Source organism: Lepisosteus oculatus, chromosome 13 (genome assembly GCF_040954835.1).
Source record: "Lepisosteus oculatus isolate fLepOcu1 chromosome 13, fLepOcu1.hap2, whole genome shotgun sequence".
Taxonomy (NCBI): Eukaryota; Metazoa; Chordata; class Actinopteri; order Semionotiformes; family Lepisosteidae; genus Lepisosteus; species Lepisosteus oculatus.
In genome coordinates, this window is record NC_090708.1 from 13952628 (window position 1) to 14024716 (window position 72089).

General features: G+C 39.9%; 2 protein-coding genes and 1 long non-coding RNA gene across 4 annotated transcripts in view; 1 reads left to right on the forward strand and 2 right to left on the reverse strand.

Moving 5' to 3' along the window:
• Positions 1–10811: 10811 nt before the first annotated feature.
• Positions 10812–39913, forward strand: LOC138242170 (uncharacterized). 2 transcript variants are annotated; one of them, XR_011191424.1, is made up of 3 exons: positions 10812–10922; positions 37001–37076; positions 38737–39913. It is a non-coding gene; the product is annotated as an uncharacterized lncRNA (long non-coding RNA). The 2 variants fall into 2 exon arrangements; XR_011191425.1 differs by having other exon boundaries at positions 38745–39913.
• Positions 39914–55278: 15365 nt separating this feature from the next.
• rpl22l1 (ribosomal protein L22-like 1) lies at positions 55279–58812 on the reverse strand. The gene is made up of 4 exons (XM_006637690.3): positions 58713–58812; positions 56765–56869; positions 55900–56021; positions 55279–55531 (listed from the first exon to the last, which is right to left on the reverse strand). Exons 1-4 carry the CDS (start codon positions 58719–58721, stop codon positions 55387–55389), a joined length of 381 nt encoding a protein of 126 aa, XP_006637753.2. The 5' UTR covers positions 58722–58812; the 3' UTR covers positions 55279–55386.
• A 12248-nt stretch (positions 58813–71060) lies between these two features.
• LOC102689691 (eukaryotic translation initiation factor 5A-1) overlaps positions 71061–72089 on the reverse strand; it is a 5775-nt gene continuing 4746 nt past the window's right edge. The window contains exon 5 of the mRNA XM_006637691.3: positions 71061–72019. Coding sequence (XP_006637754.1) covers positions 71957–72019 — 63 coding nt within the window. The 3' untranslated portion in view covers positions 71061–71956. The remainder of the gene's footprint in view (positions 72020–72089) is intronic.

A 72089-nucleotide genomic window follows, 5' to 3' on the forward strand; every position in this document is an offset into this window, starting at 1 on the left:
CAGAGCAGCGAGTGCACAGGAACCGATGTGAAGGATGGGAGAGCTGAGGAACTGCTAATGAAAGGTGTAGGGCTGCGATCCTTGACCCAAAAGTGGGAGGATTTCCAGTCAGATCCAAACGTGCCCCCTTCCCCCAGCGCTAAAGCCCTAGGCAATGTGCGCTGTTCCCACTGTGCTAATTCTGCTCTACAAATCACTAATGCATCAGCAGAACTGTCTGTGATCTGTCACACAAAATACCAAAAACAGGAAACCTGTTTCATGATACGTTTTTTTACTGCAAAACAGCTGGAAACAGATAAGCAGTGAAAACAGCTATATGAGAATAACTGCATTTGCCGTTATGGCATTCCAATAAATCTCATCAAACACTACATGCAAACAGAAAAGAAAACAAATGTTCAATAAAGAGTTCCTAGAACTGCAATGAGCTTGATGCCATTAGGGTGACACAGTGTCAGGGAGGTTAGCTTAGCTGTTTCACAGCTCCTAGGCTTGATTCCAGCCAAAAGCTGCTGTCTGTATTGAATATGCATGTTTTATTTTAATTTCACATTGGTTTTTAATGGTTTCTTCTGTCTCCACAGTCATGCAGTTTAGGTTTGAGATTGACTACTCTAATTTGTCCATTTCCAGGGTGGGGTTCAAGCACATTTCATATTCCAGGGAGGGGTTCCCAGTAGAACCAGTACCATCTGTGGGACTACAGAGAAATTGAGTGAAATGTGCTTATTGGGCTGAATGGCCTCCCTTCCTTGTCGCCTATCTGATATTCTATTCAGATTAAATGGAAAGTGTGGCCAGGTGCCAATGACAGACAAAGGTCTACAGCTTTGCTGTCTGGCATGAATGCTAAAAAGGGAGTAGAACATTATTCTATTAGTGAAAGTGTTTAAACATTTCTAAATAATAGCATTGCTGCCCTATGTTCATAAATTGATCTGGGCAGGCTTACTAGTCAATTGGGTTGCCACAAGTGGGAAGGGGCAAGTCACAGTTGCTTGCGGGCTTGTGGCATAGGCGTATGGGTTCTGGGGCAGAGCTTAAGTGTTTCAGGTGAAAGTTGAACACCTCCATTTACATTTACTGAGAAGTTCACTTCCTGTATTCTTATGCTGCATCCCATAAATGCTTTGGGAGCTGTGTTAAAGGGCTGTCTTCTCCGACCCATATGAATCACTGCTTATCAATAATACAAAAAAGAATGGAATGCTTCTCGCTGCAAGTAAATGTCAGAATTCTGCGTAGTGCAATGTTCACAGCCCCTGGGGGGTACACGTAGATAAAGGAGCGGGTTTCTGTCTTGTTAACAAGTCCAGATATTGGTGATGAGGTAGCATGTTTGCTTTAAGAGCCATCAATTAGAACTGGAATTTCTGCCAGAAAATGCCAACCCCTGACCATTTCAAGAGGAATGATTCAGAGTTCTGCAACATTGTTTTCAATAATTAAGAGCAAAATGGAAGGCCGTGGTGTGGGCAACCATCAGATAAGACATGTTGCCTTCAAAAGGTATTTTCAGCAGCACTTGGATGATTTACGTAGGCAGTCTGATCTTCAATTTTAACAGTCACATTTAAGCTCTAATGATGGGGGGAATCAACAAAGTCTAAGGCAGAGGACTGCCTCAGTGAGTGGGAGTTCTCCACAGTGCATCCAAAGACATTAATTACAAAAGAAGAACACAGCTGAATGCTGTAGGAACTAAGACATTTGCACAAAAGAGCACTTTTAAAACATATTTAACAAACGCACATTTGGAAATTTTGCTGTAGTCTGACCTTCACACCATGGAAACTAGACAAGATTAGGAACACTGTCTTCTGCATTATCTGCGAGACAAACTTGGGCAAGCACTGTAAAAAGGTTGGTAAGGAACCTGTTTACCTTTTTAATGAATGACTAACTATTACGCACTTATTAACATTCAACTGGAAACAGCCTGCACAAAGAACCTAAGCATAACGAAGGCTTCATAAAAAATAAAACTAGGCTATCTGGAATTAAAAAAGCTAGACAATATCAGAAATCTCCACAAGCGGCCAGTGGTTCTGAGATACACTCGTCCTCAGGCAGGAAATGAAATTATGAAGGACTGGGGAATAACCTGTGAGAATAAATACAAACTTTAAAAAATGAAGACAGGTGGGAAACCCTATAAATAAAAGGTTTCACATGAAATAAATGTATACAATAGCTCTGAGAGCCTATCAGAGAAATTATAAAGTCACTCATCTAAACTTTGTTAGGTCTAATTACAAGAAACATTTGTTATACTGAAGATGGGTCTTACTTTAAAATATGAAAAATAGAATATTTTACAGCATGCCAGCCAAATTACCTATCATGCTGGTGGGTATGCAATCACAAACTTCAGATTAATTTTCTGTATGCTAAAACATATAGAAAGGTATGTACAACATACTATAAACTGTACTATCTGAAAGTACCGTAGTGAGAGCGATAGGCCCTAGAATGACCTTGCCATTCTGTAGCAGGATCATTCTAGAAAGCTGTGGGAGCTCTGTAAAGTACAGTACCTATTCATCTGTTTTTCTTGGATCATTTTTCATTTGTGACATACAGAGTTCAAGCCAACAGTGAGTCTTAATATCCAGTGTGACATTTGCGCAAAGCACTGCTCTAAAATATATTTATATAGACATCATAAACAAGTGACCCAGCACCACACTCCACACAATCAAGTGGACTAGCAAATGCCCCTAATCTTATGTATCCAGGCTGTGAGCAATAGGCTTTATTGAATTACAACTGACTGACAGGAAATTACCCCTCACTCTGCATACACAGGAAATGAAATCACAAACAAGGACTCCTCACAGCTAGTGAGCGAGAGATAAAAGCTGGTTAGTCAAAGCAGTCTGGTATGTTTCGTAAATGGACAATTCCAGTCTTTAGTTCTTGTCATTTCAATATTATCTAAAGTTGCAGCTGCTACGTATAGTGAAAAATCGTTTAAAAAAATGACGGAGTCAGAAGAAATAATGATAGACAGCGGTTTACCTCATGTGCTCTAAGATCAAACCTCATAAATTTGCAAAAGATTCCAAATTCAGTACCATATTTCTTATAAAATAAATGTTTAAGAATAATGAAAAATATATCCTGCAGAACCTGACATCCCATCACAAAATAGTCATTGAAAATGGAGCTAACAGAATAGATGTACAGTATAACAAACCCATCCGTTTCCATAGACTTCAATTTTAATGTCACAGTCTGAGTGGGAAAATTGATGCATGGTCTCATTAAATAAAACTGTGGAATGAGTCATTTTAACAAGCTCTACACAGTATATATATATAATAGTATACCACCGCTATTAAAAGTAGATGTTATTAAAAACTTGGACCTTCACAAATGAAGAACCCCACAAAGGCAATTATTCCCCTTTAATTGCCTAGTAGTAATTGGGCAGTAGTAGTTGGGCAGTAGTGGAGATCTCTTTATGTGAACACTGACTTCATAAAAGCGAGTTGACCAGCTAATTGCTTCTAATTGGACCAGAGTTCTTTGCCAAGAGCTTGACTGCTGGACTAATTGTTTTTCTGTGGAGTTCTGTGAAAACCAAAAATAAATATCAGATTCAGAACCTTATGCTTTTTAGGTATAATAAAATTAAGCTGAGTAACAAAAACATCTATAAAAATACTGCTAAAGTTGCAAGATGCATCTGTGGTTACATTTTGTAAACAAAAACACTTCAGAGCTTTACTGGTGAGCAATGTTGGTAATTATCAAGGGCTTCCTTTATTTTTTAGTATTGCACTGTGTGCCTCAAGACGCCATCACTTACTGGAATAACAAATAATCAAAAGTCTATCTAAAATGGAAAATATGAGCAAAAGAAATTGATATATAATGAGTTAGACTAAGCAAAAGGCTTTGTGCGCAGAACGGCTCATGCTTTATTATGCTTTGTTCTGGAAAGTGACCAAAGGTGAAACTGTACAGAACCGTACAAGGGGCCAAGCTGTTAATGAGAACAGCTCAGCTGCTGGAACATACAATGAACCGTTAGTGAACAGGGAAGACACTGGTGTACCCATATGAGGACTGTCAAAACATGCAGTACTTACAAAAAGAACCGCCACAACCATTCTCTCAAATCTCAACCCACATCCGTGGAGACGCAAAGCAAGTCTGATAAACTTAAAGCCGGCACTCTTTAAGGCTTATCCTGGGAGGCAGAATATTTACATCACAAAATAATGTTTTTTTTTATGTCTTGGTGTTAATGCCTTGAATCATAGTATTGCATTGTATTGCAACCAAGAAAGGGCTGGTAATGGCTAAAGACCTCAATGATGTTCTTGTGTACAGATGTGAATTGCTCAGCACAGTGCTCATTTAGAATTGCAGCCGCTACAGAGCATTTTAATGTGACTCAGTAACACTGCCTAAGAACAGACTGCAGCAGGCAGTGGTTGCTCCAACTATATTAATTATATTCAGGTGACCCAAGCATGTCTGAACCTCGAGTCATTTATGCAAAACAATGCAATTTAATTATAATCTAAGAATAAATGCAAATCATGCAGTTCACCTAATTGTGCTCCTAAGCCTGCATGGGATATGGTATGAATAAATAAATAGACTAATTCTTTATCCAGAGACATGATTATGTATTCTTGAATGCTTTATAAATAAATATGAATCGTCAACACGCAAATTCTTAAATTTAATGGGAACAGACCTTGCTTTAGACTAGAGACATAATGCATTGAGCATTTGAAGAGTATCTTCATTATTCATTCTATGTCATCGAGTAAAAGTGATCCACTGCCTAAGCATAGACTGAATAATTTAAAGAGCTGGTATGAATCTTTCTGCCACTGCCAGCAAAGCAACCATTGAATAAAAGATTAAATTTGTTATAGATCCATTCCTCCATGCGAAACAGAGTCTATTTACTACATATATTACTTAAATTGTATCTGGAAGGGTGTATATGCCTGAGTTTTAAAACTAACCTCCTATATCATAGGATCTGACCTGTAAATGCATATTAAAAAGTAAGAATAGCACAAACCGAATACATCACTTTATCTTCTGATCCATGTAATAAATTACATTAATTATTGAGGAATGATCAACATTCATTCATTAAAGGAAATCTTCTTGAATTGCAGCAAGCTCTTTAAGAGCCAATGTGAATACTGCGATGTGTAGCATCCAATATACTTCACCAAAGATCATGCTTTCTTCCCTTTTTGTTACATAAAGGCTGCAATTATTCCCCAGATGTAACTGGTAAAATATGGAAAAAAGCAATTAAAAAATTCCTATTTGACAGCTTTGCTCACTTTTCAGTTCACCCAGGTGACCCCCCCATGACTCTGCACTTATCATGACAGTAAAAAGGCCCCTGTGACTACTTTTCCCATGAAGTGATGCTCCCAGGAACGCTCTCTGAAATGATGTGGAACTGCACACTTGACCACAATTTTGTATTTAAAATATTTTAAACTACCACATACAGTATCCCTGGGTAGTTACAACTGTGCCTTTGGTTTCAGTGCATCAGTTATGTTATGTTGTGCCGTTTGAATTCTCTGCAGATGGAGCACAGCATGATGTCCTGAGACACAGTGAGGAAGGGAAAGCTCTGGAAAGACACGAATAAAATATGGGCTGTGGTGTGCAGTCAGAACAGACTCTGCATTGCAAAATTAATTCTGGGTGTGTTTCTGTATGGATTTTCAGCTAATCGCAAACCTCAGGGTACTTAAGCTGTTTAAATAAAGAAAAACTCTGTCAGATCATCTTAGTGAAGACGTTTTTAATTTGTATTACTCCTTGGCATTCTGTTAAAGGAGTGCTTTTGTATAGATACAGCATCCAGGAGCACAAGGCTGGAAAAACTATACACTTCCAAAAATACAAAACAAGTCATACTACCAAGTGCTCCCTTGTTTAACAATATCAACAAGATCAGCAATTGTGGTGGAGGGAATTCAGACTAGTCCTGGCAAAGAATCGATGTGGAGATCTCTGTGGCGGCACGGGACACTTCCTTCACGTTTGCGGGGGTTTCCTCCCACTGGTGATGCGTGGGTTGACTCACACCCGCGGGTAGGTGTGGGTTTACACTCGGTTCGGGCGGGGTCGGGTTCAAAATAAACCATTTCAGATTGGGACAGGCGGGTGCAGGTAAAAAAAAAAGCCACAGTCGAAAGACACACTGGTAGGTTAATTGGCTTCCGGGAAAACAGTGTGTGTGCCCTGCAATGGACTGGTGCCCCATCCAGGTTGTGCCCTGCTTTGTGCCCTTTGCTTGCCAGTATCGGCTCTGGCTCTAACAAAAGCAGTTAGAAAATGGATGGACAGATTCTCTGTGGCACTCCCACAGGCATCGTCAGACCATCGATGCTCGTGAGGGGTCATGTCAGCTCAACAGTTGACATGGCATTCACTGCAGTCCAGTCTGAATTTTGGATCTGCTGAATGCTTATGATATGTTCCAGTTGTGACATCCTAAACCACTTATCTGATGGTTACACATTAGGATGCTTCATAGCCACAGCTGGTGCTCTGTATAAGAACTCAACTTAATGCTGAAACATGACTTGTTGTCCTTCTCAGGGGCTCATCGTTATGTAACAGCATTCCTGCAGGATCATGCACATCGTCAAACTGCTCGTATAACAGTTGCTTCCTTGCAAGACGGCAGAGTAACAGTATACTGTATAAACAGCAGCCATATCGCCCTGAAACTCACAACTGGCAAACCACTGAAGCTAAGCGGGTGTGAGCATGGTCAGGACCTGGATAGGAGACCTCCTGGGAAAAAACAAGGTTGCTGCTGGAAGAGGTGTTAGTGGGGCCAGCAGGGGGTGCTCACCCTGCGGTCAATATGGGTCCTAATGCCCCAGTATAGTGACGGGGACACTATACTGTAAACAGGCGCCGTCCTTCAGATGAGACGTAAAAACGAGGTCCTGACTCTCTGTGGTCATTAAAAATCCCAGGGCGTTTCTCGAAAAGAGTAGGGGTGTAACCCCGGCGTCCTGGCCAAAATTCCCATTGGCCTTTACCAATCAGGGCGTCTTAATAATCCCCCTCTATGAAGTGGCTATATTACTCTGCTCTCCTCCCCACTGATAGCTGATGTGTGGTGAGCATTCTGGCGCACTATGGCTGCCGTCGCATCATCCAGGTGGGGCTGCACAGTGGTGGTGGTGGTGGAGGGTTCCCATGACCTGTAAAGCGCTTTGAGTTGAGTGTCCAGAAAAGCGCTATATAAGTGTAAGCAATTATTGTTATTAAATATATATATAACAGATAATAGTTCAGGTGGGTAGCTGCGTCAGCATGCGTAGGCTGCAAAGGAATAAGTAATATGTTTATTCCATGCTGAAAAAAAGAAAAAAGAGAACACAACATTTCGGCCGTGGAGCCTTCTTCAGGTGTGAGAGAGACAGGGCCCTAGAGGCTTCAAAGATATATAGATCCTTACGCCACACCACAACAGCACCTCCTTTGTCCGCTGGTTTGATGAAGATATCATCCCTGTTGCGGAGAGACTGGAGCGCCTGATTTTCTCCTTGGGTGAGGTTAGACCTGTGTTTACTGGGTATAGGGAGTGCCTTGGGAGCTTGATTAGTGCATTGGTTGATGAAATAATCAACTGGTGGAAAATGGCCAGAGGAGGGAGTCCAACAGCTCTGTTTGGGATTAATGTTGTTAATGACATCAATAACCGGGTTGTTATCAGCTGCCAGTGAAGGGGAATTGTCGGCAAAATGTGCTCTGAGACGGATCCTGCGGTAAAAGCGGTTAAGGTCGACATCGGTCTGGGGGATGTCCAGCTTCCTGGGAACTGGTACAAAACTGAGCCCTTTGCTCATGGCCCTGTCTCTCTCACACCTGAAGAAGGCTCCACGGCCGAAACGTTGTGTTCTCTTTCTTCTTTTTTTCAGCATGGAATAAACCTATTACTTGTTCCTATATAACAGATAAGTTAAAATATAACTTATCTATAAGATTTACATAATTATATAACATACCAGACCGAAGCCCCATTGAACATTTGTGGGATAACATATGACAAGTAGGTCTTAAGGACTGGGAAGAGGGACTTGGATCTACTGCATCAGAAGAACGGGACAGAATCCCACGGGGCAGTACCTGCAAACAAGTACAAAGCATGCATTGCAGATGGAGACTTTCACAATAGGTTCAATGCTAATGACTAATGTTAACCAGCATAATGAATTTCCCTCTACCATCTCTGTTCAATAAAATGTCAGCGCACCAAATTAAAAAAAATATCAAAGTGTTCCTAACAATAACTTTGTGAATTTCTTGCTGCTATAAGTGAGAAGTTTTGGATGCTCAGTGTAGGAGCACAAAATGGCCAATTTAATATGTCTTGCTTAGATGAATGATATCTTCATTAAACATCTGCATCACTCACTGTACAATTAAACAGCTAGATTTAGGCCTGATCTTTTTATGCTAGAATATTGACTGGAGTCAGTTCGAAACACCTTCTTTCCTATTAAGAAGCACTAAGGACTCCAGTTTGGTATAAAATCATCAAATCAAAGCTTCAAAAATAAGTGTGTTCAGTCACACTGTGCCCACACAGCACAAACAAAGCAATATTAAAAAAAAATACATATTTTCTTGAATATTTCTAGCACTCATCAACACATTCTCAAAGTGCATTACATACAGGAGAGAAATCACTTCATCCAGCCCTCACATGCAGGCCCTACCTGAGTGGTGCACCTGCAGTCCCACTACAACACCCGAAGAAGGCTCCACAGCCGAAACATTGTGTTTCCTTTCTACTCTTTTCAGCATGGAATAAACCTATTACTTGTTCCACTGCAGCCTATGCATGCTGACACAGCCACCTGAACTATAACAGAGCAATAGTGTCTTAAATGAATAAGGAGTCAGAACCATGGTTAATTGTCTGATCTGAAGGACAGCACAGTGTCCCTGTCATCAAAGTGGGGCAATCGTTTGAAAAGCCTGCTCCAAAGAGAAGGGTTCCCCCAACTGGTCTAAAACATCTCTAGAGACAAAAGTCTTGCTTTGGAGAAATCTCCCTTTCAAACCACCCCTTAATATTAAGTGAACTCTTATACACTGAAACATACAGTAGAGAAACCAATGTTCATTTTCTCTGGGTCTAAATTCCACATGTTCTAAATCCTGAAATATATTAAATAGGCTTAAAAATAAAAAGTAGCAGACATAAAACACTACAAGTCCAATCTCACCCAAGTCTGTCTGTTGGGTTCTGGATGCAACAACAGCAGATGTAAAAGGTTAAGACCGCAAATCTGAAATAAAAAGATGAAAATGAAAACTCTGAAATCCATCAATAGGTATAACCTCCCCCACCAAAAAAAAAGAAGGAACCATTTCATTTTAAGAACAAAACAAAACCGTTCGGGAAAGCAGCAGTCTACAAAAAGACAAAGTAGGCAAACAATTTGTCTTTGAGAATTTCCCTCCAAAAACAGATCTGGAGGCAAACAAGCAAGGACTCCTTCACCTCTATGCACAAAGTGTGCATCAAAAATAACAGTCGCCTGAGACATCTACCCACAGGGATAGCAAAAAGGTAAGTCAGAGCACGGCTCTCTAGAGACCATGGTTGGTTACAAAAGAGTATAACATACTGTATAAATGAACAATAAAAACAGATTAGAAAAGATAAGGTGAGATCAAACCCAATCCACTTTGAAGTTTTTCCTTTTTTTATTTAAATAATATCCATTAAGAACTGCCCTTATGTGGCAGTGTCACAATTTACCATAATGTGACTTATACAGACACATTCACTGAACAGGATGAGTCTCAAGAGTTGTTTTTTTTTATATTTCAGAAAACACTGCAACACCTGGTAGAAATAGTCTATGTAACAGAGATACCGCTGCATTTCAATGTGATAGCCAGCTGTTATTTAGTGGGAGCTACATGTATTTCTGTCTGAACAATTTAATAATTCAGTCTGGTTAAAAATTCTGCCAATTTAATAACAGTTTTCTCATACCATAAAGCACTCTGCCAAACCTTGATCCTGAGGAACGGCTGTGTCTTCTGGGTCTCAGTACAAAAAGTTAATTTTTTCAATTAGGTTGAGTGATCTACAGTTTATTTTTAAGACCTTCTTTCAGCTCTTAAGCTGGGTGGGGGAAGTAATTGCTATCGTTCCCATACCAATTTCAAATCTACCCTCTTTCACATGTATAGGATGCAAGTAATAACCACGCTGCTTAACAAAGAGAATTTGTGAGAAAATGTCACACACCCTGAGCCCGGACACTATGAAGCAAAGCAGTCCCTAGGAAGGACTGTTCAGACAGAAATAGTGAAATAGTGCAGCTACCACTGCACAAGCAAGCTTGCCTGCCACGTGTTTTTGCAGCCACACACCTGTAGCAGAGCACGTTAGAAAACAAAGTCTGAGGGCGGGAACAAGTTGAAAATGTCCAGTGAAGCAAAAAGATGAACTGAAGGGATCAATTTGATCAATTTGCCTCAACGGTCAAGAGCTCAGAGGAAATTTAAAAAAAATCCAGGACCCACAGGTTAAGAAGCACTGGGCTGAAGGGAGTTGACTATCATTCAAATACAACACATTCACACTGGATAAGGCAACAGAATACTTGCATACATATACTGTACTATATATATTTCTCACTTGTTGGTTTTGGCAGCCAAGCGGATAATGGAAGGTGTCAGAACTGTCACCGCCCTGCCACTGCCTTCCTCTGGAGAGCATCAATCAAATTCAAAAATAGACCCAGCATACAGAGTGACAGGGGCCTGGCGTGAAACTGCTGAAGAGGCACAGAACAAGAAAGAATAAGAAAAATGATGATCAGATAGTTCCTGAGACACACAAGGACCTTATAAGAGGAGCAGTGCTGGATAAGGTATTGAACTTTCATTTTTTACCTGATTTGTTTTACCTCATCATTTTGAGTAAAATAATAAAAAAAACGAATTTACAATGTCTAAAACACTTTATTTAATTTGATTCACTCTTCAGGAAAGGATGAACAGTTAAACAAATCCAGTCACATTGTTTTATAATTCAGAATTACAAGATCAACATGCAAAAACTGCAGGCATGTTAGACAGACAAAGAAATAGCGATGGGTTTATTTCTAATTCTGTTTCCCTCAGAAAACCAAAGACATGTGGATCTCTTCAAACTAGATTATAACACCTCAATTGTTTCCTACTAGATAAGTCGATTGTCATCCCCTGGTCTGAGTAGAAAGAAGTCTTGTGAAAAAGACTCTCTTGTGAAAAGCTAAACAAAAGGCTACATTGTCAACAGACATGAACGATTATGGGAAAAGACCTTGGAAGGCTATAAAATGAATAAAAAAACATCTTTGCATGCCAGAGAGTATGGTGAGACCTTTGAAGAAAAAGCCCAAACATCTGCATGTTACCATGGCCTTCAAGAGAAAGATAAGCTTTTCCCCTCAGGAAAAAACTAAGGTCGTTTTAGTACAGATTCTAGAATTGAAGCTCTTTTACAGACACTAGAGTTAGATGAAAGAAAAAAAACACAAATCACAGCGTTATTATTTTTTTCCCCACTGACTAAATACCATGCTTATATCAAGTGTAGAATGTAAGAATCCCAGCACACATACAGTCTCAAACTGGCAGCTTCTGTGAAGCATAACTTACAAAGAGTTCTTTCATTGCTTCAGTGGTACCAGTCTGATATTAACTACATTAGTTTAAAGGTGTCTGTTCCACCAAAGTGCTCCACTGAGAAACTTAAATCTAAAATACTGATGGTGAAAACTTTAGATAACTACATAGAAAAATAAATGAGGGAGAAAACTGAAGTACCGAGAAAAAAACCCACAGAAACACTGGGAGAACTCTACACAGACAGCACCTCAGGTCCGGAATTGAAGCCTGGGTGCTGAAGCTATGAGCCAGCAATGGTCACCACTGCGTTACCATGCCTCCCTGTGTACAGATAGGTGTCCACATTAGAGACATGTCCAAGGGAGAGAGTAAAGCAAGAAAAGTAGAAGCTCAGATGGGGTACTATGAACAGCCTACATACTGACTATATTGTAGGTTCTGAGGGAAAATGCTCTTGCTGTTTTTCACATCAATAATGCATTGTATTAAGCATTATACCAACACCTGTTAAGTTACATCAGGGAGTCGCTGCCTTCTGGTGTATGGTTTTGAGAAACACAATGTTCTAGCCTCGAACAGTAAACACCCATCCCCCTGTGGTCATCTACATTTTAGTGGAAAAACTATTTTGTGGAGAGAAATTCCATATTAGGCCTCAATGTTTTTTTATGGTTTGCACACACAAATTCTGAGATGATTTTCAGCAAACAAAAGAATGAACTCTGAACATCACCAACCTCTTATCAGTGACCATCTCTTAAAAACAAAATACACCCGGGCAAAACAAGTAAGAAAACCACAAAGTGCTAACCTCAAAAAACCTATTGCAAAATAGTGATTTGTGGTTATTGTTTAATAATGTACTATCTATTCAATAATGTATATCTGTATATGATAAATATTGATTGCAAAGTATATAAATAACCAAAATGAAGCTAGAAGACAAGTATTGGAAGCAGACACTTTCTTTGATATTAGCATAGTAAACCTCACTGTGGAGTGTTATCATGTCATTACAGAACCAGCTATTAGGAAACCATTAGATTCACATAAACCATACAGAACTAACCTATAGGTGACCTACTTCTTAAAAGAAAATAGTTTTTCCAAGAGTACCTTCCTACCATATCCCTCTTTGATTGTTCCACACTCTTACAACCATTTGTGTAAAGGCACTTGAATCAGGTCCCCTCGTAGTTTTCCCTGTTTGAGACTAAAAAAGTGTATTTTAGCCCACCAGTGTAGAAGATTGCTACACTGTCATGGATCCCAGGAATGCATCAGTTAATATGGTGGTTTTTGCTGTGTCACTGCTTCTATAACCTGCATTTTCCCTCAGAGTGGTTGTGTGTATTCCATGACGAAAAACAGACTATAAGATTGAACAGTGCATCAAACGTAACCTGAATCAATACTAAATCATTTTTTGCTTAGACAGAGACCCATTAGAGTTCAAAGGACATGACAATCTAAAGATAAATCAATGCGAATTAGAAAAAGTCCATCATAAAATACCAGTGACAACAAATCGGCTTTCAAATTACACTGTTAATGCCACAACCAAAACGTCAACAGAAAATGTTATCTTTACTATCATCTTGAATTATTTCTGTGCAAACACAATTCACAGCAAATATAGTGGGTTAAAATGCTGCAGAGAAACACATCATGAAAAAAAAAGTATTTTGCTAAGATAACATCTTGAGCTGCTTATAGACCAGGCTTTTAAAATGACAGATACTGTATTTGGCCAAACTAATTTCATATTTTACATTGCCAGCTAGTTGCTCTGTGGTGAAACAGAGTAACACCAAAAATTACCAATTTAATTTGAAACATGTTCATTCATCATAATACCCATATGCTTATATGGTACATGACACAATTTGCCAGAATGTTAAATGCTTGCAGTAATAAGGGATCAATGAAACTAATTTGCCTGCATTCCTGTTCAATGTTTACACTGGATTTCACTTCCCATAGACAGCATCTATGCGCCACTCATCCCCTTGCTTTCCTATTGATGGCCACCTCATGGATTCTGAAACAACAAGCCCTTTGGTAGAAAAAATAAATATCTGATTTGAGTCACCTCTTCCAAAAACAAACCTTATGTCCATAAATTAGCAAAAGACATGTTTTGGTTCTCATTGGTTTAGTTGAATGTCTGAGAGCATTACTTGGAGCTTTGTGAAGCCTTTTTCTCTGGGGGGTTGACTTGTTCAAACATGGGCAGGCAAAGGCGGCTGGTTGAAAGTCAGAACCTTTCCAGACGCAGCTCTAGTGTCTGTGTGTCTTTTCATACAATTTATTACCTCTGAAGGCTAAGGAGTGGGGAAAAGTGACTGCACCTCACAGGTCCTGCCAGATAAGAACTCACGCCGTAGTATCGCAGGGCAAAAAACTCACCGGTCTGTCAGATGTAACCTTGTGTGACGGATTCCAACACAGAAATGGGTTTCCAAGTCCACCTCTTGTCCTCCTTCCAGAATGAGTAATGAATAACACAGGGTCTATATCGATAGGGTGAAGTTACTGTACATTAAGTGTCCTTCAGGCCTAATAGGATTCCTGTCTCCTCCATTCTCGACAAACAGGGCTTTAGCATCCAAGACCTCAGGCAAAAGAAGTCGTACCAAAAGTCAGGCAAAAGAATGTCTCAAGGGCTGTCCCCTGGAGAATATAGGCGGTGTCGTTGTTCTAAATGCTGTTCTTCAAGGAGGGTCCTAATGACAGGACACAAGCTTGATCCAAAGGCATTTTTGAACAAGGTCATGTACTGGGTGGAAGCTGGTGAGCAATGGGTTCTGCACAATAAAATAGGAAACCAAACTTATGCACAGTCATTTTTCATGCAATAAATTAAAACGACCAGGCTAAAATAATGAATACTAACTCCTGTAGCCTTACTGGAAATCAGAAGATGTGTGGCACCTCACCTTGGAGCAACATAACAGTCAGGCAGTCAGGGTACCTTTTACTTCACTATTACATTATAATGAGCAGACATGGAAATTTTGTCTCTGTGCTATATCAGAAAAAATGGATATTAGGGACAGGTCAGCTAAACTTAAAATGAGTTTACAACAAAGGTGCAACAGAAAAACAGAACACCCCATATTAATAAAGAAATCACAATTTACATTAAGAACATGTGCATCTCTTTTGGCTGATTCCTTATTCCAAATAGATTGTTTGTTTGTGTTCCGACAGATTACAGTCCAGAATGGCAGCGGCAACAAGATAAAAGAGTACTTGACACTCTGATCCAGATTTTTCAAATCCAAAGTATTTCTTGCAAATCGAACCTATCAGATATCAGCAATCCCAAGCAAATATACAAAAGGAAATCCTGACTAGAGAGGTCTCTTTTTTGTACTACATGGTGCTCCGATATGAGGACAAAAAGCTTTTGTAATTCTTGCAACTGTTGACTCTCTTTTACTGAAAATAGCCAGGTAGTGTACCGTACATTTTGAAAGCCCTGGTGTATTCAAGACCTGCATGAGCACCAGGGGAACTAGTCAGGCAATAACACACCTGAGAGCACTTGAGCTAATTGATAAAGAGAAACGTTGAGCACCTGGGCAGACTAACAACTAATCCATCTAATAGTGCACCTTATGGAGCTACCGTTATAACATTTTAAATGGCTTTTGCCTCCATTATATTATAATATCTCAAATGACTATCAGTATAAACTAGTGCAATCCATGGGTTTTCAATACTACCATCCTAAAGACCAATGGGAATTTTTCACTTACAGTATATCTGAATGTATAAATAGTGTATAAAATACATTTAAATAAATATTTTTGAAAAACCTAGCCAGGAAACACAAGGTAACCATAAAATAATCATAACAATTAACTGACAAAAGTATATTTATCTTTAAATTCTTGGGAAATTAGCTTTAACAATTTACATTACCGTATGTTTAGTGAAATCCACCTGATAAACTATTCTCAAATACATTTTTGTGACTTTAGTCATCCTAATCGTATTTCAAGGGGGAAAAAAAAAACATGATTCACTACGTTTTTCTTAAAAACTATGGAAACATAAGTTAAAACAGTGTAGTTTAAAATCCTAACATGCTTTCAATCAGATACAAAAAGAAACACAGCAACCTAAATCAATAGAGAAATTCCTAATTAAAACAAGACTGTGAAATACAAATAAACCTGAAACAAGAGAAAGATGTATTCCCTAGCCAAAGCTGACCGAGCATGGAACTGCAGTGTAACTGTGTATTGGCCAAACTACTGAACTCAGTGCAACAGCACTGAAAGTTTAAAAGGGTAAGCTATTGACTCCCATGGCCTATTGGTTTAAGGCTTTACCCAGAACAACTATGATACAACTAGGTCTAAAATAAAGTATTAAACATCTGCTTCCAGGCAGTGCTGTGTGGGTTGCAGCCTGTTTGTGAATAACTCTGTTGTATCTGACAGAGTACTAACACTCCTTACCAATGTCACACCTTCAAGTGTTGATACATGGACAGTATTACAACACCACAGCTGCTTCTTGCCTTGAAACCTTCATGGGAAAACATGTAGGAGACCTCAGAGTGGCTCCTAAAAATAATCGCGTTGGTTTTTCATGAATTACGCTACTTGTTGGAACAGATAGGGGATTTTTATTTTCTGTTCGGACAGTTCAAATCAGGACACAAGCAGGTCACTTGCTACAGACTTTCATAATGGCGTATCTTTAAAAAACACGACTCACGTGAAACTTATGACAGGCAGCCATTTTTTCACCATTAATTTCTAGAAACGGCAATTGTTGGTACAAAAATGGAGCTGTAGGATCTAGATGATTTAATTGTCCACTTCTTTTATAAGCATACAGGAACCAATTCAGGCTTCCCGCAGTTTTGAAATGTGCTGGCTAACAGGCAGAACATGCTGGGAGTCAGTCAGATCGCCAGTCAGGACCGTAGTGCTGACCAGAATTGGCTGTTAGGTTGTTATGGAAGATGCCGACATTATCTCTTGGGCCACAGATTCACAGAGAGATGTAGTTGTGCGAGTCAGGACTCCCTGGAATACGGTTAAGCTGTATTACAGACTTAACAGGTGCAAACATAAATGAAAGAATAAAAATGCATTTTTGCCCAAGAAAAGGAAGCTAAACTAAAAAACTAAAGTTCTTAATGTTTTTAAAGTTAGATCACAAATACAGTATGTTGATACCAAGATTAATAAGAAAAAAGACATTTGCTCAAAAGGGTTTCATTCTTACACTGCTAGACAAATTATTTTGAATATGAATGGAGTTCAAGTTCAGTTTATTTGTCATTTGTAACAAGTACATTGGAATTCTAAATCGCTCTTGTTCTCTCGGTGTACGGACAGGTGAAGACAGCTATAAATAAATACGGTAGGTGAGTAGTGCAAAGCCAGGACCTTCCAGTACACAATTCAATACAACCTACAATATAGATTTTAAGATATACAATAGTATGTAACAGTGTATGTATGTATGCAATGCAAAAAATATATCATTCAACAGTCGATAGTAGTCAGTTTGTTGGCATTAAGCTACCTTTAGTCATTCATGTCACGTACCACTCAGGGATAAAAACTTTCTGTACCTGGGGATCTGTGTTTTCACGCTGTGGTACCACCTGACAGACAACAGTCTACCGAGCAGTGGTGCTTACACAATACAAGCAAATAATAATAATTCCTTACACTTATATAGCGCTTTTCTGCACACACCACTCAAAGCCCCTTACAGGTAATGGGGACTCCCCTCTATCACCACAGATGTGCAGCATCCACCTGGATGATGCGACGGCAGCCATAGTGCACCAGTACACTCGCCACACATCAGCTATCAGTGAGATAGAGAACTTAGAACATAGTGATGGAGCATATTCATAGATGGGGATTATTAAGAGACCATGATTGGCAAAGGCCAGGGGGAAATTTGGCTAGGATGCTGGGGTTACACCCCCTACTCACAAGCAGGAAACTCATGGAGCTAAGAACAGCACTACCCACAAATATGAGGTAATGTCTAACTTATTGCTTCTACCTCAGGCAAGCTTATACAACTTTTGCAATGAATTGATGTGACAACTTTAAAGGTAACAACTGGCACAAAAACCATTTGGGGATTTTTAACACTTTGGTTAGCATTTGCTGCCTTGCAGCACTGGGGCCCTATGGTTAATTCAGGGCCTGGGGTGGTATCTGTAAAGAGTTTGCATGTTCTCTCCTGTTGTTCACATGGGTTTCCTCAGGTGCTCCATTTTACTCCCACAGTCCAAAAACATACTGACATACTGGTAGTTTAATTTTCCTCTGGTAAAATTGTCTGTGGTGTACATGTGAGTGTGTGTCTGTGTTAGTGCCTGTTTGGCTTGTGAAGCACTGGTGTCCATCCAGGATGTATCCTGCTTAACAGGACAGCCACAATTGTCATAATGACCAGTGAATACAATTTCATTCTGCTTTTAAATACAAGGAAATGCTTACCACAACTGTATTAAAGTGAGCAGTATTTGTTTATATCATAACCATAATTGACGTTAAGACAAAGAACTATAATGCATATATGCTCTGTACACAGATTGTAAGGTTAGGAGATGAAGTCAGTGGCTTTATCTCACACTTATAACTAAACACAAAACACCAACGTCCTGTCATGCTCAATTGTTAAAAACATTTTTAGCCTTGACTGCATATTATGCTTCAATATGCCAAATCTCATGAATTGAACTTCCTTTGAAAAATAAAATGTTATTTTCTTAGATATATTATATTTTCCTCCTTGGCAGCACAACGTGTTTTTTTTTGTTAGCGGTTTGCAGTTTCTGCTTTGTTAGCCTTGTTAGCTTGTTTTGGCAGGAGATATCTGGGTGAGAGTAGATACCTAATTGGGTGGACAGTTACATTACAGTGTCTCATGAGACTTGACAACAGGGGGGGGACAGAAATATTAGCCCAAGAAAAGAAAGAGAATTACAAACGGTGAGTAGAAAGATATAGACAAACCCCAGTGATGAGATTGCAGAAATATATTCAGCTTTAAACAGCTTGTCTTGTGTGCCAGTGTCCTGCATTTATACTGTCAAGCTGGTGATTGATGTGAACTGGTCCCTGTTCTCCTCTCAAATCTTTATTCAGTACTTCAGTCAAACTCTAAGTAAGGTAGAGGAGAGATGTAATTCGAATAGTGATCTTAACTGGGATAACTCATCTAGCTGAGGAGAACCACAAACTGCCCATAAGATGGAGGATATCAGAAATTGCTCCTCCCTTAATGATCGACAAACTAGGGGGCTGCTGTGAGGACAAAAAAAAGAGTTGGAAATGAACCCTTGCAAGTCAGGCTGATATTTGTATGTAGGAAAGGGAAAGTGGACAAGATTAGGGTTTGACCTCATCCTGGGCTTTTGTTTTAATCTCCACTAAGACATTCTTATCATTTGTATCAACGATTTAGGCTCTCTCTCTTTCCTAGCGTTAACCCCACATCAGCAGGGTCCGCTTGTCGGCACGCCCGTCTCCATTTGGTGGTTTGAACCAAATCTTTGAGCTGACGTTGCCATTAACTGCGACCGAGAAATAGTCCAACCGGGGTGTCGCTCCACCTGCCGTCGGAGTGGGAGGGGGGGGAGGAGAACAAAGTAATGTAGCCAATTCATGGAGGGGGTTATTAGGAGGCATGGGAAATTTGGCCAGGACATTGAGAAAGAGGCAGAAAGAGAGAGGGAACAGAATAATAATAATTCCTTACACTTATATAGCACTTTGTTTGGACACCCCACTTAAAGCACTTTACAGGTAATGGGGATCCCCTCCTCCACAACCAATGTGCAGCCCCACCTGGATGATACAACGGCAGCCATAGTGCGCCAGTACGCTCACCACACATCAGCCATCGGAGGAGAGGAGAACAGAGTGATGAAGCTAATTCATAGATGGGGATTATTAGGAAGCCATGACTGATAAATGCCAATAGGAAATCTGACCAGGACACTGGGGTAACACCACTACTCTTTTCGAGAAACACCCTGGGATTTTTAATGACCACAGAGAGTCAGGACCTCGGTTTTCCGTCTCATCCGAAAGACGGCACTTGTTAACAGTATAGTGTCCCCGTCACTATACTGGGGCATTAGGACCCACATGGACTCCAGGGTGAGCGTCCCCTGCTGGCCTCAATAATGTATCAATAATTTAGACTGTGATATAGTAAATAAACTAATTATGTTTGCAGATGATACCAGATTAGAAGGATTAGCAAATCTTGTTACCATCTGAGTCACTCCAAAGACCCTGTGTTTCGCAAAGGAATAATATCAAACCTCCTGTTAATAACAAAGCTTTGCTACATCCGCAAAACGTAATATTGATGTTAATTTAACCCTCCAGATAGAAAGATGCCAAACTCCACTGTCTCCTTACAGCATTCCTTCATATTCATAAAATAACCTCCAATCTTTGAATTCGGTTCTGTAAAAAATGTGAAGGTCAGAAGAGGAAAAAGACACATGAAGAAGATGGAAAATGGTCAAATTTCCTCTCAGAGTTTTTGTTTCATTTGACAACTGTGTAAAACACAAACAGAAGACTGAGCATGCCTGGCTTCATAAAATGTGGTTTCTTAAGTTCTTTCCTGTTATTAGAACCAGCAGATCAGAATTTAAAGTAATAAAGTCAGTCTACAGGCATTCTTGTAAGCATGATATTTTCTTAAATAATATCTAACCAAATAATATGGCATGACATACAGTATAAAACAGTAACAAGTCTTGTACTAACGTCAAGGTAAAAGCCTAGTCCTGAGCGAAATGTTGGCTAAAACATGAAACCTGTAAAAAATTTATAAATTTACAAGCAATAAACATTCTGATCATGTCATGCCTTTCCAGACACGGGATATAATATCTTAGGATAACAAGCAGTATGTCACGGTTTTTCTCGAACTGTAATACGAGTCCTTTCACTCTTAGATGGCATCCCTTTATCTGCAACAAAAGCATTTGCAGAAATGAAAACAAAAGGTATCCTGTCCCAGTTGAAAGCAGCTTTTCCATCTGGAACAGCTTGCTTTTGTCCTGAGAAATCAACCTCACCATTAAAGACATTGGATTATTTGTTCTACAGCTGTCTACTCCTTCAGATTCCATCTAGAACCTATCTTCTAGTTCCTACTCCCATAACTCCCACAAAATTCACAACAAGCCTTAACTAGGAACTGGATTTCCACAGACTCTGTGGGATGGGTGTGAAGGCAGAGGTTTGTTTCAGTGCTGTGCAAATTTAGCTTAGCAGCCCTGAAAACATTTATGCTAAATATCAGCTTGGGGGGCCGCATCATGTACAGTACATTAATATGAGCCTTGCCAACAGCAGTTTCTGAACTTACATTCCTGTTAAGGTGGGGAAGGGAATGGATTTTGTCCAATAACTGCCTCCAAGGTCAAGCTCCTGACTAATCAACAAGTATTCAGAGAATCTCGTTGTAATCTTGTAAAACCATCACATTTTAACACCCATAACTAGGTCCTATTATATATACATATGCACACACATACTTTATTAATGATAACCTGGGGCACCCCTTCCATTAAATAAAGTTTCCACGTGCTATCTGCCCCTGTGGTCACTGAGCTAAATATTATTAGCATGACACCATATCGGTAGGGTGGGTTACAAAACATTTATTCTTCTTTCTCTACAGGACTGAAAACAATGATACGCTTTGTTTAAAACATTGTTTTATTAGGCACATTTTGAGAGCAACAAGTGTCTAATAAAGTATTGTCATAAATAGATAACTAATAAAATGTTAAAAGGGAGGCACTCATGTCGAATACAACATTAAAAATTAATTCAAAATCTTGCTAAAGTCCTGCAATGGACTGTGTGCTGTCCCGGGTGTACCCCGCCTTGCACCTGTTGTTTGCGGAGATGGGCTCCAGCTTCCCAGTGACCCTGAATTGCAAGAAGAAGTAAGAAAATAGACGGACGGATCTAACTAAAGCCATACGAGGTGTACTGACTCACAGGTTTGCTGGATCTTGAATCCTCGTGACCCAGTGGATCACGAGGATTCCCTGCTCTCCCTTCAAATGTTGAGTAGGTCCCCCTTACTGCATGTGAAAAGAGCAAGTTTAATACAAAGGGATCCCCAAATTACTCACCCCCCTCCCTGGGCATTTCTAGAAAGGGGATTCCAATGTAATTTTTCCCCTCTGAAATGTTACCTTTGACTGAAGCTGGCCTCAATTATTACATTTTAAAATAAACATGTTCCCATCCAACTAATCCCCTTTGAAGTCATATTTTACTGCACTGAAAGTGAAACCCACCTTCAAAGAGTCCAGTGCCAAGGAGGACAGCTATCTTAACAGGACCTTAACTTAACAAGAATGGCTAACTGTGTGATAACATTACACAAGTGGAAACAGGCCAAGGTACAGAAACCCCACTGCACATTCAAACTGATCTCACATTTTGACTCACTTGTGCAGTCATGAGGAGTCCTGCACTGTCCTACAATGTGTCATATTTTTGCTGTATTGTGTTCCTGCTGTTACACCAGTTAACCTCTGTGTTCTCTAATATTGAGACCAGACCTGCATGTGAAACTCCTACTTACTGCATGTTTCATGAAAACTAGTATGTTGCCTGTTCTGATTATTACACAAATTAAGCATAAGCTTCCCACCTTTGAAAGTAATTGTAAACCATCTCTCAAACACATCCTGCAAATCACACTCTAATCTTTCCTGCTGCTCAGTTACACACATACCCACATACATAACAAAGTGACAATGTGATTTTATATAGAAAAAAATCATATTTTTCTACTGGATTAGAAATCATGATTATCAATCCTGCTGTTCTCTGAATCCCACAGATTTCCGGAAATCAGTGAAAATTGATTAATTTGATTAATTGATTAAATGATTAATTAAGAAGTTAACTAGTATAATTTCAACCATGGAGTCCTCACCGTTTACAATATTTTCAACAAGAATCACTGTTATACAGGAAAGACGGATCAAATTCTTAAAGCACCGGTGGTGATCATTCTTAATTCCATCAGCAGTCTACAGTAACAGTGATTGTACTGTTTGTGTATATGGGTGTGTCTGTTCAGAAACCTGTGTTTAGAAAGAGATGCTTTCTGAGCACATCTCATACCTGTTTTAGGATGATACTAAAAATGTGGTCACTACACTTCCCCCTGAACAGTCCTTGTAAGATTGAGTGGACAAATAATTATTTCTGGTGCAACGATCAGAATAGAAAGAAAGAGAGAGGAAGGCAACATTGTTGAACAAACGCCACCTAAATGTATTAGGTTTCATTCCATTGCAGACACAGCGCTCCCTTGCAGGTGGAATGTGACTGAACAGCACAATCTCAATGTTGGAAAATTCATACATAAAAATGATCTATCGCTCTCTCAGCTGCCTTGCCTCAACAACCCAAACAAATTACTCAGGCCGCCCTGACAGACCAATTTTTCCAAAAATAACTCGAAGAGTTATCTCCTATTGCTTTCTGCCTCTGCTTTCTTGGTTATTAGACCCCTTTTCTTGCACCACATTATGTTGATGTATTTATTTACACATGGTGTGCAGAATGCAATAAATTCAAATTACCTGTTAAAGCAGCAGTGGTCAGCAAAGGAATAAAGCTCAAGCAGAGGAATACCATTTTAAATCCAATTTTTAGAAACCAGTTTATATTTTCCTGAAGTATTAGATGTCCTCATTTCCAGGACATAGGCACCTAATAACACTGTGTCAGGAATCCTCCCAAGACCGGAAACTTCTGATAAAAAGTCACTGCGTCTCAGAACCTGGGATGCCCACACGCAAGCACTAAGGGAAGGTTAAAGGCACACTGAACCTGGCCCGCAGGTAGGAGGATAGCAGAGCGTCTGGTGAAAAACACAAGGGAACACTGGGAAACTTGCAAACTCCACACAGAATGCTCCCTAGTTCAGAATCAAACCCAGAATCAAGGGCTGCAAGGAAGCAGCACTAACTGCTACACTTCTATGCCATTCTGTCTCCCTTTAGGTATCATTTTTATAACTCACATGAAACCATATTATACTGTAAACAACTGTGACTGCCCAGTATGTAACTTTGTTCTTAAAGTGCCAGACGAATTCCTGCGTCTTATGCATAAGGCTAAATATTACACACGATCTATCAAATGCTACCAGGTTCTGAATAAAAAAAACCGTTATGGGTCTGTTCGCTAAGCTTCTCAATATTGCACAAGACGTACTGCTTACATGCCGATTTGTTCATAGAATTATTCTGAATTAATTTAGCTGGCATCTTTATCAAATGCAATTTACATTTTAAAACAGCAAGTTTAAAAATTAACATAATAAATAATTAGCACACAAGCTCTTGCAGTTATCCATATTCTGAAGCAGTTTTACAGCTGTGATTCAAAAGTCTCGTGCAGATCTGTGGGAAAACAGAGGGAAATGAAGCATTCTCCTGATTTTCTTGTCAATTCTACAGGTGATCCTGGCACATACTACATCCTTTCATTTTTCCATACATCCTGGAAATAAGATTTCATGTAGCACTTCAGTTTTAATTCTAATCATTTTGGAAAAGCTTTACATTGCTAGGATACAGGTGTGTGTCAGTTTTCTTCTGCTCAGCGAACACATTAATCACAAAAAAAGAATGGCAGATACAAATCTGTTGTGACATGACTGAGTCACATGTGTGATGTCATGCTTGAATGCTAGGATCTCCTCCAGGATGTTTTGTGTTCAGCAGAATGAATGTGAAGAAGATGAGATCAGTACTGTATCAGGAACCCTCCCGTTACTACAAAGCCACTTACTTCTGATAAAAGGTCACTGCACCCCAGAACCTATCCTGGAAACACAGGGCTGGACTATATTCGTAGCACTCTGAAAGGCCCCCATACACAAACACTTAGGGAAATGCTTGTGTGTGCCCGTGCTTTGCCAGAAATAAGGTTTTGGTATGACGGAGTCGTATATGTAGTGTGTGACTAAGTGAACAAAAGAAAGCACATACTCCTATTCACTCAGTCTTTAATCACTCTAGAATAATTTAGGTCAATATATCTTGTCTCTGTCAGTATTCACAGCAATGTGTACATTTGGTCTGCGATAAAATACACCCAAAGGCAAAAAAAAACCTGGGGGCTGTTCCTTTGGGTAGATTGACAGAATGTAACTTAGAGTTATCATGCTGAGACACAAAACATCTATAAGACCTTCCCCAGGGTACCTGATCTTAAACCTGCTTAGATCTGAGACAATTTCTTGTACTTTTGATGATACTAACTTACACGTAAAACAGGTGGATTTTTACACATATGTTTGAGTGTGTTTTAACAATGTATATACAATGCAAGAAATGCAAAGAAATTCACACCTATACTTTATTGCTATAAAAGGTCTAGCTTCTTGAGGAAGGCCATTAACGAGACTGCATGTCAGGACATCATTCAAATAACAGGAGAGTATATCGTCTGGCTAACCCACTGATAAATCAACCTCACATTTGACAAAAAACTGATATTCTTTCAAATTACATGCTGCATTTTGAATATCTGCCTGTAAAAAAGATGTGAAAACAATAAGAAAAAACCACCCGCTTCCAGATTAAATTGAGCCTTTTTACAGTTTTGCATCTTAAATTAAGTAAAATTATGTGAATAAATTTAAAAGCCAATCCAAGGCCACACAATTCAAATCCAGTCTCGAAATCAGGTCTTTATCATCTGCTCTTATTTTCACGTCACAATCCTATGACTCACATTAAATCCAAATCCCTTCTCAAACATAATATTTTACTTCAATATTACACCCAGATATACCGTAAATAATTAAGTTTTAAATTAATCAAAGAACTATTCAGTCAGCTTTTATGCCTTTAGGACTCATTTTACCCTGGGATTTTGAACTTGATATTCAATTTGGGCTTGTACATGCTACCACTGATGCTTTCTCATTGACCTCACCGTATCTATGAAGAGTCTGTAGTGAATCAATTGGTTCTGCTTCCTCCCAGTCAAATCAGTTTGTACACAGCTCTGTTGTCAGATTGAGAGTATTCATGATGGCTCTTTGAAGATAAGGATCTGATGCCAGCCTGCTCCAACTGTCTTATTGATCATGTCTCCCAGCGAGAAACCACAGGGGGGCAAGGTTATGAAGAATAGATTAAGATTTTAATCTAGCTGATGATGAGGGATAAGAGCGTTTGAATAAAAGATTCTGAAATGCCACTTTCAAGAGCAAGACTCTGGTCTTGTGTGGTGGAATATGTTAGCTCATTGTTTTCATTTTGTTTTAGATCTGGAGATAGTCTTCATCTTTTTATGACCTCACCGAATGGCCTGGATATAGAATAGCAACGTTTTCCATCAATTATGCACTGTAGTTATAACATTACACCAACGGGAGAGGGATGAGAACAGGGCAGATCTTCCAGTCTAATCTGCTTTCCAGCAATCCACCGTTTTTCATTCCAATGAGGTCCAGAGCCCCCACAGCAGAACCTAACCAATTCTGTGCCAAAACCTAAGGAATTCCTAGCCACAGTACTGCATAGTCCAGATTCAAACCAAATGCTACAGTATGTTACACGCATAGTTATGCCTTATGTAGTTAAAACATACTGTACAAATTGTTTCATATAGAGAACAAAAAAAATGTAAAGCTAATGTTATAGATGCCTGGAATACTGTGCTCACACTGCACACTGAACAAGAGCCTTCAATGCTTTGGACACTTGGAATCCTCCTGGAATTGTTGAGTTATTTTATTTTTTCTTGCTTTGTTCACTTTAAGTAACACCCCCTCATCATCTGTGTACTCGGAGCACATATATTGTGCTTTTCCATCTGGGTTTGGGTATTTTTCTTCATATGAGAAGAGTTATTGTGAACTGTGAAGCATTTTAATGTAAGATGAAAAACTGATTAATGTACAGAGTTGTGCTATGACAAAGATTGAGGTGTTCTAAAAGAATTGTCAAAGTTATTTTCTTGGACAACTAGGTTTTTAAAGTTTTAAACACTGTACATGAGTAGTTCCCATATACTGCATGTTCTGATGTTTCCTCAGCCACAGATGTATGAGTAGCAAAATAACTAATGCAATAACCTTGTGAACCAGATAGAGGGAAAGGTTAAACATGTGAACAGTACAGTAAGCTTAATGTTTCGAAATTAGAACCATCTCAATCTAATTTGTTTTCTCTGTACATTCCCCAGCTACTTCATGAGAAATGTTTATTATGAAACAACAATTTAATGAAAAACAACATCAGAGAATCACGCAATTAAGACAAGAAAGCAAACAATATGAGACAGCATGAAAATAACACAGATATAAACTGCTTAAATAAAGAATTTTCTCACAGCAAGAAAGAGACAAGGAACTAATGAAGTTCCTTACAGCCACCCCCTTATTACAATATTGTCTCAAGCACCCATGCAGCAAATGTGAAAGAGGGTGTGGGGGTTGTGAGCCCCCATGTGAATTGAGGCTTGACCACACATCACAGTAACAAGAGAAAATGACCCTTAAGTGTCAAACAATCCCACGTTTGTGAAAAACAAACTTTAAAACCTTGTGTAAATATGATGAAGTGTAGCATGATTGTTTGGGCTCTCGATTGCTTGTTTTTCATTCATCACAGGCTGGGCTGCAGAGTTTTAATCTGTACACCAGCTGCATGGAAATTTCCATTTGGCCAGCTTGTTCTTCTCAAAATATTATGATCAGTTTTGTTGTATCTACAGAGCGCAGCAGACATGATTTAAAGAACTAAGTCCAGCGATTTTCAAATGATGCATTTGAATGGCAGCAGAACAATACTTTGACCTGATTCTCAAAGAAACAACAGGGATCTTTTTGACCCTTCAGAGCACATTGAACTCTAAGCAAAGTCCCTCTCAGCAAGCAGGAAGTCATAAATTCTTCCTGTGAAAATTTCAGTGAAATGTATAAAATAAATAGAAGGGTCTTGACGTCTCCGAATATTTTAGAAATGTGTAGCAGAATCAAGAAATAACCGCAAGTGTTGATCAACGTTTGGCTTGATGCATTCTTTCTTGACCTTTAAAGCAAATGTTAAAAACTGCGGCTATTTATATCTATATATCTAAATCAGAATTTAAGATCTCCGCCGTTTTCTGCATGACTGTACTGTAACATTTCCAAGGTTCATATACAAATCAAGGTTCACTTGCTCGCATGTTATGGCAACAACGAGGCCCAGAAAAGACATGTCATATGGCAGTTACTCACTCCAAGGAACTCAATAGGAGTTGTGTCACCATGGCCTCTTTAACAGTGAATACAACAGAACAAAACAGCCCTCCAAAAGGCACTGAAATTATGCTGAATAGATCAAAAGATGCAACAAAATCAGCCAAGAAATTTCTTACAGGATTGTCATATTCATCCCAAATTTTGTGCATCATTTATATAGATACAGCGTACACTCCTCTATAACTAGGCCATATAGAGCAAAGCAAATGCACATACTCAAGGAAGTTAACATTATGGCTACTGCCCACATTATAGGTGTTATTAAGTTGTGCAGCAACATGTGAGAAGTGGAAGAGTACAGAATGGCAGCTGTAGCAGAGCTCTGACAGAGAAACACAAACTCAGAGAAACCATGAGTGTTCACTATAAACCCTGCAGTTGTGCTTATCAACGCCAGGGTCTATAGACTCTACCTTAAATATTTTTGTGTTGTCCAAGGACCTAGGCACTGTTTTGTCAGAAATATGCCACCGCCTCTAAAGTTGTGCAGTTCTCACTTCATCAAGCACTGCTTTTCCTAGTTGTAATCACAGGATGCCTTTGTTGTAGTGGAAATAAACTACAAATGCTGCCAAGGAAACTGGGCCCAAGAAGATCAAAAGGGGGCTGGGTAAAGTACTGCTCGTTTCTTTAAAGGGTTAAAGCAAAAGAGTTTTATTAATAAAGTAATAAAGTACTTTATTACCCAATATGTAAGCTGAAAATCAGGATTGGGGGTAAAAAAATAAAATGAAGAAGAAGAATGTAGATTATAATAACAGTCACAAAGCAAACTAAAATTCAAACAGTTTGATGGATAATAATAGTGATGAAACTGGTCAGATTCTCTTATCTGTTTGTAACATGCAGTGGTTCCCTCTACTGTGGTTCTGTCCAGAGGATGTATTCCACGCACTCATGGACTGAAACCATTTCTGAAGGAAGGGAACATGAAATAGAAGCTCCTCTTTCTGTCACTGGCTCCGAACCTGTTTTTCTCATTTGCTGTTCCTTGGGCAGAACATCAGCGGATAAGAACAGTAGCTAATGCCATTAGTCTCAGTGCACATTTAAACCTTTTTTTTTTCTTCCAATCCAAATGCCACTCCCCTAACAGTAAATGCCCCTTGAATAAAGAAGCATCTCTGCACAGAAATGGTTAGGTGTTTGGAGTTGTGTCAGCATGCTTGCTTCAAAAGGAACAAGTAGCAGTTAACTGTCACTCTTTTTACTCCAATCTCACTTGCTCTTTTCTTTTTTCCCCACCTTAACTCTTCCCCTCATATTTCTGATTATCTCCTTATCTCTACATAGGAAAAGCTGTGCCTTTTTTTTCCTTGAGGAATTCTATTTGTCCTTTCCTGCACTGATGCTACATGTGCTACATGTATTTCTAGCATTGCTCACAGCTCATTGTTTGTTGTCCTCAGAACATGCTCTTGCTGACCAGAGCAGGTGGTAACATTTGGGATGGACTGTAGGTATTGCAAGAAACAGCAAATATCCAAGGCAATGGAGAAACCTGACAGAAAAAAACGTGGCTTTGTTGTTTGTAAGATGATAATGCTAATTGTTACTCTGAACCGTCTAGTTTTTTTACTTTCCTGTGCGAGCCGTAAGTCTAAGTGCTTTACAAAGTTATATTTCTTTATGCACAGAATAATGAAATAGGATTTTCATACTGTATATGATCATAGTAAACACTAAACAGCCTCATGCATTTGTCCTTCCACATTTTCAAAGCATCACATAGACAAAAGATGGTCGCACTGATCTGACATATAGCTCTCTAATGTGTACCATGTCTATAATGTGGAAAAGTTCACCGTGGTCCCAATCTTATGTATGCCTATTGCATTGCTTCATAATGCACAATGGAATTGTCTAAATAATTGTTCAAACAGGCCTGCTCATTTTAAAATCATTAATGGTGATGTAGCAGGAGCTGGCCCAGGCTCCCGCAAAGTGTAGTTCAGGACCCTATGCAGACGTTATAATCCAAGTAATCCAAGTAATCACAAGTAAGTGGAGAAGGACATCAGGGGAGGAGATGAAGAGGATCAGGACGGGTTGACAGACGTGACTAAGGTGATCCGGTGCTCGGGGGGGCACGGCGATGGCAAACTCGTTCAGGCAGTCCAATGGAATCCGGGCCGCAGTCCAAAGTCCAAAACCGGGGGATCCATCAAAGATGAAACTAACACAGTTAAAAACCCGGAACGGGCTCCAGAACAGGGATTGGGAATAAAACGAGGGGAACGGGGCCAGGCGCTCCGAGCCCCGGACTTAGATGGTCAGGACACTGTGATGAAGCCTAAGCCGTCGGGTCTCTCTTTGACCCGCTGGTAGGTGGGCTTCTGGGTGCCCGTCTCCCGATGCTGAGCCAGGAATCGCGAGAGCGCCAGGCTTAAATAAAGGGGGCAGGTGCACGTAACCAACTAAAATACGAAAGGGCTGGAGTGCCCTTAAGAGGAGGGATTCCGATCGTGACAGGTGAATTCATTCTACTGCTATGTTGTTCACACATTACCCCGAAAGAAGGAGTGATTAAAGAGGAACTGCAACTCTATTTTATATTTGGGAGCTAGAAAGAATCAGCACTGATGAGTGCATTTCAAACCACAATACATGTAAAACATTCACAATAACTTGTTAAACCTCCAATTTATCTAAAAAAATAGACACATTTTCCAGGTATGTGCAGCACCATATTCTGCGATTAAGAACAAGGCAACAAAACGTCCTGTGATGTGAAGTGGCCTTATTACATACCAAAGAAGCAGGCTTGTGAATACATCTCTTGAGATGGTTTTGCCAACAAATATTACTTACTTGTTAACTCGTGATAGGTTTATTCCATGCTGAAAAAAAGAAAAAAGAAAACACAACATTTCGGCTGAGGAGCCTTCTTCAGGTGTGAGAGAGACAGGGCAGTAGGCAAATGTAAAGTAGCAGGAGAACAAAGGCTGGGAGGGAGGAGGAGTGAGAGGCGGGAGCAGGGGACAGAAAGAGAGGCCAATCAAGAGGTGTGAAGTCAGAATGGGTGCAGAGAGGTGTGAAATGAAACTTCCAATGAATGGAGAAAATTAAGAAGAGTAGTCCGTTGTTAAGGGAAGGGAGAATGTGTGATCCTAGCTGCAGGATAATTTTGGTTTCAGTGGTCTTTCTGATGTATGAGTTGGGAAAACCATCTTTGAGAACACAGACGGAGAGATTAGAGTGGTCATGGCCGTCAGAGGTGAAATGAGAAACAATGAGCTTGGAGAGATCTTTAATCTTCACAGCCCTGACGTGTTCTCTGAAGCGGTCTCCGAGACTCGGAGTAACAAATATTACTTGTTCCTTTGCAGCCTACGCATGCTGACGCAGCTACCCACCTGAACTAGTTGTTAACTCTGCATCTGCAGATCACATTGGAACATTTCTGCGGTTATTCACTCGTACATCACATTACATCAGTCATTACAGTGACTAGTGAGCAGGAAGGACTGCATAACATTGCGATTCACACAAACTCTCCCTCTCACTACCGGCGAGACCAGAGGTTTGCGACAACATGGAGACTTTGACAAAATTCATGACTTTGCGCTTAATTCGAAATGTGCCCGTTTTTGTCTATACTGTCAATGAATTTATTTTGTTACAGAGCTTTAAGAACTGCTCTGAGAAATTAGACCTACAGTTCTCTTTTAAGGAAATTGAAACAGTGCTACAACATCTCAGTTTGGACCTGGAATTACTCTTATTTGCACGATTTGTCGCCACTGCCTCTCTAACACGGGAGGAACATCTCCCATTCCATGAGCAAAGACCAAAATTAAAATAATGTCATCACCATTTAAAAAAAAAAACATAATTATCTTTATCTAACAACATTCCCACAAGTGAACACAGTGCCATCTACTGAGAAAGTGAAGTTAACAGTGTTGCCATTGAATTCCCTAAGTGTGTCTGCTAAGGAGATCAAATATTAATTATGTTATGTTTTAGATATAATTCAAACTTCCCTAAAAATGGTAATGGTTCAGTGTTAATAAAGCACGTCAGTTTAACATAATTGTGGGTAAGTGTGTCATTAATATAATATGTTAATGTCTAATTGTTGCACTGTTACAATTCTAGTTAACCAGCTACAAAAGAACTGTGGTCCTTCAGGGGGTTATTAACAAAGCATTCATGGACTTCTCTTTGATTTGCAGGGGTTGACACCACAAATGGTCTCTGAGACATTAATTAAAGTCATTTTTTTATATTTTATTCCTGAGCACACTGCATTATTAATCACAGGGTCTCCAGCAATGTTAATTGCACCGCTTTGAGGGATCAGAATTAATTGTTGATATCGGATTTCCTCTTTAAGCTTTTCAAACGAACTGTGCTTTGGATTCACAGTGCTGGTCTGTCACGTACAATGCAGGAGGTTATACACCTTTCACTAACCTCCGAATTGCTAACCTCCCTTAGGTCAGGAGCAAAGCAGAGAAGGGTTTGAAAGAGTTGGTTGTGGTTGATTTAGCATGAGTTGTTCTTGATAAAAATATGTATACAGTATACTGTGATTAGAAATTGTAGCCTTATGTGTCATTGTGTGACACAGCCTTTTCCCGATACCTAAGCTAAACCATGAATAAAATTTTAGATGCCTGAGAGTCATCCAGCATTAAAGTGGAAATGTATCTTTCAAGACGTAATCTTGTCCCTGCGTATGAAAGCCCCCATCCTTTAGTCAAGATGTTCTGCTTGTTATTTTGTCTTCAGATTCCAGGGCAAGAACTGCTGGCGAGATTTTTTTTTAATCCACAACATGGCGAAAATGCTTTTGTTTTCTGTTTGACAATCAGCTCCAGCTTAGCTGTTCAGGGAATTCTGCACTCCCACCAGTTGTTTACCAGAAGGAAGAGACGGAGTACAGGAGGCTAATCCACGGGGAAGCTGAACCGCTAACTTTGACCTTGTTTTTGATAGAGGTATCCAGTGTCAGGGCTTTAGAACAGAAGACAAAAGGCATATTTCTTTTCTTAGCCCAGTTGCTGAAAAAGAACTGCCCTGGTGAAGCTGGTCCAGTAATTAAGGTGGCTATAGTTAGGTTGATTTCAGGGGTATAACGGTTCCAACAGCCCTGGAATATTTTTGTCAGGATTTAGAATATTTCCATACTCCATTGTTTATTCCTTTAAAATCCAAAGGAAGCCCAGAGTAAAAAAAAAAATATTGCTGTTCTGGAATCCGTCCAAAAAGAGCTACTTAGATAGATTCCTAGGCTTAATGGAGCGTCATAATCTGACAGGCTAAAAGAACTGAATCTTTTTTTAGTCTAGAACAGAAAAGACTACAAAGGAGACCTGACTTCAGTAGCCAAATTACTCAGTGTTTATGCAATGGACTACTTAAGTGTAAATGTAGAGGCGCTGTGTATAAAACAGATAACAGGAGGCACTTTTTATTTAAAAGGTTGTGGAAGTCTAGAAACAGCTATCCAGTCATATTGTAGAAGCTGATACCCTGGCTCCCCTCAAGAAATGTCAGGATGAGATCTTCGCATTAATTAGCTATGAGTAAACAAGTTACACGGGCTGAATCGATTCCTCTAACTGGTAATCTTTCTTTCATTCTAATGCCCTTAAAAGAAATGGATCTCCTGACTGGTTAATTTACTTTGCATGATTAAGATGCAAATGTACACAACAGAACTTTTATTACCTCTTACTTGAAATTCAACTTTCTCTCTCACTAGTGTTTTCCTTCAGTAAATGAACACTCCAGAAATCATTTCTAAAGTATATTGAAAAACAGCCATCCATTTTCTAATCTTTCTGTCACAGGGGAGCCACATCCTATCCCAGCAAGCTTCAAGGCAGCAGGGCAAACCAATGGACCTCCATGCCACCCAGCATAAATACAGTACTTTCAAAAACTCAACATAATACACAACGAACTGAAAAATAGATAGGAAATATGTCGCAAGCAACCTGAACACCAGAAGAACTTACAAAGTTATTTGCTGAAGAATGAAAATGTTTTCTCATGGCATGTGCACTGTCATTTTATTGAGCACACATTATAGATATAAACTCATTAAGCTGATGAATATTTTAATACAAATCAAACCTTTCCTACTCTATTATTATGAAATGTTCTGCAAATAATTGATCACTAACGGCAAATTCATTCACATACAAAAGCCAGAACAAACTGCTACAATTCCCCAAAGAACCGTGACCTTCAACCTTAGCATACTGTACTGAGGAGTTGTATTTTCTTAACTTTACTCTGACTTGTGAAAACAAGGCATAAGTTAAACAGATGTGGTGGAACGAGGCTTGGTTTTTCTGCGATGAGGTAGCTTTTATTCACTCAGAAAAGGCAGTCCAAACTGGTCTGGACAAAAGTTGGTATTTGGAATGCCACACACAATTTGTTATGTAAGTGAAAACTGAACGGGTTCTAATATTACAAATTTTGCTATGTGCTAAACAATATTTAATATAATTTTACAGCCTAACATTGGTAATATGAAGCCTGGCCTGTCTTCAATGCATTTAGGATCTTTATTAAAGAAAACAAAACCTGCTCAGCTGCTTTTATGAGCTTCTTGTAGAAAATGTTATTTTGCTTTTGGTAAACAGGAGTATAGGCTCGTACATTTCTTTCTGGAAAGGTATTCCTCCTTTGCTTAGACATGGTATTTTTGGTTTTGTTTTGTTGGATTTTATTAAAAAAAGAACTATACATTGTGATAAATAACCAAAAAAGTAATAAATAAACACTTCTAATCATAGCTCACTTTAGTTTTTCAGCTCACCATGAGTACTCGGCTACAAACTATTTTAATCACAGCCCTTAAACTGTGGATATTAAGAAATGTCAAATTGAAATGGCCATTCAGAGCACTAGTTTACAGCAGAAAATGTGGACAACTAGTGGTTTAAATTCTGTTGTGTAAACTTATCTTTTTTTGCGTTATCTTTTTTTAAAATGATGTGTAAACTGGGGATCACACTTAGTTCCTGTGTTCCAGCTTATCCCTTGTTCTGTGAACCAATGACCCTCCATTGGTCATCCTGCAGCTGTCTTCACTTGTGATTTTTTACAATGCTACTTTCCCACCTGTGCAGACGGAGTGGCTTGTAAACTCAACCGACTAAGAGTGAGAGGGATGAGATGAGACTATCTCTTACCCACTATTCCTACCATGGTTTCTTAGCCTAGAAACTTTTAATCTTAGAATCAGATTTCTAGATAAAAATATTTTTTTCTGTCTCCACCCATAAAAATGTACACTGCAAATGTTTCTTAGTGATATTTCTTCATGCACCCATTCGTTGTTTTTTTTAAACTGCCTTGTGGTACAAAAGTTTATTTCCACTAAAACAAGATAGAAACAGCTGTGAACAAAGCAAAGCAAAGGGTGTTCAGATCTAGGAAGGAAGTGCCACACTACAATCGGAACATCAGTGGAAGCAGAGCACCTAAAGGTTAAAAAAGGCAGATGCTTGGCCTTGTGGGATACACCGAGGCGATGGCCTGTGGACAAATTGTGCCGATTGTGAGAGAAAGAGAGGCTTGGCCTTGTGGGATACACTGAGGCGAGGCGCTGTGGACAAATTGTGCCAGTGGCAAGAGAGAGAGTGAGGCTTGGCTTTGTGGGATACACTGAGGCGATGCGCTGTGGACAAATTGTGCCGGAGGTGAGAGAGAGTGAGGCTTGGCCTTGTGGGATACACTGAGGCGAGGCGCTGTGGACAAATTGTGCCAGAGGTGAGAGAGAGTGAGGCTTGGCCTTGTGGGATACACTGAGGCGAGGCGCTGTGGACAAATTGTGCCAGTGGCGAGAGAGAGTGAAGCTTGGCCTTGTGGGATACACTGAGGTGATGCGCTGCGGACAAATTGTGCCGGTGGCGAGAGAGAGAGTGAGGCTTGGCCTTGTGGGATACACTGAGGCGATGCGCTGCGGACAAATTGTGCCGATTGTGAGAGAGAGAGTGATCCTGCTTTCTCTCCCTAAGTGCATAGCCTCCCTGAGTCACAACAAAGACTCCCTCTCATCTGCTTTCAATCGAAGTGTTTTTTTACCTCACAGGCTCATTAAAGGTTCTCTGGTCCACCGTGTAAGCCTCCCTGTCCCACTGCTGATTTATGAGATAAAAGCACAGCCCCAGATGTTGTCCTTGGCCTCTCAAAGACACCCATCAGGGAAGGTTAAGGGAAAGTATCAAAGTTAAGTCTGTGGGATTGTGACAATTACACATTCGTGAAGAAGAACAGCAAGTGCCAAAGCCATGGTAGACCAATGGATCCATGGAATTTTAACAACCCAGCATGCAATTTTTTTTATTTCTATACTTTTTAAGCAATTCAGATACATTCAATTCTGAATTTGAAAACTGCTCATACTACTACTTTAAGTGGTACCAAAGAGGAAACCACTGGATATGAAATAAATCCCAAATTCAAGGCAGCAAAACCAATGACAGATTTTATTTGTGTTTAAATATAAACTCATTCAACAGGACAGTAAGGTTTCAGACCAGTTAATATAGAAAGGCATGCTCCTCTGGAGAGAAAATGCTTGTCACACAAATAGCTAATCCCTTGTTTTCTTCTGGTCCATGTCTGTTCTGTCTTTTGCTCCTGCACAGCAGCTTGTAAGTGGCTCAAGGGATGTATATGGTCAAGCGCTGCTGATAAAAGAGAATATCCAATTCGCCAGGGAAGTAAAGGAATCAGAGGAACAGCTGGAACATGGTGCCTTACGGACCTTCCTCATAGGAGAGCTAGTCTCACTGATATAGCTCAGGAAGGTTGTCCGATTTGGTTAAAAAATAAGCAACTTCTTTTCAAAACACACTAAAGCAGATGGAAATGAAATACAGGGTCTCGATCAAAACTGTGCCAAAAAGTACTAAAAACATACAGACGGTTATAAGCACAGCAACAGTGTAGAGGGTAAGAAGTCCAAAAGATTATAAAAATACACAACGAAATGGAAAAAAAATGAAAATATTGAATTTCATTTTGAATCTCTCTTCAGGAAATGCCTCTTTGGAGTGGGGATGGAATGTCCTGAGGCCAGAATGCAGGAACCAACCTCTAATTTGGAAAAACAGGTGATGCGGGGGAATGCAAAGAATTAGATTTGAGCAGAGCTAAAAATGCCTGGGATTTATCCCTTATGAAAAAATTATATGCTATCATATTTTCTTGATCCATCTGTGAACACTTTTTCACTCTGTGGTTTTAAGTGCCTTGTAATACATGGACTGCAATTACAATCTGAACTCCAATTTAAAAACAAAAACGTGAGAAAACAGACACTAAAACGTTTCCTTTTGAGAGAATTACCCACAAAGGCAATGAATTGATTTTTTGCCAGTTTTAAACATTGCTGTTACATCAAGGAAATTCGAATGATTCTAATTCATTGTTTGCTAAGTTTGATTTATCAGTTATTTTACAGTGTGAACTTATTTTTTATTGGTATTTACATTTAGGCTTCAAATGTGGGTACTTTGTCCAAATACAGCATTAAAAAAACTGAGTATGAATAAAAGTGTTCCAACACAAATAAAATAAACTCCCAATTCCAATGCGCTGCTGTGAGGACAGCATCTACAAGTATCATGAACTGGCTAATAGAAAGCTTAGAGTATAGATAAGGGATGAAAGCTCAAACTGGGGTAATGTCATTACCAGAGTGCCAGAGGGAACTCTTTAAGGACCATTGATGTTCCTGATTCATGCTAATAATCTAGATAACTTGTAATCTAGTCAAATCTGCAAATGATAGCAAAGCAGAAAAGATAACAAAAACTTCACAATCTTGAAAGAAAATACAAAAGGATTTAGAATTCAAATACCTGGTGGGTGACCTTTAATGTAGATTAGTACATGCAGTTTACTACATGCAGGTAGTAAAAAACACACTATAAATATGAAGTAGGAAAGACTGAGCTTGAAGCAAAGCTTGAACAAACTTCATGTTGACAAAATACTGTCGTCTTATAGACAATGTGGTGAGGTCATAAAAAAGAGAAACAGAATGTCAGGAGATATGGTTAAAAGTGCAGAATTTACTATAAATTAAGAGATATCATATTAAAAATGTACAATGCAGTAGTGTGATCCCATTTTAAATATGTTATCATATTTATCAAATATATTGATATTTGTTGTATATATAAAATAATAGAATTGCTATATAAAATAATGTAATTGCTACCGTATAAAAAATCCATGATATTTTGGCCACTAAGTTATAAAAAAACTATTGCAGCTCTGTAATCTGTCTTGAGAAGAGCAATTAGGTACATTCCCCAATTCAAAGAAATGTCCTACATTGACAGAATAAAAGAGCTAGATCGCTTATGTCCCAAACAAACTCAATTACAATATTGAACTACAGTTTATATAGTATTTTTTACAAAAGCAATCTTCTTAAAGCACTTTACAATTCAAATGTTCAAAACCCCTTGGAGACAGTCACAAAATCAGCACTGTAGATTCCTTCAGAATTAACGTGGAAACATGAACCAGAGGGTGCAAATTGAAATGAAGGGGAAGAGCAAACTTGACCTGTCTGTTAATGAAGACAGCAGGAGGCATTACTTTGCACAAAGGGCTGGGGGAGTCTGGAACAAGCTACTCAGTGTTCTTATAACACTGTTGCTTTCTGATATTAATTTAATGTAATATCTAACATGTCTTACAAGGACACGTATATTATCTTTAATCCATTCATCCATTTTCTAAGTGCTTCTCATGATTCAGGGTTGCAGGTCGGTTGAAGTCTATCCAGACAAGCAACAAGGCGGGACGCCAAGCCATCACAGGGCAGACACAAACACAGATGCTCCCATCTCACACCATGAGCCAAGTAACTGACCAGTATGTTTTTGGAGGAACCTGGAGCTTCCAGAGGAAACTGAGTACATACAAACTCCACACAGACAGCATCCCAGGCCTGGAACTGGACCCAGGCCCTCAGCACTGCGAGGCAGCAATGATAACCAATGAGCCACGTACAGGTACAGTACCACCCATCCCGCTGTAATCTGTTATCTGTAAAACATATAATCATATTTTGGACCATACTGTACAGTATGTTGCTTATAGGATGGAGCCAACCGATTCTGTGTTCTGCTATTTTTATGGACTATATGTATACACTTGTAATTCCCCAATAATACTGGACCTGCAGTTTAAATCTAAAATGGACACCGTAACCTTACTTCTTTTGTTTACCTGAAAGGTGAAAGTGTGAACCTGGTGTGAGTGCATCTTTGCCTCTAAAATCTTGAACAAAATCATCTGGATTTAATAACCCATGTCCGAGAAAAAAAAACAACAACTTTCACAGAGAACTCTGTCAGTCAGCGAAGGGGCCATCTGGTTCACAACCTTTAGTTGTTTTCTTGTTAAACAGAGGTATGTGTGTGTGTTTGGGGATGAGGGGGTGGGAGGGTGACAGCAGAGGAGTATTTTGATAAATTCTTCTGTTTGAGTAGGCACCAGAACATGGAATGTGCGTTGAGAGCACAGAATGTTCAGATACAAACAACATGCAGTGGACAGGATCAATTGAACATTATAAGCCCCAACAATGTACCTCTATGGTTCCTGATCTTTTGCAATATAACATGATACTTTTTGAAACATTAGGAATCCCAGCGACCTTTATGACCTGCAAGCTGGGTGTCAATATTAGTCTTGCTAAGTAGTGCCAATCAAAAGAAAGTTGAAGAGTTGAAAAGTTTGAAGATTGCCCCCAGCCCTTGGACCTGTAAATTAAAGACAAAAGAAAATGAAGAATGGCTCTCTTGAGCAGTTTTCTAATGAAATCAGAGACTGTCTGTGGAATTGTCTGTGATCTTTGTTGGCAGCGCAACATGATGTTTTCATTTGTTTTAAGCAGCTCAGCACTGGAAATGAACAATAATGTGATGAGCAAATAAGCGTCATTTGTTGAATATGTAAAATGTACAAAAATAAACATGATGTTTTATTAAGGTGAAGTCTTAGCTTTAAAGAAGAAAAAACATGCTGTTACCACAGGAGGTAGTCTTATCTGTTGTAGAAGAAAAATGACCAAAATGACTGTAAGATTCCCGTCAGTCTTGCTAGGAATTATTGCAGTGCTACTTTTAGAAAAAAAGATAAAACGTTTTTAAAATGTGGCTTACTCAGTATCAAAATACCCAGGCCAAGGATAAGCTGTGCTGATAAGACCTTGTACATTTCTGTTGAACAAATCATAAAGGCGGAACATTTAATCATGAAATGTGTGCAACATGTAGTACATACTACTCCCATGATTAACAAAATGATACGTCTAAATTTGATGTTGTTTGAGGTTTTTCTTCCTTTCTTTCCACTGAGAACAGCCCTCTGTAGTCAGAGTCAGCTGTGTGTAACCAGCAGCTGTAACCAGCAGTGGGAGTGAATATCTGTGTATCAGTGTTTAGTTGAGGTTAACTTATTTCGAAGTTCACAAATCACATTAGCTACATCAGAGAAAAAAACATCTACATATAGATTAATCCAGTGTTCATATGGAAAACAGAATTTTTTATCAATTAAAAAGTGATCTTCATTATCTATGAGGATACTACTATTTAAAAAATACTTCAGCAGTTGTGACAAAAGAAAAGAAAAAATGCACAATCCCCTTTTTAGTGACTTCTACACACCATTTGTATCTTCATGGACGCGGGAGTTTCAAAATTAAGCAGGATAAGCAGTTTTCTTCCGTAAACAGCTGATCCTTGTTCGCCTCATGTCAACACAAATCTATTACTCCTGCTCAAAAGATGCACAAGAATTGGTGTTGCCATGGCAGCTCTGTCTCCGTAGTATCATAAGGATCTGCACCAGTACCGAAAATCAAGACATTTTGCGAGACCGAAAACTGTAAGCCCTTAAAAGTTACCATCTGTTATTTTCCATCACAAAATAAACACCCCTGTCCTAAAGAAAATAAACTTCAGTGTATCTGCATCTCAATTTACACCTAACGGACATTTTCAATTTTTTTAAGTTTAAAACGAACAACACAGACTGAAACACCAATAAAAATCCAAAATCAAAAACAGAATAAAAAGTAGGTTCTGATCCTGTCCGGTAAGCAATTCAATTGGTACTGTACCTTCTGTATACTCTTTCCATAATATTTTAAGTACAATGAGTCTCCATTGTGTTCACACGCGCATCAGAAAAATCTACAAACTGAAAAGGATTTACCTAATTGATTTTTATTGGCTTTGATCTTTATCACTTTATCACTACAAGAATATTAGTATTCACAGTCACATTGTGTAGCATACCCTTGATACTCCAATGCTAAATCTGATACAGGCGGAAAGAATGGATTTCATAAAGCATGCCAGTAAGATGTCAGATAAATTACACAGATATAAGCTTTCTCTTCATTGTCTGAAACTAAATAATAGGGCCCATTATGTATGCTATATCTGTGCAATGTTCCTTTCATGTTTACATTACTTATGTTTCATTACATCATTTAATATGGGTCAGTCAATTGTTTAATTATAATAACTGCACTGTCTTACTAATGTTGACACCAGCTGAACAGCACCGAAATATGCTTTAATCGCAGTTTTCTCTTGTTGGCTTTTTCTGTTGTTTTAAAATAATTACTGCCAATTAGTCAAAATAAGTATTTTCCACAATAATACTAGCTTTTCATCTTATAGCAATGTTGTGTGCAGAAATTCAACAACCGTTTTTTACATTCATTGTGCTGCAAGACACATGCACATTAGTGGCCTAATTTTTGTTGTCATTATCCGGTAATCAACTGCAGTCCCTTTTGGAAACTAAGGGCACTGTAAGCCAACCTGGTATGTTTGAGAAGAAAAGGGATGCTGCTGGTTACACAGTCTAGAAAAACAATGGCAGGCAGTCTACCATATAAATCACTCAATTATTCTACTGCCTCCCCAGAACACAAGCTAATCCTTTTAGTTGTGCTGAAGGCCACATTACCTCTGTCTACGGCACTTCAAATATCCAACCAAGTTCCGCCCCAGAAATGTGGGGATAAAACAAAGGGAAAACGAACAATCTAGGGTCCATCATTGCACGCAATGGAATGCCAAGGATATGAGTTTAATCCTTCCATAAGTTACATTTTATTAAACATGGTGAGTCCATATATTGATCCCGCTTGTTGAATCTTCCCTCATATGAAATCCCATGACTTCAAAGGAACAGGAGGTACAGTCATGGCACGTCTGTGTCTTCAAGCCTCTGGTTAAAGCCAGCACTGCAAATATTACATGTAATCCTCTGCCTTTTTTAATTTTATGCATGCAGGGTTAAGCACCCATCACAGTAGGGAAGTCATATGCGTTCATGACACTTGGAATGTTCTGCTGCAGAGGCAGCCATTGTGTTATAAGCCCCGTGGCTGTTTTATCTTCTGTGTTATCTTGCGCCTCTTCTGTTGCTAAACAGAATCGTGTAAATCATCTAAATAACAAAGCACATGATTGCGAACCTGAAAGCGTCTTGTGTGCTAGACCGCGGATTCGTTATAGACGAGCGTCTTAACCTCAACAGGTTCACACATCTGGGCAAGAGGAGAAACAGCGATGGACAACAGCCACGTGTGGAGTTCAATCACAGCCTGCAGAAGGAGGTGAACAAGCCCAATGAGAAATTAACTTCTGCTCTCAAACATCAGGAGCACTGGGTGCAAAGTGTACATTCTAAATTGCCATCAGGGGTCCTTTCAATCTCATTCAGACGTGCTTCTGATTTCCCCTGTGACCAGCTCTAATAACTACCAGTGACAGCGAAAGCTAGAATCCAAGGTCAAACATCTTTCCAGCAGCCGCCCTCTGGACTGTAGGTGGTCAGTGGCCACCCATGCAAAACACCGCTGACACAGCCATGAAGTTACTCCAAGACTTCTTTTTCCCTTGGAGCCCACCCTCAAGAAGAAGGGCGAACAGAGAAGGATGGGAACCACAACCTTCAAAGCTTTTCTGAAACAAAACGGTTGAGTGCTCCATCAACACCACACTCAATCCTTCAGGTGTCATCAAAGGTTCAAACGTCCCTCAAACGCCTGAATCACCTGGTGATTGTTTTGCAATGCATTAAGAAAAGAATAATGCAACAATATAAGAACAATTCCAATGATTACTGTCAATCTTTCTACACTGTAAGACTGGATATGTCATTTAAATACCACCATCATAAGACAATACAATCAATACAAGTTAATCCTTTCAGTTGAAAGATAAACTTAAGGCTTGATAGTCAATTTGAGACTATTCAGAGAATTGCACATGTTCACAGCTAATAAGCATTTAAATACATTCTTGTCCAAAGAATTTTAACAGTTCAATTGTATAAATCAGAGTGTAATTTGTTTGGGTTGATACTCAAGAACTTTTTATGGGTAAAATGCTTAGTCTTAGTTCAATAGTAAGACATTTGTTTCAAGTTCAGAAATCCTGTGCAGACTTCAAACGTCTCTTGAAAAAACACTGCAGATTGAAGATACTTTGTTCTTCAAACCAGGATACAACAATAAATCAATAAATGCTATGAAACTCTTGATTTACAGAGATAAAAGGATATACACAGTGTACACCGACTATGCTTTCAAATAGCGCCATCAGTAATATAAAGAAATCATTAGCTCTACTAAACAGTCTGTACAGGTCAACACCTTTCAATTTAATTTTCTTTTTATAATTTATGGCATTACGCAGTAAACTCTTTCTGGTATTTTCCTTCATCTGTCTTTCTGTCTCGAGACACAAAAGAGCTAAGCAGCATGAAGCCAAGCAAAACCTGTTCCAGCTTTATCCAAACTTGGCCTTTGCTCATCAATCCCATCTTCGCTTAACTGGTTTCATATGATACGGAGTCCAGATGCGAGCTGTTCTTGCTCACCTGCAGGCAAGGAATACAGATTCTAAGTCTTTGGAGACTGAAACATGCTGCCTAGGCACCTGCACTGCCTCCTGCTGTCAGGATCCAGCCACTGCAAACCAAAGAGCTACTGTCTGCTCAGCATGTCTGCTCAGCATCTTCTGTTTCCAGTTCCACCCTATTGCAATCAACTGTTACTGATTCTGCAACAATGAGCAACAATTCAGTGCCTCACAATGTTCTTCATCATCCCTTGCTGTGCTGGAAAAAGCTACCACTTATCATCAGGACTCTGCTGTCTCTCACCACTTCCAAAGCCTGTTTGTTCAGCCCCTGTTCTTCAAAGTGTTTTCTTAAACAAGTCAGTCCTTACGTACTACAAATCCTGGTAATTGCAATGATTTTCTGAAGAGTATTGGATTATAAAAAAGTGGGAAGGGGCAGCTTTGCTGCTGACCTGGCACTTTGCTTATCTGTGTATGTTTTTTCCATTTTATAGTTTTTTTTTTACAGTTTTCAGGGTGTTTCAAATTGTTTCATTCAAGCGGTGTCGCAATTAAAGGAGGAGACATAATGGGACTCATTCATTGTGATTGTGTTTCTTTTATTATGTTGCTCCATAATATTGAAAGCCGTCCTGGATAATAGTGTCTGCCAGGAACCCTTTTACTGATAAGAATTTATAATAATTAAAGAGATGGCACAAAGTCAGTCCATGCAATTTCGTTCAACAGACGTTTTTTATAGTCTAAAGCATGTCTGAGTTGTATCATAAATTAGTTTCATAGTTTTAAAATGCTTAACATTCTTCCTTTCAGCAAATCAAATGATTATTACAATTAACAACACATACTACCATTCGCAGGTACCAAAACGTACGAAGATGTATAATGTTTGATACACAATGCACATCTGAGCTGGGTATGCTGTGTTGCCCAGTCTGTTTTTGTGGAGTTTGATTTAAGAGCAGAACAATTCAAAAGCACATGTTCCCTTTTTGTCCACCTTCTGTACTACAGGTGAGGAGTAATGTTTATAAACTCCATTGAGTAAGACCAGGAAGGTGCCCAGATCCCTTCTGCTCCGATTCTTCAAATATTGTGTAATCAAGGCTATCTGAACAAAAGCTCGAGTCTCAGCAAATTGTTGGAGCCTTGTGGTGTGACAGAGGAGACATGTAGGAGGTTAAAATGGTTTCGATATAAAAAAACAAGCATGTCTCTGAGATCTCTTATGGTAGCACATGTTAATAATCATAAGACAGGCTCAGTTCTACACTGTGGGATGGAGAACAAGGTGCTTCCCACACACCAAGGCCATATCTATCACCGGGGTTAAATGTCTGATCTCTTTTCCAGTCTCCATGACATACAGCTGAAGTCCCAGAAATCATGAAAAGCACATAATGAGACAGCAGCAAGAAAATGTTTTAAAAAATCAGCCGATTAAAATTCTATATCAACAACACATTCCTCTCTCCTTTATCATAAAGCAGTGAGCAAATGGTTTCAAAAGGCAATGAAATAAAATCTTAATGCAGATATCAACGTCACAACACTTCTTCGGCACTCTGGCCCAGTAATATAAAGTCCCATTAAAAAGCTGGAAGGAGGAATTTACTGTTTCAGCAGGGAAACTGACAAGAGTAGGCAAAGCCCAGACAGAATAAGCATCTATCAGGTTTCCGTCTTAATTCTGGATCATTCTGAAGTGTGAAGGGTCTCCGAAGATGCAGTAAAACTGGCGGGTAGCTTTAGTGTAAAAGATTATAGATGAAAAATTTGCCTTAATCTAAATGCAGTAAAAATTCATACTACAGTACTTCAAAATGAAGTGGAAATATGGTTTCTCTTTAACAAGATAACTACCCAACCACAACATCGCTCACTGATCATACGTGCTCGTTCAGGTTTTGAGAAACTGCAAAGAAATGTAGCTCATTCGACTAACGATGAACCTGTTTGGCAAATACAGTATATTCTCATATTGTTTTCCGTCTGTCGCAGGAATCTTTTTTCAAAAAGTAATGGGAGATCTAAGGAAGACGAGAATTTAAAGTATCGTTATCTAACGTAAAGAAAAACTGTTTCCTCAATTCAGGATTATTCTAAGTAGTAACATTTTATAAAATTTTAAACAAAATCAGAGCTTAAAATGAAAAATTGCATTCATATAACGATGAAAATTGTTAATGGATATTAATTATTTGCCTTTTCATTTAAATAGCCGAATTATCTCATTTTGGTATCTTAAGAACATACGCTCATGGCGATACAACACTAGAAACAATTTTTATAAAGCAATTAGCGAAAACAGGAAATCGTTTAAATAACAGAAGGAATTAGTGATCTATTAGCAATATCAAGACTATACTGACACCTGGTGGCACTACGTAATAATTAATAATAATAACAATAATAAGAATTCCGTATATCTACAGCGTAATCGTGTAACATTTCCCTTTTCATGTAGATTTATATTTATAAAATTAAAAGGTACAACAGACTACAGTACCATAAAAAACACACAATTAAATCGGTTTTGGCAACTACTTAAAAGTCTTAAAAGTCAGGTACTACGGGGTTCTTACGAGCCTCTTTGAACCGCCGTCTCTTCTGCTCCCCGTTCAATGCTCGCGCTACTCAGTTTGATCCAATCAGCATCCTTCAAACACATAACGACATCAAGGGCGATTCAAAGGGTGATTGATGTTATCACTGAGGTTCCTGACAGTCCTCGATGGCGGACTACTGGCAAACTACTTGGAGAGTTGTTGTTGTTGCTGTTGTTTCAAATAAGCACAATAAAAATGTTTTTATTTACAAACGATATCATGACACTGCACTTACCTTAGAGTTCTAAAAACATTTTATCAGACCCTTTTCAACAAAAATACTGCATAAAGTGACAATATAAGAAGTGTTCATATGATTAAATACGCTGTGCAAATACAGTAGCAACTGTTTAAGATGAAATACCAGTGTTTGTAACTTTTATCAAGCATTTTGCATCTGCCAAGTGTATTTCATTTCGTATTTCACTTTAGGTGTAATCACCATGAAATTAAACAGCTGCTTATCTCCATTATAGTGACTTGGGGTGAATTTGCATTAATTGCAGATCAGAGTTTTTATAGACTAACCTCAGCGTTACACCTACACCTCTCCACAACATTGTGGAGCACATTTCCCCCTGAAAACAAATAGATTTACAGAACTAATAAAATGTAAACTTGTAAAACATCATAGAGTTATTTTATCTACATCTATAGCAAGCAGTTATAATAATATCTTCCCATCAACATTGATTAAGCAATAAAAGCTTCTAGCAAAGAGTACAGACCAGAACTCTCCAATTAACATTCAAAGGTTTCTTTCCCAACCAGTGAAACTGAGAGCTAGATCACTGCTTATCCTTCAGAACTCACAAGACAAAATGAATTTCATTTTGACCTACAGAGTCAAGTTTTGACCAAAGACTTACAAATCTGTCTTTGGAACATCTCAAAGTTTTCTCATTGCTTCGTGTGATTGATTTTAGACTCACAACAAAGTTAATAGGAGAAATTGGACAGGACTAATGCAGTTAGTAGACATGAAGAGTGGGTATCAGCATACGTGGGTTGACAACAGCAGAAAAGGAAGACCTTCTCATTTACTGAAGGCTGGCACATGATCCCTTAAGTGACCATTTTCAAAGCCGCTGCTAAAATCCAAACTCCTGAAGATGGCAGAACTCCTGGGCAAAAGAGTGGAGCAGCAGGAGAAGTCCAGGCACGGGCCGTTATGTGTGCACGAGACTGTCTCCAGAACAGCACAAGCTGGTCACACAACACAACACAGCCACTCTCAGTCTTTGACCTATGAGAAACTCAATTCAGGGCCATAAGCTACATATTGTGGAAGGATTATTCCTAACAATACATTCTGGAGGGCAGAACAGTGACTCAGTTAGCACTGCTGCCCTGGGTTAAACACTGTGTTAAACACAGTGCATAACACTGCCCTAGGCTAGGACTGCTAGACCTTCATCTGCTCATAGATAATTAATAATTATAATTATTAATTGTCTATGGACAGCATGTTGCACTAATGTACTTTTTGGACACTGCATTAATATACTGTTTATACTTTGGTACTTGCAATCTGTATGTACCAATGCACATTGTGCACATATTTTATTGTTTTACAGTGAGTCTTAGCATATTTTGCACACACCTAACTCTGTTTATTTTATTTTGTACTGCTGTACTTATTTTAAGTTTTAGTCTATTCTGATGTCTGTTTTTGCTTGTCTTGGGCTGGGCTGCTGTATCACCTCAATTTCCCTTCGGGATCAATACAGTCTTATCTATCTATCTAAACTCCAGACCTGGGGTGCTGTCTGCGTAGAGCTCTTTATGTTCTCCCCACATTCACATGGCTTTCCTCCACTCCAGTGTCCTTCACAGGTTAACTGACTTCAGGGAAAATTGTGAGTGTGTGTGCCTGAGGTTGTGTCTCTGTCCTGCCTTGCGTCCATTGCATGTCGAGATCGAAGCCCCTGAATTGGAAGGAGCAAGTAAAAGATGGATGGATCAGTTCTGGAAAGCAACATCCCCTCCCTAGCTGTGAGATACAGGTCCTATTCAGCCCTCACTTCTATGCTACCAACAGAAAATGAATTCAAGGACCACTTTTGTCTAATCCCTTGAAAGATCCTTCTTGGTCTTCCATCGAAAACGTTGTTGGCCATTCTGAGCAACTGGAAAATGAAAAGACAGGCTTCTACCTTGTGTCTGGTCTGATACTGGCCTGATGAGTAATTAAAGTGATAAATCTGTCCACATGTACCAGGAAGGATGCCACAGTTCAGCTAAGTGCAGATACAGGAATTTCCACATTTTTTTTCCATTGTGACAGACATGTATCCAGATGTAGACAGACCTGGTCTGTCTAATAATTTTCACTGTCAATGTGTCTTGTAGCTCTGCAGCACCACACTCCAGTGACAACAATACAGGCTGGCTAATGCAGATGAAAGGCATGAGACTGATCTGGAATAGGAAAACGGAGTGCATGAGCAAAGAGTGAAAAATAGAAATTAGACTAGCGAACAGATTCCTCAGCCCTGCAGGTCACATGCTACCCTGTGAGCTGGCATGGAAATGAATGGACCATTTCAGTGACAGCATGTCCCCAGAGACCCTGTACATTCTTCAGCTGTGAACTGGATTTCAGAACTGACTACTGACTGGACATAAGGAAAGATACAAATGAGAGAAGGCCATTCTGCTTCTGTAGTTTGTTTGGTAGTCAGTAGCTAATAGATCCTTGGATCTATCGAGATCTTTCTTGAAAGAACTCAGGGTATTGGCTTTAGCAGCATGGTGGTAGCTTGGTCCATACTCCCATAACCCTTTGGGTTTAATGCTCTTCCATGCCGTTTCCAATCATGTTGTCTGGTTTGTATTTCACTGTTCATTCTGAAGAAGTCGGCAGGATTGACTGGTGAGGCAGAAAGGAAAATGTGTCACTGTTTAAGACTGTAGGTGAATCACAGCATATTAATCTGACGTACACACCTCTTTGGGGGGGCTAGGAGTGGACCTGAATAATTTAAGTCTTTTTTTGTATCAGTTCTTTCTTTCTGGTATTCCAAATATGAAAGTAGATTGGTTGTCCAATGTCAGCTTGTATTTCAGCACAAAAAATAAATCAGTTAAGAAAAGCATCCAAGACTCTATCCATCATTATGAGGGTGCACCCTCATGATATATAAATGGTTTTTGGATATAAAATCATCAATATTTTTAGTTACTTTTTGTAAAAAACTGCTGTCTATTCTTGTCCAAATAACGGAAATGAGATGTACATGAACTCAGTGGCCCACTGATGTTTCTTGAAGTGTATATCCAGTGCAGCTCTGAAAAGACTGAAGCTCGGTCTAGACAAGGGATGTAAAACACTTCAGAAGGAATCACGACAGATGTGTTCAAGTAAGTTTCAGAGGGGAAGGTATCCATAGCAACAGAGGGCTATTTTAAATTAACAAGGTACTCTGAACTGTGTGTGTTGCACTTATGGCTGTTTTGGCACAAAATATATTTTTAACAAAGTGCTTTTAATTGTACATGAAGCCATAAATTAACGAAATCACTCCTTGAAATCTTTCTAAGTCGTTTTAAGAAATAAAAAGAAACCCTGAAGATCGGAAACTGAAAGGGGAAATACTACTGCTGTCACATTGATATAAGACTCAATGATTACTTGCTGTTGGCTATAATACTCAACCAGCCATTAAATGGAACCTCTAATCTTGCATTTCCTCATTGATTTAGTCGCAATAAAATGTCAACAGCTGTTACATCGATTCCCTCGCTGCAAAACATCACAGCATGTATTTTGTATTTACCAGTAAAAAAAGCTAGCTAGAAAACATTTCAAATTGAAAACATACAATTATGCTAGTATTTGTCAATGATCTTATGTAAAAAGTGAAAATGAAAGGTTGGTATGTAGAACAGTTACACCTTGTCTGAATTCCTTTCAAAATACAACAGGACAATTTCACTTTTTTCACGGCTTTTATTAAAATTGTAAAATACAAGAAATGGATAAAATGCAAATTATTCCAAAGTTAAAAAAACAGCATGCACAGGATTCAAATGACCTTTGTAAGGTATAAGCAAAAAGTATTCAATCAGCATGTGTTTGCATCATTAAAAACATCCTGAAAATATATATTTTCGGTTAAAAAGGTGTTTTACAATAATAGAATATCACTCGTGCTACGAAACCTTTCGGTGTGTTCAGACACAAGTGTGTACAAATTATTTCAAACAGGTAAAATTGTTAAAATTAAACAAACCCTCCATTTGTATAGTATAACATGCAGTTCATCAGAGGCTCTCCCGTGTCCGTGTCCAATACTTTTTGGGTCAGTATTTTAAATCTGTGTGTACGGCGCTTACTTTCTGAAGGCACTTTTCTTGTGTGTAAAGTGACTCATGGAATTCCACATCTCCAACCTTAGCTCTCTGGAGAATGGAGCTCCGTGGCACTCCCCCTAGGAGACCTACAGGGCCCTGTGCCCCAGATGTGGCTGAGAGCCAGTCACGGCTCTGATCTCTTCTGGCCGAGGCGAGAATGCAGACTGACTTGCGCTATGGAGGCCGTCGGCCTCGAGGTTTAATTGACCTGAGCCGAGACTGGGTGGCAGAGAGTCCGAGGTGAAGGCACAGCCAAAACGGTTCATAGAACGTTTGGGTTGGCTTGGGTAGCAGCTGCTGCCACTCCGCCTTGAGATCTCTGGGAAATCTGTGCCGTGTCTCAGAAAGGGAACATCCACGACACAGAGATCTCTGCACGAGCAGGGGGAGTCCAAAACATTTTGACCTTCACTCCGACACAGGTGTTTGCTCCCACGGAGCTCTGCTTTGCATCCAGAGTTGGGGTTCCAGTGGCCTGCGCTGCCATCCAACCTGGTACCCTCTTCCAAATCAGCTCTTTTTCTGGGAACATCGGAAATGAAGAGTCCACTTTGTCTGCTGTCATCGTTAACGTAGGCAAAAGCTGAATGCCTTCTTTTTTTCATGCGGAGTGTTTGAACCCCACAGATGCTGTAAGAAGACCCCGAACTCAAAGAAGCCCCTTCTCCGCAGCTGTTCTGACAGGCAACAGATGAAAGGGAGCTGCTCCTGAGCTGCTGAAGTTCACTGACACTTGCAATCAGTCTGGACGCTTCAGAACAGGGGTGCCATCTAGTTACCAGCTTGGAGATGAACTTCTCCAGCCTGCGCTGCTCTGAGAAAGGGATCGGCAGCTGGGAAGAGTACCTGGAATCTGAAGCAGAAGCAGGCGGAGAGCAAAACTCGGAACTGGGTGTACAACACGTTGTCGCGTTCGGCTGCAGATCTGCAGAACCCAAAGAGCTCTGCCTGCTGCTCTCTTCATTGAGCTGGTCTGTGGGAGACTGCTGCATCGAAGCCTGGCTGCTCTGTGGTGGTGAGTACAGAGGGCTCTGTAATGCCACAGCATGCAGAGGGCTGGGATAGTAATAAGCCTCTTTGGTTTTGTGTGAGACCAGATCCAGGCGGTATCGGCGTTCCAGTACCATCTGAGGCTGCAGTATAGACGATACAGCTTGCCAGTAAGACTGGGGACAAAGATCAGCGATTGACAGGAACCCACTGATGGGGCTCAGATCACGTGGAGAGGAAGGCATCCAGGAGTCTGCGGGCGTGTCTCTTCCCTTGCCCTCTCTGCCCCTGCCCCTCAGCGGCACAGACCGCTGCTTCAGGGTCAGATCTCTCCTGCCGAATCTGCCCTCCTCCCACCACTCCGAGCCAGAGGAGGCCTCGCTGCAGAGCGAGGCGCACGAGTTCGAGAGGGAGCCGTCGTCGTCACAGAAACCAGAACTGGCCCGGGACTTGGAGTCCAGCTGCCTTCCCAGGTCTCCCCTCAGTGCGGCGCCGCCCTCTGCGCTCAGCTCCAGCAGGTGTTCTGAGGATAGGCTGGATTGGAGAGGCTGCCATCCGGGGGTCTCCGGTCCACCCAGCACATCCTGAGAAAGGCTCCGTGTCAGCTTCAGACTGGAGCCCCCCTCCAGCAGCTGGTACCGATAGGAGCCGTCGGTTTTTGAGTGCGGCCTCGTGGACTGCTGCTGCCACCACACCGCCTCCGATTCCGGCTCTGGGCTCCGGCTGTGCAGCGCCCCCGAAATCCCCAGAGCTGCTTCCACCATCTCCTGATGCTGTGACTTCAAAAGCTCCAACTCCATCAACCCAGCCAGGCTGGCCTGGAAACGTTCCTTGATGCGCATCCTGTCCACCTCGGTCCACAGCAGGCTCTGTCTGTCAGTCCTCTCAGCAGAACTCGGCATGGTTTCACCCTTTGTTTTGGCCTGTCCCCTCCAGTTGCAGCCAGCTGCCCTCAGGGACTCAGGTGTTTTGCCTATTTATCTACCCAGCTCCAGGGGAAGAGCAGCAGGGGGCGGGGTCAACACCTCTCTGCGCATTCATTGGTTGATGGGGAACTCGCACATTTCTCATACTGTCTGAAATGATGAAAGTACTGACGTGATGAAAGTTATGAAGGATTGGATTAAGATAAAATCATCAGAAGTTAAAAGCCTTAATTCTAGTGCTCTACAAAAAAAAAATAAAAGCCTATCTTTCTAACTTGTATGTAACTATCAGTATTTAACCTAGTTGTATTCCCTTGAATTTTTATAATCTTCTGATTTTTATCTAATCTATATCGATATGTTATCAGCCAATATACTGTGTATCTGTCATGGCTGATTTAGACAATCATCCACACGAGAGATTAACGTTAGTGCTTTGCCATTCTATACGGAAATAAAGTGATTACTGAAATTTCTAAATTTATCAGCAAGCCGGTCCATGTAAAAATACAATAAAGCGCTTGATCCGGGCGCCCAATCTAGTGAATAAAGGATGTAAGGTAAAAATTATAACATACATGACGAAATATGGGGAAAAAAATATGGAATCGAAGGTACGTATGCACGTGCCCGAGGAGAAGTCAACACTATTCCAATCAATACAGATTTTAAAAAGTATTATTTTCCTACAAATAAGGAAAATTGAGGATAGAAGTAAGGGTGTCCCCTACCAAAGTTTTTTTCGCCATCAACTGTCAACCGTATAAAATATCAAGATATCACGATGCAAGATGTATCAGATGCACGTAGAAGTCAGATGCTTCAAGTAGGACAAGAAACCGTCCGCTGCAATACAAATAAACAGAAACATTGTGTATTATGTATAAACACACAATACGTAAGTTGCTACACTGTAGACTTACAATGTATTGCGGATGTCAGAGATATTTAACTTATTTTGCTCCAGCCTTAAAACGCTTATTCGAAAAGATTTATGAATTCAAATATGCAACACTCTTGACATTACACGCCTGCAGTTCTCGACAGTCATTCGAAAATGATTGATAAAGTGACACTCGTCCTTTGACCTTTGAATAGATACTAAAGACATTCGAATTGATAGCCAACTATTGTATCCAGTTACACAAAAGATCGGAAAACAAGCGCTATGATGGAACCAATCACTCTATAAAAAGAAGTAGCAAATGGTTCTGATGTGCTCATCTCCTTATACCCCTTCGAATGCTGATTGCCACCTTACAAACGACAGACCCATTTCAAAGAACAAAGAAATATGACGTTTTCACTCTTTGACAGACGCCTGACGGAATTCCAGCACCGTCTCGAAGAAGCTTTTGAAGTACCATGTCTGCAAATGAAAATCTTAATTTTTTTAAGTTTGTGAAACTGAAACCGATCTATGCGATTGTATTCGTCTGCTGTAAACAAGAATTTCTACAGAAAACATCGCGGGACGCTATAAATACACAACGAATAGGCTGAATTATGATGAAATAAGATGTAGTGCTATTCATTAAATACACAATCACAAATAAACGTTTTTCTTTTAAAGACCTGAATTTAAACGCTAACAATATATCGCGTTCATAAAACAAACCTTCAATACAATTTTACTTAATATGTTCAAGTGTATGTGAAACAGTATTACAAGAAACAAAACTTTGCTCGAAATGTTGTACTAAGGTATATAAAAAAGTCTTGATTTTGATTTTTATAACCTCTTTAGAATGTCCCATTAAAATAGCATACATTTATCTGTTTCACTCCACAATACTTTTCTTTAAAGTCGAAGATATATTTGGTATGAGCAGTTGGAAAAGTATTATAACGTTTTTTTATTTTAAACATCAGTGATCTGTACAATAATGCTTCGATGAAAGTTGCAAGAAACTAAACCTATCCCCTACGTATTTTGAGTCAACAAAGTTGTCTGAAGTTTATTTTGACAAGAAACACATGTAACAAAGGGAAAACTTCCCACGAACCGGAGTAACACCTGCTCAGTTTGGGCTTTTTCAACACGTAAGGAAATTAATTACTGCACATTGGGAGAATTACAGTCACCGAAGCTGAGACGTAACAGTGAGTGAACATGCTAAAGGGGAAATAAACCTATTTTCACCAACCACTCGACGTAGGAAGACGGTAAATTGAAAATATCGACAAGTAGTGGCACTAAATAGCAAAATATGTACATGTAACATGTAAACATGTTAACTGTTCCAGTAACAGCTTGAAAGTTAATGCTGCTGAAATTAAAATACTAATAATTTTCTGGGCGGTCTTTATGGGTTCTCGAAGGTTACATGTACTGTATGTAAGTTGCTCTACAGAAAGAAAAACAGACCGGTTAACTTGGTTTAGTCACGGGATTTAAACGCACAGCCCAAGACAGGGGGCGCCACACGCACACCGATAACAGTCACATTTCTTTTCATGGATTCAAAAAAAAAACTTTTGGCCAGTCTAATAAAAAATAAAAAGCCAAACACAAAAGGCTATATTTCGTGTACATTTATTCCCTAATAAATTACTCAACATATGCATAAATACAGATGACGCTGTCATTTTGTACACACGAGTAAAAGGTCAGTTTCTGGCAGATTTTCACTCGTCAGCTTCTGACTCCTCCTCATCCTGGCTGATCTGGAAGTAGCGCAGCTCGTAGCTCTCCTTGTCCGAGGCAATCACACGCAGCCAGTCGCGCAGGTTGTTTTTCTTGAGATATTTTTTGGTTAGGTATTTCAGATACCTGAAAAGGGCAAAACCAGAACATACTTGACTTCAATCTCAAAGCCCAACGTTTTTAGGTTTCAATTGGCTTCTTGGGTCGGGAACTTTAAATGTTTCTTGTATCATTTGATTCTTTTTCAGCACCTTAATAATGCAGTCCGACTTGGAAGAGAGCAGATAATTTGCTCCTTCAAATTGAATTTGCCATATACCAATTATATGGCTAAAAACCTATAAAATAAAATAACATAGATTTTCAACCGCAGGAATTCAGCTCAGGATTTTACTCTTTGCATCAGGTAGGAAATCTAGATCACAGTTTTCTAAACAAAGATATAATAAACTTGGCAAACCTGCTACCTATAGCACACACATGCCAAAACGCACCTCTTGGAGAACTGTTTTTCGGACGTGACACTGATCTTATTCTTCAGACGGGTAATTTGGACAGTGTTGCCCAGGTTTCCTGTTTTGCCATTGACTTTGACCTTCTCCTTCAGAAATGTCTCCTATTTAAAAAGAACAGAATCATGGAATACTAGGGAAGGGAACCCTAGCCCACCACTAGGGAAGAGAACCCTAGTCAGGACACACAATTAGCAACACAAAAAGCAAAGTGTCAGCAATCAACACACAACACTCTCGGCATCAGTCTGGACTGCGGAAGCTCTTGTCTTGACTAGTAACAACCACAGTCCTCGTCTTTCACTGTGGGCCATCAGTCAAACAAAGCAAATACAGAACAGGCACACAACCCACAGTTTAAGATGTTAACTACACTGTCTCCCTGATGGGACCATTATGTATTGCTGATGCAGTGGAATCAGCTGTGATATTCCTTGATATAAATCACTGAGGTTTAGGCTGCTGTTTCCCAATTATTTGAGCTGTAATTTTCACAATTCTGGAAAATCTGGACAATTGAAAGTTCTAGAGTCTTAGAATTAAAAATTGCCTCTGATTTGCTTTCTTAAAAACATTGTCGGCGTTCGCAGTGTAACTCAGCCTCTGGTCAATATAGCTCCCAGATATGTAAAACTCTCCACCGCCTCTACATTAAGTACTATCGTCTGTAAAGGCCGCCCACCGTCGGTTTTAACAGTGCAAATAAGCTCTTTAGTCTAGGTCACATTTATTTCCAATGCAACATTAGACAAAGACAATTACATTTTTAATGTACTTAAATTCAGATATAAGAACAGGTGTTATATCTGGATATTTTCATTTCGGAGCCTCTCTCAGTTCCACTTACAAAGTTTCCAGAGTCCAGGATCCCATCCTCTACGGGGTGAGTGAGGTCGAGCGTGAATTTCCAGGAAGGCCTCTTTTTGTCCTTCCTGGTGACATTTTGTCTTTTCTAAGGTAACACAAAGCACAAAGGTGTGAATTAGCCTCCTATCACTCAGACAACTAAATAAAAACGCTCACTCAATGTAAGTCACTATAGTCAAATGATTTGAATTAAGGTTTTAGCTAAGTTACATCACAAAAAATCGATATAAATACAGCAATGAAGAACACGTGACATGTTTATGTTCTGGTGCGTTTAGAAAACAAAATGCCGCAAAATCTCCTTCTGCTTAGAATTACTAAAGCATGAGTTAATCAGGTTAAGGGAGATCTGTAGTCCAATTAGTTATTAACAATTATGCGGAACCTGAAGGATCGATGCAATATAGACATGACGACCAAATAAACCAGATCAGTCTGCTTTACTGACAGAGGAAGAAGTAAAGGTTTATTCCATGCTGAAATGAAAAGAGACAATGTTTTGGCAGTAAAGCCTTCTTCAGCTGTCACGGCCTTTGCCACCTACGGGTGTCGAGGTAAACAAGTGAAAAACAGCTCATGGAAAATTTCAGCACTGCAGGACATCGCAAAATAATAATAATAATAATAATAATAATAATAATAATAACAGTAAATTGCCTTTCATTAAAAATTATCTCAAGCAAAAAGGTGTCTTAAAAATACAGAAACAGACATTTGCATTAACAATTATAGGAAAGTAAGTTCAGACAAGTACATTATAAGAATGAAAAAGAGAGACTAAAACTTTGCTCATTTTAGAACCCAGCATTCCACAGTCTTTTTGCACGGTAAGAAATCTTCGTAATTCCTAGCTTGTGGTCATGTTGAGGAGACAGGGCCTCAGAGGACAAGGGAGTGTGGTCATAGGTGTAAGTTCTCAAGAGGTCAGGGAGAGATCCCCTTTATGGCCTTCAATGGCAACAGCAACTTTGGTCTTTGTGAATGCCAACAGGGAGCCAGCGCAGGGATTCTGAGACAATGGTTAATTAAGTGATCGACAGAAAGTGAGATTTTGTAAGGCAAACCTTGACAACCTTTTCATGTGGGGTATTACTATAGTCATGACAGCTAGACTTTCTGCATTGGCACATACAGATTAGAACATATCTGAGCTTATTAGAATTGAACTGCTGCACATGTGGCTCAAAAGCTCGACGTGTGATTTTAACACAAAACTCAGCGTGTATAACTAATAAGAGTGAAGTAGAAACGAAAAAATTGATAACAAAAGACAAAACACTTCAAACATGTTCAATTATGGAACAGCATAAGCAGGAAACAGTTAAACAATGAGGAAGGTGTCGGATGATTTAGGAAATTAGATTTCTGCTAAGTTAAATTACAAATAAAAATTCTGGAAACGCAGCAATTAAAATATGCAAAATGTTTATGTTTATTTTAAGATATTTAGTAAACAAAATTCGGCATTATCTACATCTGCTTAAAATAACTAAAGCATAAGATTAAGGTAGATTTGTTGTACAATCGATTATTAATCTAAACGAGGAAACTTGAATCTTAGGATCGACTTAATGTACACGACATGTATATATTGATCAAAATCAGGGATTGTATAAGAATGAAGAGTACAGTACAATCCATTCATATGGATTTAAGCACAACCTAATTTTATTAAATTGTTCAGGACAGTGAAGAGTACAGATGTGATTGTACACGTGTTGAACAGGGCTGGGGAGAAGTGTCATTCACCGGCACTTCGCTGCTTAATTTTTAACAAATACTGCAAGCAGAACTGTTTTGAAATTCGGAGGCTTCACTCGCTTTCTAGTAGTATATTTAAATGAGCTGCTAGAAGACACTCATTTCCATCTTTCTAATGAAAGAAAGCCAGTTCACTTCTTTAAAGCAAAGGAGCTCTTCGTACTCACCGGCGACATATTGCCCTAGCTGAGCTGCAAAAGGAAGTGACGTTCCATCGCGTGAACCTTGTGGGGGTTGACGTTCCCGGTCAACCCCCAATGACGTTCCCGGTGCCATGTGTCTGTATGCCAGTAAAAGGGAGGTTGAAACATTGTATAAATGTGTTAAGCTAGAGGTCTTATTCATAATTTAAATATTAAGTACCGAATTTGAACTGTAGCTAAATTTTCATTAAGTGATTTTATTATGCAGCAGGTTTTTGCAGGGCAATACAGATAGATAAGATGCTGGATAAAGCCATGTGCTTACGGTATGAAGCTCAGCTCAGAGGAATTGTGACATTTTTTATGCTGCAATGCTTAGCTTAAGTCTGATTTCATCTAGCAATCAATGAAAATGCTTTCAATTAAAACATCTTCAGGGTGGGATGACCATTTGTTTCTGCGTTTGGTGTGCAGCTCTTCACATGTTTGCATTGAATGACATAAATGAAGTGTTTATATCAACCACAGTACCTGTTTCTGAAACACACCGTGAAAGCCTTACTTCAGCAATGAAAGAAACAAAAGCTCTAGGGACAATAGTAGTGTATTTTCTTTATCTGTCGCACTTCCTGCACAGATACAGATGTGAAATACATTGGACCAGGGGCGTAGCTACCGGACCAATAAGAAAATTATGTAAACCTAGTAGGGGCGGTGCATGCGTAGCCGTAACCTAATTGGCTATCTTTGTCGTCAGCCGCTTAGAGCTATTTAGCGGGAGGTTTTTGGTTTATTAGCCAACATGGCAAAACAAATGCATATATCTACGTTTTTCAAAAAGCCGCCTGTAGATGACCAGACCAGTCCCGAAACAAATAAGACACATGAGATGCTACAGGCATCTTGGGTTTTAAGGAGTACAGCCTGGCTTCCCGGATACAAGTGTTTCTGAAAAGCAAGGGGCAGTGCACGCGTTTGCTTGTAGCAGCTCGATACATGTTCGACCTGTAGGAGTTAAGCACGAAGAGGTTCTAAAATTTATCCTGTAAACAAATTAAAAGTTTTGGAATGCATGAATAACATTTAGATAATATTGACGGATAGATGCAAGTGTGCATTTTATAGATAACTATTCAGATCGCCTCTAAATGCCGTGCAATATTTTAAGTGAACGACATTTACAGAGCTAAAATACATCCAAAGTATCTGACGCTTTTATTAGCAGACCATTCTTGTAATTAAAGGTACGATTAATTGGTTACCACTGTAATGCGACTATAACAATTTAATGTTAAGTCTTGTGGGAAGTCACGAAGTATCAAATTAGGTGTCTTTTGGTATCGAAAATAGAATACTAATTTCGTGGGTTTCATACAAGTTTAAAAGCATCATGAAGGATCAAACAAGATCTTCAGAACTTAATATTTTAATATCTTCGCAGTTTTTATTCTCATGGCGCCTCACTCGATATTACCCTTGAGGCGATGTATTTACTCCAACTTCAGAAACCCATACGCGCCTGCACGTTCTTCTGGTATGTTATGCTCAGGTCAGCTATATTTCAAGGCAAGGTAAAAGTTCCGTGAAGTTGCCCCCCTACAGACAGCACAAACGATTAAACTCACCTCATTCGTTAACGCTACGTTTGTGCTGGTTTCGTTTCCGAGATATAGCGCTTTGTTTTTCGGGGTCGAGACTCACTTAGCCCTCCTACAATGTCGTAGGGAAACCAAACCGGTCTCATTTTCCGGTGATAACGTGACCATGCAGTGACGCCGTCTGCCGAGTTCAAGTGCTCTGTTACAGTTTAGCTCGTACCCTTAACATTTTAAAGACAGTCAATATCCATAAACATATGAGCCTCCTTAGATGTGAATAACACCAAGACATGACGCATGTCAACAAGTTAACCATCTATGACATAAACCTGTGGTAATGTAATGTAATGTATGTAAAATCACCGTGATTGTAAGATCTATGGTTTTTATTTTCTAAGGCACGTTTTCCTTTCTTTCCCTACCGTGACACGCTGTTGCCAAACGCATAACTCTGACTCCATGTCTATCGCGGCAGTGTATATCACGACTGGCGCCTTGCTTCCATGCCACCCTGGCACCGCTGTCGCAACAAAGGTCTCATATCAGGACATGATATACCCAGGGTCGGGATATATGGACTCCATGTAGCGACATGGGAGTGGGCGTTTTGTCGGGGGCACGCAATATCGCGATATATTGACACCATGTCACGACATGGGGGTGGGCGTTTTGGCTGGCATGTCACATCGCGATATAGGGCCTTTCATGTCGCGACACAAGGGCGGGGCGTTTTGTCAGGGTATGTCATATCGCGATATATGGACTTAATATATCAGTCATTGCCAGTCGCAATGTGTATGGCGATGTGATCGTGATGCCCGCACTCTTATCGTGACATGCTATCGGAGTCGTGAACGCGCTGTGGATGCCATGCCATTCTTTGTCTGCTATTCAGTTTTGACCTCAGTGCGATTTCTCTTAGAATGATTAGTAATTGGAAACCAATGGATGTGTTATTGTGTATCCAGCGTGACAGTTAACCGGGGCGACAGTATTTGGACCAAGAAGAACATCAATCACCTGTGTATCTACATGTTCTCGGAACTTCCGCTGTGGCGCTTTACCCAATCAGAGTGTCGACTCTCACTCCTCACCCAATCGCGGCCCGAACTGTTCGGGGGTTTAGCCAATCACGGATCTGAGAGCTGTTCAAACTAGCAGCGCCAGGTGGATCGGCTTGTTTACTGTCAAAGCTAATCTATTTTTAAAATGCTTTACTTATTTGCAAAATAAGTGTTGTACCAGTGGTAATGTGGAAACTGTTGTCTCTTCACCAATGAAAGGAGTACACAGACAGTACATTTTCGAGAACATGGTTAAAAATGAAAAGAAAACACCTCACCCAATGAACTAACATAGTAACTCCTCCTTAAATGTAAGACTGTTTATTCGCGTAAAGACTGCAAAGTCTGGGGTCAACTGATCAAAAGATCACAACTGAAACGATCTGGTGGTCGTGACTTTGCTGTTCTGTACGTCACAGTCAGGAAAAGAAGGCGCTATATTGAAATATATTGAAACATCCACCCCACCCGACCAGACAATTTGTTTGGTTGTTTTCGGAAAACAAATTGCCCCCATTGTTTTTATCACAATAAGAAGTTCTGGTACCGATTTTGTTGGTACCTGTAAACTTCCTTGTAGATAGTCACGTGATTACCCGAAAAACCAAGGCGCTATATCTCGGAAACGAAAGCAGCACAAACGCTACTTACAGCGACACAAACCGGCACAAACGCAGCACTAACGATTGCGGTGAGTTTCTTCGTTTGTGCTGTCTGTAGGGGGGCCAACTGCACAGAGCTCAAGGTAAACCCTGTATGGTATTTTAAATACAATATTTCGGACGGATTTTGAATCTTGCGTTTTGTGTTGTGTTCACTGTGTTTTGCAATAAAATATTAACTTCAGAGTAACTCGTAAAACTTCTGAACAATCTAAAATCAGGCATACGAATACACAGAACTGCTAAAAGCAACAAATGAAAATGAGCTCTTGCAGCTTTTCTTTAGCTGAAGACAAAGTCCTCATATGAGAGACCCTTGCGAACTAGCTGTTATTTGAATGGGAATTTGCCGACTCTCAGACAGTGACGAGATAATCGCCATATCCAGTTCCAAGCAGTCTAGAAGGCCAAAACCTCACAACAGAGGTAGGCACTGGTTGTTTTTTTGTGTGTCCGCCGTGGCACAGTAGCGTTCGCCAGCCTATGTAATTGTTGCTTAACCCGTGTGTGTGTGTGAGAGAGAGACAGACAGTATGTATATATAAGGTTCCGCTAATTCTGCTGTTGTCTTCGTGTGTGGCGTTCTGCTGAGGTTGAGGTTGAGGTATTACAGCCATCGTCTTAGTGATCATCGGTAAGGAAAATCCGGTTACTGTTTCAGTTTGAATGAGAGGTAATAAACACGAGACTTCGCCAAACAATCACTGAATGTTCTCTGAAACCAGTGGAACATCTTATTTGATGGGAGTATATCAACACACATTTAGTGTACATTAAATATTAAAAGGTTTCTTTTAAAAAAAGAGAAAATGTAATAATTATATCCTGCTTTTATTGCCCCCTTAAATTGCTCCCATGGTGATGAATAAAGTATTGTGGCGCGGTCGCCCGGCGTTGCAGCCGAAGAGCGCCCGGCTGAGGTGCGCGGTGAAGGGCAGGACTTGAGGAGGAGCCAAAGAGGGACTGAGGGCTACCGGCCGGGGCGGGTTCACTGTGCAACAGCAGGGACGAGCGTGAGGAGGAAGCAGAAGTGAGCGCCGCGGCCACATCCCTGAGCGGACCGTTTGGCGTGGACCTGGCTCAGCAGCAGGGGGCGGACCCCGACATTGGGCTGGTGCTCCGCTGGAAGGCACGGGAGGAGCTCGCCCTTCACCCCAGGTCCGTGAAGGCTCTCTGTGCTCTGTGGGAGGCCTTGGAGGTGCGGGACAGGGTGCTGCTCTGGGGGCGGTGGCTACCATCCAGCGGCGAGGTCAGGTGGCAGCTGGTGGTGCTGCAGTCGCTCTGCGGGGCGGTTCTCCGGGCGGTGCATGGCCAGCTGGGCGTGGGGCATTTTGGCTCCGCGAAAACCCTGCGGCGACTCCAGGACCACTTCTATTGGAATCTCTGCCATTGGGACGTGAAGCGTTTCTGCCAGGCGTGTGCGGTCTGCGTGGCTCAGAATTGCCCTCCCAAGCGCCCTCCAGCAGCACCAGGTGGGGGCGTCCATGAAGCGGGTGGGGGTGGAGAGACAGGGCCCGTTTCCGTGCACTGAGGCGGGCAGCCGCTACGTTCGGGTGGCGGTGGACTATTTTACGAAGTGGCCTGAGGCTTCTGCCCTCCCGGATCAGAGCACGAGCACCGCGGCCGAGGCCCTGTTGGAGGCATGAATCGCCAGGCTGGGGGTGCCGGAGGAGCTCCATACTCCAACGTCGAGTCCCAGTTGTTGGCGGGGGTGTGCCAGCGCCTGGGGATTAAGAAAACGCGGACCACCCCGCTGCATCCGTTTTCATAGGACACTCTTCACTCAACTGGTCACCCTGGTCTCGCGGCACCAGCGGGACCGGGACCGCCGCTTATCTTTCGCGCTTTGGGCATACCGGGTCTACAACCTGCAGCGCCGCAAGGGCCTCAGCCCGAAGCTAGCACTGGCGTGGGAGGGACCCGGGGAGGTCGTGGAAGCGGGGGAGGGTGGTGGTCCTGCACCGGGACCGCCCGGCTCCCTTCGGGACTCGTGAGGGGGCACTGGAACGGGAGGGCGCATAGGAGCCCAGGGAGCAGCCAGATCCAGATTCCTCCGGCCCGGGGGGACCGACCACCAGACTCCATCCCGACACAGTGAACGACTGCGGCCTTGCTGGGTTATTCAACGTTGGCGGGACATCGGACGTCTCAGGTGTGGGCAGTGTGGCGCCCTCGCTTGCCGTTGCGGCCGCAGAGTGCCTGGCTGAGGTGCGCGGTGAAGGGCAGGATGTGAGGAGGAGCCAAAGGGGAATTGGCGGCTACTGGCCAGTGCGGGTTGACCATCTGGTGCGGTTGCACATTGTTCTGAGCTGCTTGGCTGACAGTTATTCCCGGTTTACATCCTTTTGTACCTATACCCCAACTGACCCTAGTCTGTTATACCCCGACTACGCTGTCGTTGCTGCTGTGCCGGCAATAAAGAGCGCTTCCATTCTAAAAAGAGCCTGAATTCCTGTCTGCATCCTCGTCAACCCCCTCTCGCTGCAGTATTTTGAATTGGATTTCTTTACTTTTTATACGGCACGGTCTTGTTGTCCTATCTAGTATTACAGAGCAGATCAGTAATGAGCAGTACCACCCTGAACACGCACACAAAAACATGTTCCACCCACACACGTTTCAAACTTGCCCGGAGAACAAACCCTCTTTTATCATTTTAAAACCGTATACTCCCAACCCCATCTGTCATTTCTTTTGAGAACAGGATTTTCTCCTGTATTATCCCTCATGACTCCCTGCTCTTGGTCTACAGTAACTCCAGGGAATTTCTCACGTCTGCGTGTGCTTGCCTCACCTCTGTCACCCCGTTTCACATACTGCCTACACCACGAATGTGACACGAGAGACTGCAAGCTGCACAAATGAGTGATCTCGCTGTCATACATTTACCTTTATGTAAAGCTTTTAAATAAAATGCTTTGTTTTAGATATGGACTTCCAGATGGAAGTATAAAGCACAGCCAAGGCGGGGTAGAAATGAGGTGGATGGGGGGAATACAATCTGAGGCCAGTTTTCCTATTGAGACAGCACACATCTTTATCACGTGACGTGAGAGGTGCTTCAGTCCGTAGTAGCCTTTTATGAGATTGGTATCCAATGCATTAGGACATCTGTGAAAGGAGCCTGATCCCATCTTGCTCATAACATACACATTAGCAACAGAGACACTCCATGGATAAATGACTGTTTGATCAAGTAGAACTGTTCTCAAATTTGAAAGGCTAGATATACACACTTAGTCAAAAAGCTAGCTTAGTCAGATCAATTCCCACTGGACCCTTCTTTCCAAAGATTGTTGTACACAGCGATGATATGCCTCACTTACACAAGTCCTATGTGAAAACCAACTGGATTTTATCAGTGAGCATAACATGCATATAACTCAGAAGGCATATCACTTAATTTGACAGCTGAAAAGTTTTTCACAGCTGTATTAACAGCAAAAGGGTTTCAATACCGAGTACCACGAATCCTGCACCACCTCAGTCAAGTTTCTCTTTTCACCAGAGGCAGCCAAGGTGCTGTATATCTCTTCCTATAAATACATTTTGTCCAGCAAGCAGGTTTTGTTTTTAAGGATCTGCAGTTTCAAATACACTCATTTAAAAATATTTTTAAGGCAGTAATAACAGTAGACAACGTGGAGATTAGTACTTAGTAAAAGTTGTTTTCTTCCTCCTAGGCTTGTAATGAACTCTAGTCCACACCCCATCTTAACTGTTCTGTGCTCCTGACTCCCCTCTGGTCAATACACTCAGTTGCTCATACAACATTCTTGGCTGACTGCCCGAGGCCAGCTGGAATCTAACGACTGGAATGAGGGCTGCTCCAGGCCTACACACTGTACCGCCGCCTCCCTCAAATTCACACTACTTCATCCTTTTTTGGTATGGCAGCTTCGTGTTGTCAGTCAACATGGTTTCACATTTAAAAAAACAAAACATAACCGGAGGGCTTGCAGGCTTCCCTGTAACTGGGGGAAAAAAGTTTAAATACATTTGTTTGGATACTTAATGGCATCCGAGTTCTGCATTCGACTAATTTTCATACATGTGTTTCAGGCTGTTTGCTTAGTAGAACCGTACTCAAATTTCTAGATGTACATATTTGAAAAACTAGTTGATTCAGACCAATTCCCACTGGACATTTCTTCACAAATTAACATCCCAGCAATAGGACTGTTGATTATCTGCACTAATTTGCAGATGTCCAGTTTACATTCACAAGTAAGACTCATCATCTACGAGATATAAAGTTAAAATGCAGTCCATAAAATACTCAGCATTTGGAAAGGAATACCTATTTTGAAAAATGGAAAAAAAGCCTCCATTTGTGATCTCATGGCCTGCTTACCTCAGTCTTTTAAGGTAAGAATCTCCATTTTAAACTCCACATCTTTAACTCCCATTCTCAATGTTAGATGAATAGCATTGAAGTAGAAAGGCGTGGTATAAAATGAGTCATCTAGCAAGTTTAAAATGGTTGTTTTACTGCCTCTCCTATCCATCACACCCAACAGTCATCACAAATGCTTTAAGTTTAACGGGAACCAACTAAATTGTATACTTCCCTTAAAGGTAAATGTCAAAGTATTTACAAAGGTGCATTCTTATTCTCTCATTATGCATGGATTTGCATTTTTTACCACATTATTTTGTATTATACATTTAAAATGCATTAAGGACTATTATCCAATTACATTTACACATTTTATGATTGTTACAAGTCATAGTGCGTGCTTAACATTTCCTTTATCTGGATTAAAGGTTTTAGAAAAATCATTTTTGAAGACTGCAGAAGAGTTCTGCAAGAGTATTCAGACTGACAGAAATCCATCACCATTTCAGTTAATATGCTAAGATCCAAATAACCAAAAAATTTTCCTCTGGTAAGTCTTTTTAATATGTATTTATTCTGGCATTTGCACAACTGGACAATTTTCTAGCCATGCAACAATCTGCTCTCAAACAGTCAAGAAAGTTTCATTTGGGACACTTAAGACATGAAGACGAGCAAGGTAATATGATTTGTTTTCTCCCCCCCCAACAGATGCTACTAGACTCCCAATTTTTCCATGTTGATAACTGAAACTTTATGCATTCATGACGTGGCACCTTAATTGGCTTTTTACCTGACCCATTTCAGGTTGTGATATTTTCTATAAAGATCTAAAAGACTAAAAAGCAATGTGGAATTTAGACCAAATTAAGTGAAGATGCAATGCCTAAAGTACACTACAAAGCAATTTTAGCTCATCTTTCTTTTTGGATGACTCTTCTGTATTACATATAGCATTCAGATGTTCAGGAAACTTGTAACATTTCCTCAAAACCTTTACAGACTATTGTTTTAGCCAACGGAAAGAGGTCACCTAAGTTTTATTCATTTTCCTAGAATTTTAGAAATGGAAAATGTAAAAACTAATGACCCATCCAGGAATGGTCTCATTTGAGAACCAAGTACCAATTTAAAATAACTGACATCAATTTATGCATTTAAATTATGAGAATACATGGAAAGCCATACATACTAAAATGTTTAGACTTCATGGAATAACCTTGTGTATATATGCATAAAATAGGTGAGGTTAAAATCTAATTTTCATCAGGGATACACCAACATTAAAAACACTCAAGCAACATGGGTGTCAACATATTAATAAAACAGAAGAGCATACGCTATGTTTTGTTATCTTTATTGCTAATTAGTCTCTTTCTATATATATATACTTCACCAGATATTTATTATAACTTTAATGAGCATTTATCTGATAGCAGTCACACCAAAATTTAAACAGTACTGCCACCCCCCAACACAGTACATACAAATAGGCATTATGAACTTTGCCATCTGCTTGTACCTCTTTCCATTTGAAAATTCAGATCGAAATACTGGTTAAATCTGCTTTGCTATTGAGCTGTCTGGGATTTATGCTTTTCTGCAATAATTAACAATTGCAAAACATTGCTACAACTAATTGAACTAGTTGAAAGCTACAATGCAAGAACTACATACGATTTTCTGGGAGCATTTTTTAACTTAAACCAAAGAGCAATTTTGACTTCTAAACTTATTGCATACAATCAATTTCTTTGCTTTCAACAAAAACCCTAGCATTTGAATAAACTACCAAAACCTCCAAGTAACAGATCCCCAAATGAAGTCCACTCCATCAGCTCCCAGAAAGCTCAATCATACAATTGTGTTGAAAGACTCACACAAATAAGCCTTAGAACCTTATTTGGCGTGACTGTTATATAATTTCCACTGAGCTCAACTGTCTTAGTTACAGCAAAATTTAAAGTCACTCTGGAAACCCAAGATAACTTGCACATTCAGAATGAAAACAGCCTTTTTCATTAAAATGATTTAACAAAACATTTTGCAGTTTGTATTTTAAGCAGTTAAGTCTGGTACTTGCAATAAGCACCACCTGCTTAAAATAAATGAGTGTCCAACACCAAATAAGATACTGCTCATTTCTTGAAACCCCTTTGTTTAAACTAGTTTTAAAATAAATGTTAAAAAACCTATTCAACATTAAATTACATTTAAGAAGATAAGGCAAGTTCTTCCAAGTTTTAACAAATCTGGCTTATATTGAGACTATCGTTTACAGTGGTATCATCAAGTCTGAGGGACAACAACCCATGAAGACACAACAGAATCAAGATGAGCAAGTGATTTGACAAAAGAAAAACCTTGTTTTCTATCAGTTCATGTTTAAAGGTATTTTCAAAACAGTTGCATTCACCATGACTAAGAAAAATTAACAAGCAGTCTTAGTAGCTGAGGCTTTTCATTTTAAAAGTGTCACTGATGGCATGTCTAAGCACACGTATTTGGGTTTTTTCTCAACAATAAAACTAAATAAAATTGGTGCCATTCTTGTTACCCAAAGTCTGAAAAACCTGTGCACTGAAGGTCTGCTCAGCTACCAAACTACAATTCATACTGAAAGATTAAGTTATAGGGGAAAAAAAACATTTAAGAAACCTTGCTCAGACTAAGTTTCAAATGTCAGTATCTCTAAGCTTGTGCTTTGCTCTTTAATAACCAGTTACCTTAACTAAAAAGTTCCAAACAATATTCAACATAAGCACCACAAGTTTCTTCCACACATTAGCATTTAATACTAATGTGTCAATGAGTGTTTAAAATGAGTCTCAAAGCTAAGGGTCAATTACTTCCACTTCTAAATCATAAAAGACAACAGTAAGTACTTCCTCTCTTCACCGGCTTTGTTAATACAACAGGCCCTTCAAAAGGCTTGGTAGACAAAATCGATACTTGAATTTCTAAAAATTAAACTCATGTTAACAAGGTCAGTCTGTCATATCACCTTTGAGAAGAGTTGCAGATGTTAACACACATGAATGCCAAAGAAAGATTAATGTGGTTCACAAGGAATTACAAAGATTTTTCCAAAAGAAACCCTAACATGAACAAAGCCTCCCATAACATGAACTATTCAGAAACATTTATGTTCTACTCAAAACACATTTGAATACTGTATTATAGAAAATTTTGAAAAATGCAGCATGTAAATCACCTGGTTTCCTCTGTACAGAATAGAAAGGAAAATCAGATATTACACAACCATTCAGTTTGAGATACCCACTCATTTTTCAGATCTGTAGCTCTGAAACCATTGAGATTTCTTTTTAACAACAGCAGTTAGATAAATCTAAATCTAATCTACAATGGGCAACTCCAAAATTACTAATGAAGTGCTCACAATATAATACAACACTGAAACTAAATACTAACAGCCTTCTGTGTTTTGACTTGACATTTAGGGGAGGTACTCAAGGTTTTTTCAAACTAACCTGAATTTTAACTACAGATTGAGGGATTAGTGGGAAGATAGGGTGATATGATTAAGGGGTTTGGACTACCTACTGGTTTAACAATTAGTTCAAACCAATTACCTCTAAAATCAAATTTTATATTTTTGAGACCCCATTCCCCCAGCATCTCCTGGTATTAACAAAACCTTAAAATTGGATGATTTAGCAGTTTAAGAGACCTCAATTGTGTGATATACATATAATACAGCAACAAAAATGCATGGCCAATAGAATGGTCAAGACATTAAATTGCTACATTAGCAAAAATGTTAACGAGTGGAAACAAGCATTTTACTATAAGCCAAAGTTCACTGGGGTTTTGTTAAAAGGCCAATACCATATTCTCTCCTCAACACTTAACGGTTTTAAGGCCAAAAAAGGTAACGAGGTTTAAAAGCATTTGCACTATTATAAGCAGGCTGAACATCTGATAATCACATCTGCTTCAGCAAGGCAAATTTAACTTGATTTACAAGTAAAACCTGGCTCGTGGAAGACAAAAGCATTTCATGGTTGCTGCACCTCAAAAGCCAACTTGCTGCACCATATAGTGGTGTCAACTTGGATAAAAGCAGTGCAGCACAGCCAGCTTATTCAGCTAGTCTACTCCTCAGTCTAAAACATTGACAAGAAACTGTCTAATGTGAAACCTTTGAAACAAATCTGAACTACAGGCACAAAATAGAAAAAAACATACAAAAAGAACCATATGTTTAGACACTACAGATTGTAAATTATAGACTGTGGAAAAAACTGCTTTTCTACAAAAAACAAAAGGACCTGCTCCTGATTTAATCTCCCATTTTTTCCCTTAAATATAATGTATGGAGAAATACCCATTTAAAACAAGGGCCTAAGCAGTTTGGCTGCTGCACTTCAATTACACAGCGGAGAAATGCAATTGCAGATCCAATTCATAATTTCCAACCTGCTTTCCCACAGTCCCCTAATTAAAAAAAAACCTAAGGAGCTTTCCTGGAATGATAAAGCCTATGTGTCATAACAGGCTCTAATAAACATTCAAATTAAGGTCCCTATTAATGCATGCAAACCAAAAATGGAATGACAGCCGGCATGCTTGCATACAATTCTGGGCAGAAAAAAAAAGACAGGCTGGAGGTGGTGGGGGGGAATACTTCACTCATTTTAATATCACTGCAGGATAAATACAATAAAAGAAATAAAGAACTGAAAAGCTTCTGTTTTTTTATTTTTATTTTTTTAAACTCCAGTCTGGTGACAAAGGCCTCGAGTGAAAAAGATTCGTAACTTAACACCACTCCCCCAGGTAGAGTCCCTCTATCACGCCACAAGGCGTCAGCACAACATTCAAAAAGCCTACCTAGTTGAGACATGTACAGGCTTTGACACTGTTTTTATTAAAGTTGCCAATGACTGCCAACAAGTTGGCATTTTATACGGAGGTAATAACTGCGCATGGCCACCAGGTCTTACTTGGCTGCAAGTTAAGGCAGACTGGCATTAAGGAAAAAAATAAATCACTGAAGTTTGTTTTGTAGGGTATAAAAGTGTGGTTGTACCCAAGGCCTGCTCTTAAGTGCTAACTACCGATATCCAGAAATTCTCTCAAGATGCATCAGCTCTAGGGCATTAACATCTCCGCACCAACATAAGGTAGTACCAACACTTTGTATGTTGATAACAGTACAGCCTCCAGAGAGGGGGGGCGGGAAGTCATTCTGGGCATCCGTCATAAAACATCTTTGTATAATTCAAAATTCATACTTCACCTGAGGGGAAGAATGCACACCAAATACACTAAAAAAATCCTAATCAGATTACAAAATTGGATCCCATAATTTTAAACATTTAGGAATGTAAATGGTAAGACTGACACCTAGAAGGCAAAAAACGTAATTTTGTTTTTTTTTTAAAAAAAAGAAAACAAAACCTCAGTGATCTGGCACAATGCCAATCAGCCTACAAGATAGTTGTAAAAGTCCAGCACGGTTTTGGAAAAAAAAACTGAAAACAATTGAGGTTGTTTGTGAAGGCCATAGCTTTGGTGACAATTAGAACCAAAATTTAAGATTTGTGGTAGGTCTCAGCCTGAGCAGCCAGTCTCTTCCTATTTACTTGGTCATGGGCTTGATGGCAACAGCAGATTCTTCTCCCATAGCTGAAAGCACTGAGATCTGGAGGAGGAAAAGAAAATAATTAGCTTTCCAATCAACATTTGCCCTATAGTAGGAAGATGTCCATCCA

Excerpts from the sequence above, each read along its gene's own strand:
- rpl22l1 (XM_006637690.3), bottom strand. Across the intron at positions 56,022-56,764 it reads TCCTGGACTCTGGAAACTTT|GAGACATTTCTGAAGGAGAA; the intron begins GTAAGTGGAACT and ends CTTTTTAAATAG. Across the intron at positions 55,532-55,899 it reads GAAAAACAGTTCTCCAAGAG|GTATCTGAAATACCTAACCA; the intron begins GTGCGTTTTGGC and ends TGCCCTTTTCAG.